This window comes from Rhinolophus sinicus, chromosome 3, assembly GCF_057876585.1.
Source record: "Rhinolophus sinicus isolate RSI-liver-muscle chromosome 3, RSI-T2T, whole genome shotgun sequence".
NCBI lineage: Eukaryota > Metazoa > Chordata > Mammalia > Chiroptera > Rhinolophidae > Rhinolophus > Rhinolophus sinicus.
This window is the reverse complement of record NC_142503.1, coordinates 86,243,767-86,315,855: the sequence shown is the minus strand read 5'-3', so window position 1 is coordinate 86,315,855 and position 72,089 is coordinate 86,243,767. Positions and strand designations below refer to the sequence as shown.

Below are 72,089 nucleotides of genomic sequence, written 5' to 3'. Positions count from 1 at the left end.
AATAAACCCTGCTCGAACTATCCTAGTTTGAGTGTGTCATCGTTTTAGGAGCCCAACTGACACAATATCCCTGCCCAAAATGAGCTTACAGGCTCTCTGGTGGAGAAAACGAACACTACATAAACGATAAGAGAACAGACCAAGACCTGGGTTATTTTGCGAGTAACACACCTCAACCCACACAGATCTTGATACATCACCGTGGAACGAGGTCATGAAGTCTGTGCCATTTTCTCCTAATTCCCTCTGTCTTCCTAGTATACTTTACAGGCAGCAGAAAAGGAAAAAAACCTAGGAGTCAGCATCACCATCAAGAGTTGGAGGTGGTCTTACACAAACTACTATAAATTCCAGGGGCTTTCCATCTCATTTCCATTTTTGCTCTCTGCACTCTCAGCCTTTCCCCAGCCAGCCTAACATGAATTCTTTGTCTGGCAAGTCCTCTGGACAAGAGATGCAATCTATGACCCCAAATGTTCTGGTCTGTACAGAAACTATACACTTATTTTACAGTTCAACTGAAATATTCATGCTTAGGCTCTCCTACTACTGCTTAAAACTGCAGTTGGCCATTTTGGTGCGCTCAAGCATTGCTTAGAAGAATTGGTTAAAGCAACTTATCATAAATGCAAAAACACCACACAAAACAAGGGCAACCAACGACTTTCATACTTAACTGTTTTCTACTCATGCAATTATATCTGGTGGCTGATTACTAGGGGATAGGATTCGGTTTTGATTGTTAACCAAAGTGAAATTTAAAGAGTGGTATAAAGAGGGAAGTTATTACTGGTTGTTGTTGCCTTCTCAATAAAACTTTCATTGCTCTAGGATGCAGGACTTGTATCTTTCCTGGAGTGACGCAGCAAAGCCAAATGGCTCAAAATACTGAGGAAGCTCCCACTGGGTTAAAAGAAGATTTCTATCTGCTCTGTGCTGCCCTTATTATTGGCTATGGACCACCTCCGTGGAACTACTCAAGGTCTCCACAGGTACAGCAATTTCTTTTTTGGCAACTTTATTGTCAGACAACCTGCCTTCTGGTTATGTTGTTATCACTGTAGTCAATTGATGTTTCTGACATTGTTCTTGGCAAGCGCCGTTTTCCAGGGCACTGCTTGAGAAGAAAACATGAAAAACCTGGCACTGTTTTGTGTACTTCTCCTTCTAGTGTGTTATATTTCACAAAAATAGAGGTGGGAAAATCATACTTTAAAAAAATATGGCGCCGCTGAATAAGGAAAAGGAGTGACATCAATCTATAAAAGTCTATCATTGCATGAGAAAGAGTCCTGAGGCGTGTGTTTTAGCAGGGGGTTTGAAATTGTTTAGTTCACTTTTAATCATGTGTAGCAGATTCACCAAATTTAACTCCTATCAAAACTGAGATGTGCAAAGAAATCTTGAATGCTTTATTTTGTTTAAACAAATCTGAGCTTTGAACCCTATCACTATCTACTCTCCCCACCCCCCATCTCCCACCTAATGTTCAATAGGAAAAAACTTGAGAAACGTCCAATCCTGTTTAAAATGTAATCAGTTCTGATAATTTAACCTTTTACAGTGTTTAGTCCATTAAGTAACCATGTTTTTTTCTAAAGAAGCTCCCGAATTCTATTTCCTTGTGATGTTGTCTGCACATGTTGGTTAAAAGAGGTGGCTTATGAGACTCTCCAGGAATGGAGAAGAGTTAGGGTCCTTCTGTCCAAATTGTCTGCCTCTTATCCAAAGTGTTCATAGCTATATTCTGTGGATGGGCATCTTAGCACTCTCTGGTGGTTTTAATCTCATTTGGATTTGTGCTGTTTCTATGGACTTCTGTGAGATGTGACTATGACTTCCCTTTGGCCCCATTTTGGTTATCCCCTCAGGTGCTCATGCCAGAGAGCCACCTTACTTCCCATCAGCAATCCCTCTAGCCTCTTCTCCAGTCGGATTCTGCTACTACACATTCTCTGTACATCACTTAGGAACCTAGGGGGTGCTTGGGAAAGCTAAATATCAGGGGTCCCCTCTGCCTAGACTTGGTACACCACTGGGTTGATGTGATGTAGCCTTTATTGGGGTAAGAAAGTCTCAAAGTCATAAATGCAGATAACGGCAACCAATGATACCCTCAACAGTCCTTTCAACATATTTAACATGGCTTCAGTTCTCCAAGATGACACCCAGAAAGGAAATCTCAAGAGACGTATATACGGCCATATAACTCTTCTTTCTACCCCTGTCTGTATGTCTCCTCACACAATTTGGGGGTGGGGGTGGGGGTGGGGATCAGAAGAAGGAGAGCCATTATTTAAAATGCTTACTTATATTTCTCAACTCCTGCTAAGCCCCAATAACATCAGAAATACCTTCTCTGTATCTATGTATTAGTCAAGAGAAGTAATGCTAACTGTTGTAACAACAAACAACCTCAAATCTTGGTCATATAATACAGTGCAGATTTATTCTGAGTCTCCCCACAGTCCATTATGGACCAGTGGGCGTGTAGAGGACCAAGATGTTCTGATGTATGGAGTTGTTTTGGGCCCTGGAACTTTCTATCTTCTGGCTCCATCATCTTCTAGGATATCTGAGTTCACTGGGTCCTCTGCATTTGACTGAAGCTGAGGCTAAAAAGGAAGAATCTGCAGGGTTGGAGTCCAGGCCCAGAACTGGTAAACATCACTCCATCCTTACTCTATTGGCACTTACATGCAGTAGAGACTAGAAAACAGCATCTACCTGGGTGTCCAGGGGCAATGTACGACAGGTATGATGAGCATATGACAGTGTGTCTCTCACAATCTAGTGTTACAGTCTGTTACCTGAGCCCACCAAGATTGGGAGCTGATATTATAATGGTGGGGTGTGGAGTAAGTCGTGAGGGGAGGAGATTAAAGGAATTTTAAATATCCACTGTCAAGCTCTGAGCTTCCATGTCAGAAGCTGAATATCTTTCATTTTAGGTTCCTTAAAAAAAGCCTAATATCCCCTGGGAATATAGATGTCTACTGTGAGCTAGAGTGATGATCTGATATGCAGACAAGGGAAAAATATTCATTTAATAATTTTAAAATTACTCCATTACAATATAATTTGAACAGCTTTAATGGCCTTTCCCCAACACAAATATGACTATTAGGATGAACTAGAGCATAGACAAGGGTCATTGAGAAAAGATAAACACTCTAGTCTAGAGACCATTTAGTAAAAGGATTCTGAAGATAAATCCTGCTCCACACACAGGGCTGGCTTCACAGATGTGCGACCTATGTAATTGCACAGAGCCCTCTGCTTACAAAGGCCTCGTCCTTGGCTTTACTGCCGCCATCTTGAAATTCTTAATTTTTAACATGGGACCCCGCATTTCCATTTAGCACTGGGCCCCACAAACTATGTAGCCAGTCCTTCCCATGTGTGATTATGCCCAAAGGCGATGAGATAGATCTAGATGCTGGGTACATTCAAACTACACTCTTGAGAAGCCCTTAGACTTTAATGGAAGTTCCTCAGAGGTCTTTGCAGGATGGAGATGGGACATATCTAGCGGGTGATATGCAGGAGCCTACTTTTAGTCATCATATGACTAGGTTTATACGTGATATTTCATATGTGTAAATACTTTAAAAATAATAAACCTCTACATAAATAACAGGTATTACAATAGTACATAAATAGATTTTAATTAGGTTTCTTTATTTTTAAATGTCTTTTAAAGATGTAAAATGAATATTAACTATTATATGGTTAGTATAGTAGATATATCTTGTTGATATAATTAATATCAACAAAGTTGATATTAATTATAAGGGTATGGAAAAAAGAAACAATAGTACATATTTGATTCCACAGTTTTTGACTCTTCACTGGTTATAGGCCTTCCATGACAGGTATTATTAATAACATTATGTTGTCAACGCTGTAGAAATACTAAAATAAATGAGCAAGAAATCAGTCAAATGTGGTTTTCCAAAGAGTGCTTAAATAAATAGCATTTAGTACTTAAAATGTTGAGAAACATTACTTCTGTTCCCCAAGAAACATCACTTCTGTTCTCCAGAGCATACTAACCGAATTAGAACCCTGGAACCCTGAATCAAATGTTTCTGAAGAATAGCTACTGCAGATAAGACCCTCTCAACCAGTGCACTCCTAATTAATTCTAGAACTTCTGGACCCTCAGCCTTCTAACTTGGTGACTAAAGGAAGACAGATGTTGTTGATCTCTCTTCCTTGGTTTTGGTCCTTGAGCTGTAATAACACAGTAAAGTGAAAGCCCTACACAGGAAAAAAAGAATTTTCCCTGAAGCAGAACTTCCTTTGCCTCTTTGCAGTGAATCTCATTCCAGATTTTCAACACCTTCCCATTTCGGAAGGCTCTTGTAAAACAGGAGACAGCTTTAAATCTCTCACCAGTAGCTTGGGAAAGAAGAGGGAGGGGCAAAGTAATATGAAGGAATCTGAAGGAGAGAAAAAAAAGAATATATTCCCGAGAGAAAATAAATCCTAAAGGAAACCAACCTAAAGAGTTCTCTGTTGGCTGGAAGAGTCCTTAACATCTTTTCCCACTGATCTGTAGTTTACTGGCCCTATTGTCCTTGCGCTTGATCCAGAGGGCAAGGACGATACGAGCGGTCCCCCTGGTTGGGGATAGAACGAGCTGCAGGTAGCAGAGACAAAGCCTTGAGTTCTCCATAGAAGTTAGAGGGTACAGTCAAGCATACATCAATTTCTGATTAATTTTGAATTCTCTTTTTTTTTCTCCTGTAGTTCTCTTGTGTGATGGCTTCAGGGCATGCAACTGGTAGACCTAGGGTCTCATACACAAAGGAAATGTCTATGTTGACTTAATAAAGGATTGCCAGGTGGATTATTGTTAGGAAAACTAAAATAATGACAATAATATACATCTAACATTTTTGAGCACGTATTATTATTTGTTATTACTTAGATTAAGAATGGTTATTTTAAGCTTCATGGCAATCTATTGATTTAGGTATTATTATAATAATTATTTTCCAAATTTCCCAATGAGAAAATAGAAGTTCAGAAAGGTTGCCAAAGCTGCACATTTTCTGCATGAAAAGGGTCATTTCTTTTTCCAGGATTCCTGGGAATCATAGTCCATGCTCGTAGTCCTCTCTTTGCCACTTTCTGTGCCCAAAAGTAGCATGGCTACAGGACCCATTAAAAGATAAAGAGACCATGAGCCTTGCTAATCCCAACTTCAAATTGGTATCTAGGACTAAAAAAAGTGCAAATATACTTGATCTGTGACTAGAGGCAGAGTAAATTGACCAGTCTTACCTGCTGGTTCGATGATTATTAATTTCTTACTTCCTTGAACAGTGTCTCAAAGCTGTTAGTCAGAGAAGGCATTATTCCCGGTGGGGAGGGGGTGATGATCCTAATTCTTCTCTGTTCTTCAAACTGGAAGATGGTCCAGCTACGATTTAAATTTGAATGCTGGAAGTGCGTCACCAGAAGCCTCTTGCTTGCAGCTACTATTTTCACAATAAAGCCCCTTCATGCCATCACGAGAGGGTGTGTACCTCAACCATTCAATATAAATTATACTTAATCACACTTTTTGACACATTTTTATTAGCATTTGAGAGCTTAATAAGAAAATCTGCTTTTACCTTTTGGTGTCCTTGATCCAAATATGAAAAGATAGTGCTAAACAATTATGACCCTCAGAGTATAATAAGCATTTTAAGATAAAAATGTGAGTTCTCCACCAAAATCTCTAGCATATAAAACCCACCAAATTTTCAAACAAAAATTCCCTACTAGACATAATGTCCACGAAGGCAGGGAGGATGGCAGCTGGTTCACTGCTGTGGGCTCCAGGCCTAGCGCAGGGCACAGCTTGTGGCACATGATCACCAAAGAGTTTTGGAAAAATCAATACAGACATCTAACTCCTACTTGTTCTCATCATAGCCCCTTTGTCATATTCTGGGACTGGCATTGTGGGCTCATGTGGAAAAACTTACCAATAGTAACTGGTTTCAGTTTACAAAATCTTCCTATAAGGCCATTTTTATGGATTGAAATTTCAGTTCCAACAAATCACTCCATCAGTCAATATCACTGATCAGTGATTATGGTCAAAGCATTGTGCCAGGTTACACATGGTTCTTGCCTGAAGGTAGGTTCCAGTCTCCTCTATGAAGTGATGTTATTTTTGGCCTCCCCTGGCTTTTGACCTACTTCTGACTAACAGCCACCTGCCTTAATGGGCTGTCTGTCTGTCTAGACGTACTGGCTTAATAGAAGAAAAGTTTTAGCTATTTGGGATTGGTAAGACATTGCGAAGGAAAATAGATTTTAACTTGTCAAACTACTTTGTGTCCATAATTTTTCCTCTTATGCCTTTTTTTGTGTGGGGGTGGGGGTTCTTATAAATTCCAAAATTCATTTAATTTCTACTTCATCACTGTGGTGGTGCAGATACTTAAACACTTCCAGTACTCACCTGCTGAGCAGATACTGAGAGGTAGGTAGTATACACATCAGGGAGAAGAAAGAGGTCACAGAGTATTTTTTTTTTAATTTAGCTACTCTTATAGGTCTGTCCTGATTTCTTTTAGGCCTTGGGCCTTTTTTAAAGGCTGTTTTCACATTTATATAATTCTAAAGGTTTTTTCTTTACTTGAACTTTACATTACACATTGTTAATGCCAAGTAAATGTTGCCGCCATTCTTGTCACCAGGGCTTTCTTTATGAGTCTCAGTACATTAGTAAGTCCAATGGCAGAATCTCATTTCTTTGAAGAGCTTCACAATTTCGTGCACCTACCATAAAAACAAGCAAATTGACACCCTGCCAGGAGTAGCCAGAGGAGCTCTTAGAAGAGAGTTCATAATGACACTCTTGCCATATTGCATGCCTGTAAATAATTCATTAAGTCAACCACCCTTTTGTTTTAAGCAAACACAAGCAGATGCCTTTTTAAATTGGATGCAGACAACAGTCTTCAGAAAAACATTATTGTAATATGACACTTAAAAAGAATAACACATTTGCTTTATTGATTTTTACAGTAGTAATACACAGTGATTACTTCTGTTATCCATTTTGTCTTGCTCATGGGCTTTGTCCTTTGCTCTTATTATTTTATATTTGTGTGAATATGTGTGAAATTTCATTGTTAACAGCAAGAGTGTAGAAAAGTAATGAGATCAATGCATAATCAATCAAGTAAACCCAGATGATTTTCCTGGTCAACACTAACTGCAAGTTTGTGATGTTAGCACCACAAGCAAAACTCTGCTGACTTTCTGATGCAGAAAAATATGTGTAACCATATTATTAAGGGAAATGGAATAGGTTTCAAAAGAGAAACATTTCTGTCATATTTAAAGGGTTGATGAGTTATTGTCTTTTATGTCAACTAATATGTATGTATATGTGTGTGTGTGTGTGTGTGTATATATATATGTCAAAGTTTGGGGCAAAAATCATTGTTTACGTTTTCTAAAAGGTAAGATTTGTCTGTGTTGACAGTACAACTTACTGCTTGAATTCACGTATTTATTTATTAATATCCCATGTTGTTCCAGGAAATATTTTGTCTGATTCACTCCTTGAAATGACCGTTTTTAAAATCTGTGTCCAATAAACTAACTCATATTGATTATTATAGTAGTTCACAATCTTAGCTGTACATTAGAATCACATGTGGGAGCGTTTATAAAATACATGTGCTCTATTCCCATTGCTTGGATTTAATTGGGTTGAATGGACCCCAGGCAATGGATTCTGTAAAAGCTCCCCAGATATTTCCTATGTGCAGCCATATTGAGAACTACTGCAATTGTCTATTGACTAGATATTCTCATTTATTTGGGAATGGTCATCATAACTGGGAAATTTGGAACATATTGGCACCTAGTTATTAACAGATTGTGGATGAAAATTATCATCACAAAGATATGTACAAAAGTCTAAGATGCTAGAACTGGAAGCAAATGTGCAGATATGGCTTCTCCATGGTGTAAATGCATAGACATCTCAGAAGATCTCAATACTAGTGGTAAGTCCAAATTAGAATCCATATATCTCAGGATTCTGGCCCAGTTATTCTATTATACATAGAATTTGGATTGGCCAAAGTGGAGATAAATATAAAGCCATTGGGTCCAATCTAGAGAAGTCAAGAGGTACAGAGAAGAAGAAGCAATCAAGGTGCTCTAGGGAAACAAGGATTCAAGTCTGGAAGGTCAGGGAACAGAAAGAAGAAACATTGAGGAGGTTGAGAGTCAAGGATCAGCTATCAAAATGTACACTGTAACCCAAGACAGAGTCTGGACTAAAAGAAGTCAGAGTTTAGGCAAAAAGTTTGAGAACAGGCACCACATTACAGCAACAATAGTAGAGCTTGAGGTTGCCTCTTAGAATCAGTGAATGACATGCTTCCTATGTAGCTCAGATTAGAGTCAGAATGTGGTTTGACTTGGACAAGGTGGTGTGCCTGGCTGGAGTTAGGCAGAGGTACGGTGGGGGAAGCTGTTGTTGATAGTCAACGCAACTCAGTGGGAGCTTTGATACCCTATACAGTCCTTGGGGGAGACCCTTGTAAAGGGAAACCCTAACCAGATGTTCTGATTATCACCATTAGTGAATAGATTGGAATATTAGTACAGGGTTTATTGGTTCCTCCAAGGTTCTCATGGTGATTAAAATGAGTGCCAGATGGCTCTCCTGACCTAGATAGCTAAGGAAACAGTGCCCAGTGCCTCTTTTCTTTTGTCATCCATAAGAAAAATAGTAAAAAGAAAATTTTGAAAGGATGTGCTATTTCATTTCAAATGCTGCTGTCTGTCATTTCAAAAGCTGGTATGATAATCACTTCAGAAAGATTATTATTAATTTTTGTTGTAAAGATACTATACATTATACTTGCACTTACTTTTCTTGATATTAGCCTAATAAAACAACTTTGTCTCCATTTCTTAGTGATAATACCTTACAATGTACACTTTCCTTCCTGAAAAACATAGAAGTCTTAGAAATGAAATATTGTAGATCAATTGATAGAGATGAAATCGAAGAATAACTAAATTTCTTTTTAAAAATTTATGAAATAAGTATATATTCTCTCTCTGTGTGTATATATATATATATATATATATATATATATATATATACACACATATATTATTCAATATTATATATATATTATATTTTTTAAAATCATTGTGTATTTAAGAATCATTCCACCACATATATGAATATTTTTCAATTGTGTGCCCATGTAGTAATGGGTTTCCAGAAAAGAAAATTTTAGATAGCATTATAATAAATTTTGACATATAACTATATATGTTCAAAGGAAACTTTATGCTCATTCCAACCCAACTTCATACTGCAACTTAGAATCAAACATAATTACTTGTTTCCCATTCCTATGAAGAATTGATTCAATAATATAATTGTCATCTTTGTGTAGTCTTATGGAATTCAAAGCTTCAAGTAATCAGGCAGTCATTTGAAATGGTCTTTCTACCAGAAAATTTTGTTTCCATGTATTTGGTTATTTAGAGAAACATCCAAGAATTCCACAGTTCATTTTAGCCCTGGGCATTAGTAATGGTGTAATCTTGATAGAGTTTGAAATTGTGTCACTTATGTGAGATCTATGATAGACTGAAAAAAAAATTTTTTTTTTTTTGAGAGCAAGAACAAACACTGAAATCTTTTTCAGAGAGATTTAGAGCATTAATAATCATAGGCTATTTTAAGTCACAGTCCATTTTTATGGAAGAAGTACAGATTATACAGCAACTCTTTTATTTTTTTTCTTCTTCCTAGAATTGCAAACTGATATTTCACATATAAGTTATTTGAAGAAAACTGTGCATTCACACTTCAAGAATATGCCTAAGGTCATTACTTCTCTTTTTTTATTCTTTCCAACTGTGCTTTAATGTTCAATGGGAACAAAAAAAGAGCATTCCACTGAATTTATGAAGTCCAAGCAGGGCCTAAAATTTAAACTTATTTGGTTTAAATTTTAGGCCCTGCTTGGACTTCATAAATTACACACTCCTCCACAAAAACACAAAAGACTATCAGTTTTGTGGGGAGAGACTGAGAATGCCTGTAGATGAGACACAAGATCTCAAGACCTGTATAGGAATGTTCATAGGAACATTATTCATAATAGTCAGAAATTGGAAACAGCCCTAGACTCCACAAATAAGAGAATTAATAAATGATATAACAGAATATCCCTTTGCAATAAAAAAGAGCAAACTACTGATATGCCCAACAATATACTAATTGAAAGAAACCTTACACTAGAGTATATATACTGTGTGATTCCATTGTCATGACATTCTAGAGCAAACTAATCTATAGTGGGAACAAAATTAAGAACAGTGGTTGTTTCTGGAGCGCTGAGGGAAATATTGACTGGGAGGGGGCATTAGGGAACTTCCTGAAGTGATGGTAATATTTGATATCCTGATAGGAGTCGTGGAAAGACACAAGCCTTTTTGAACATTCAGAATGCAGAGTTGAGCTGTGCTTTTTGGTTTGTTTGTTTGGTTGGTTATTTGGTTGGTTTTTCACTTTTGAATACATTTTTATATTATTAGTTTCAAGTGTAAAAAAAACAACATAATGATTATACATTTACACATCTCACAAAGTGATAACTCCAACAAGTCTACTACCCATGTGACAAAGTACATAGCTATTACAATATCATTGACCATATCCCTATGCTGTACTTTACATCCTATGACTATATATATATATATATATATATATAATAGAAAAACTAATAGAAAATAATATTGAATGTCTATTATGACTTAATTTTATATATATATATGTTTCAGGTATATAGCGCAGTGGTTAGGTATTTATATAATTTATGAAGTGATCCCCCCGATAAGTCTAGTACGCATCTGACACCACACAAAATTTTTACATTATTGACTATATTCCCCATACTGTATTTCAGATCTCTGTGAATATTTTGTGACTACCAATTTGTACTTCCTAATCCCTTCAACTTTCTCACCTATCCCCCCAACCCCCTTCCCATCTAGCAGCCATCAGTTTGTTCTCCGTATCTATGTGTCTATTTCTCTTTTGTTTGTTTATTCTGTTCTTTAGATTCCATATATAAGTGAGATCACATGGTATTTGTCTTTCTCAATCTGACTTATTTCACTTAGCGTAATATCCTCTAGGTCCACCCGTGTTGTTGCTGATGATAAGATTTCATTCTTGTTTATGGCAGAGTAATACTCCATTGTAAAAATGTACCCCAATTTCTTTATCCAGTCGTCTATTGATGGGCATTTCAGTTGTTTCCATATATTGGCTATTGGCATAGCACTGCAGTAAATATAGGGGTGCATATATTTTGTCAAATTAGTGTTTTAGATTTCTTTGGATAAATACCCAGGAGTGGAATTGCTAGATCATAAGGTAGTTCTATTTTTCATTCTTGGAGAAACTCCCATAATGTTTTCCATAGTGGCTGCACCAATTTGCAATCCCACCAACAATGTATGAGTATTTCCTTTTCCTCACATCCTCAACAAAGCTTGTTGTTTGTTGATTTATTGATGACAGCCATTCTGAGAAGAGTGAGGGGGTATCTCATCGTGGTTTTAATTTTCATTTCTCTGATGATTAGTGACGTTGAGTATCTTTTCATATGTCTATTAGCCATCTGTATATCCTCTTTGGAGAAATGTCTATTTAGGCCCTCTGCCCATTTTTAAATTGGGTTGTTTTGGGTTTTTTGGTGTTGAGTTGTATAAGTTGTATTTTTTGTAAATTTTGGATATTAACCCCTTATCAAATATATTATTAGAAAATATTTTCTCCTATTCAGTAGGATGTCTTTTTGTTTTGCTGATCGTTTCCCTTTCTGTGAAAAAACTTTTCAGTTTGATGTAGTTCCATTTGTTTGCTTTTGTTTCCCTTGCCCAAGGAGATATATCAGTAAAAGCATTACTAAGGATGATGTTTGAGAGTTTACTACCTATATTTTCTTCTAAGAGTTTTATGGTTTCAGGTCTTACATTTGAGTCTTTAATCCATTTTGAGTTTATTGTATATGGCATAAGGTGATCCAGTCTCATTTTTTTTGGGGGGGGTGGGGGTGGGGTAGGACATATATCTGTCCAGTTTTCCCAGCACCATTTATTGAATAGACTATCTTTACCCTGATGTCAATTCTTGCTTCCTTTGTCGCAGATTAAATGGCCATAAAGCCATAGATTTATTTCTGGACTCTCTATCCTGTTCCATTGACCTATGTGTGTGTTTTTATGCCAATACCATGCTGTTTTGATTACTATGGCCTTAAAGTATAATTTGATATCACATAGCATGATACCTTCAGCTTTGTGCTTCTTTCTCAGGATTGCTGTGGGTATTTGGTGTCTTTTATGGTTCCATATAAATTTTAGGATTATTTGTTCTAGTTCTGTGAAAAATGCCATTGGTACTTTATAGGGATTGCACTGAATCTACAGATTTCTTTGGGTAGTATGGACATTTTAACTATATTAATTCTTCCTATCCATGAGCACAGTCTGCTTCCATTTATTTGTATCTTCTTCAATTATTTATTCAATATCTAATGATTTTCTGAGTACAGGTTTTTTACCTCCTTGGTTAAATTTATTCCTAGGTGTTTTATTTTTGATGTAATTGTAAATGGGATTGCTTTCCTAATTCCTCTTTCTCATAGTTTGTTATTGGTACAAAAATGCGAACAATCTCTGAATATCAATTTTGTATTCTGCTACTTTTACTAAATTCATTTATCAGTTCTAATAGTTTTTTTGTGGACTCTTTGGGGTTCTCTCTATATAGTATCATGTCTATCTGCAAATAATGACACTTTTACTTCTTCCTTTCCCATTTGGATGCCTTTTATTTCTTGTCTTATTGTTGAGGCTAGGACTTCCAGTACTATGTTTAATAAAAGTGGTGAAAGTGGGCATCCTTGTCGTGTTCCTGACCTACAGGAAAATGCTTTGAGCTCTTCCCCATTGAGTATGATATTAGCCAGGGGTTTATCATATATGAAATTTATTATGTTGAGATATGTTCCTTCTACTCCCATTTTGCTGAGAGTTTGTATCATAAATGGATGCTGGATTTGGTCAAATGCTTTTTTTCTGTCTATTGATATGACCAAATGATTTTTATTTTTCATTTTGTTTATGTGGTATATCACGTTAATTGATTTCCAGATATTGAACAAACCTAGCATATCAGGAATGAATCCCTCTTGATCGTGGTGTATGATATTTTTAATGTATTGATGAATTTGGTTTGCTAATTTGTTGAGGATTTTTGCATCTATGGTCATGAGGGATACTGGCCTATAGTTTGCTTTTTTTGTAACATCTTTGTCTGGTTTTGGAATCAGTGTAATGGTGGCCTCATAAAATGAGCTTGGGAGCCTTCCCTGCTCTTGGATTTTTAGGAAGTTTGACGAGAATAGGTGTTAATTTTTTTTGAATGTTTGGTAAAATTTGCCTGTGAAGCCATCTGGCCCAGGAGTTTTCTTTGTTGGGAGGTTGTTGATTACTGCTTCAATTTTGTTGGTAGTAATTGGTCTGTTCAGATTTTCTGTTTCTTCTTGATTCAGCCTTCGGTGATTATATAATTCTAGGAAGTTATCCATTTCTTCCAGATTGTTCAATTTGTTGGTGTATAGTTGCTCATAGTATTTTCTTAAAATTATTTGTATTTCTGTGATGTCGGTTGTCACTTCTGTTTCATTTCTGATTTAATCTATTTGGGTCTTCTTTTTATTGATAAGCCTGGTTAAAGGTTTGTCAGTTTTGTTTATCTTTTCAATAAATTAGCTCTCGGCTTCATAGATCTTTTGTATTTTCTTTTTTTGCTTCTATTTTGTTTATTTCCACTTTGATCTTTATTTTCTTCCTTGTATTCACTTTGGGCTTTTTTTACTGTTATTTTTCCAGTTCCCTTGGGTGTAAAGTTAGACTGTTGATTTGAGATTTTTCTTGTTTCTTGAGGTTGGCCTGCATTGCTCTGAATTTCCCTCTCATGACTACATTCGTTGTGTCCCACAGATTTTGGGTCATTGTGTTTTCATTTCTGTTTATCTCAAGGTATCTTTTAATTTCTTCTTTGACCTCATTGTTGACCCATTCCCTTTTTGGGAGTATGTTGTTTAGCTTTTTTATGTTTGTGTGTTTTTCAGTTTTCTTCTTGTAATTGATTTCTAGTTATGGTCACAAAAGAGGCTTGATATGATTTCAATCTTTTTAAATTTATTGAGAGTTGTTTTGTGGCCTAACATGTGGTCTGTCTTGGAAAATGTTCCGTGTGTACTTGAAAAGAATGTATATTCTGCTGCATTGGGGTGAAATGCTCTAAAAATATCAATTAAGTCCATCTGGCCTAGTGTGTCATTTAAGGCCTCTGTTTCCGTGTTGATTTTCTGTCTGGAAGATCTGTCCATTGGTGTCAGTGGGGTGTTAAAATCCTCTACTGTAATTGTGTTACTGTTGATCTCTACCTTTATGTTGGTCAGCATTTGTTTTATGTTGGTCAGTTATTTAGGTGCTCCTATGTTGGATGCATAATGTTTACTAGTGTGATGTCCTCTTATTGGATTGATCCCTTTATTATTATGTAATATCTATCCTTCTTTGTCTCTTATTTTAGTTTTGTTTTGAAATCTGAGTATTGCTTATTTTATCCAATGTGAGTATTGTTATCTCAGCTTTTTTCTCATTTCTGTTTGTCTGAAGTATCTTTTTCCATCCCGTTTACTTTGTCTGTGTGTGCTTTTCACTCTGAAATGGGTCTCTTGTAGACAGCATATGCATGAGTCTTGTTTTCTTATCCATTCAACTACTCTGTGTCTTTTGATTGGAGCATTTAATCCATTTACATTTAAAGTGATTATTGATAGGTATATAGTTATTGTCATTTTATTATTCATATTTTTATTTTCTTTGTTTGTTTGATTTTCCCACTTTTTCTTAAAGAAGTCCTTTTAACATTTCTTGTAATAGTGACTTGGTGGTAATGAACTCCTTTTGCTTTTTCGTGTCTAAGAAGCTCGTTATCGCTCCTTCAATTTTCAATGATAGCCTTGCTGGGTAGAGTAGTCTTGTTTGTAAGTCCTTGTTTTTCATCACTTTGAATATTTTCTGCCACTTCCTTCTGGCCTGCAAAGTTTCTGTTGAGAAATCTGCTGACAATCTTATGGGAGCTCCCTTGTAAGTAACTAGTTGTCTTTCTTATGCTGCTTTTAGGATTCTCTTTTTGTCTTAACCTTTGCCATTTTAATTATGATGTAACTTGTGTGGGCATTTTGGGGTTCATCTTTTTTGGGACTCTGCATTTCCTGAGTTGTATGTCTATTACCTTTGCCAGGTTCAGGGTGTTTTCAGTCATTATTTCTTCAAATAGGTTCTTGATCCCTTGAGCCCTCTCTTCTCCTTGTGGTACTCCTATGATTCTAATGTTGTTACACTTGACACTTGATGTTATCCCAAAGGTCCCTTAAGCTATCTTCATATAGATAGATAGATAGATAGATAGATAGATAGATAGATAGATAGATAGATAGATACAGATATAGATATAGATATATACACATAGATATAGAGATAGTTATAGATATATATTTATATATATATTTACATATATATAATATTATTCTTATTCTTTTTTTCCTTTCTGCTATTCTGATTGGATGTTTTCTGCTACCTTGTCTTTTAAATCATTGATAAGATCCCCTGCTTCATCTAATCTGCTAGTGATTCCTTCTAGTGTATTCTTCATTTCAGTTATTGTGTTCTTTATTTCTGACTTGTTCTTTTTGTGGTTTCTATGTCTTTCTTTATGCTTGCTATCTCTTTTTTGAAATTCTTCCTTAAGTATTCTTATAATCAGTGTTTTAAACTCTCTCTGGTAGGTTGGTTGCCTCCATTTCATTTAGTTCTATTTCTGAAGGTTTCTCCTGTTTTTTTTCTATTTGGGGCATGTTTCTTTGTTTCCTCATTCTGACTGCCTCTCTGTGTTTGCTTCTATGTATTAAGTAGGTCTTCTATGTCTCTCAGTCTTTGCTGGGTGGCCTTATGTAGTAGGTATCTGGTGTGGTCCAGTGGCACATTCTCCCTGATCCCTTGTGTGTTTGTACCAGAAGTGTCCCTTCTGTGTATTGTGTGTATTCTCCTATTGTAGCTGAGCCTTGATTGCTTTTGGCCCATCAGTGTGTGGGATTGATTCCCAAGCTGACTGACTGTGAGAATTGGCTGTGCTAACAATTTATGAGCTGCTCTGTGTGGGGTGACCCCTTAGAGGGAGATCCAACCCCATGGGCTCTTGTGCCTGTTGAGACAACCCTTTGGGATTGCTGTTAGTGGGGTGAACCAGGTAGTGCTCTGAGGCCAGCCTCTGGGTGTGTTGTTTCTGGTATATTTTGGGAAGGGCTCCTGTGCAGGGCAATTTCATCCTTGTCTGTGACCAGCCTGCAGCTACCAGTAGGAACTAGAAAGCTATATGTGGTTGGTGTGCTACCTGTGTTGGACCTAGAGGCATGTAGATGTGGTCTTGCTGTGAACCAAGGCTGTCTGCCACCAGTATTCAGTCTGGGGCAGCTTAGCAAAAGGTGCAGGGCCCCCTAGGCACGTTGCTAGTTGCCAGCTCTCTGTAATGCTCAGCCATTGAAAAAGCCTCCTTAGGTGTGCTTGCTGGGCTGATTGACCCTGTGTTGAGAGAACCTTCAGCATTGCAATACTAGCTGGGTGGGGTACGGTCACAGAGTGTCACAATGTGTAGCCAGTGATTTTTACAAGGTTATTGCAGATTCATTTCTTGTGCCAGTGCCTGCCCTGTGACCACTTTACAAAATACCCTGAGAATACCACAGCCAGCCACCACTAGTCTGAAGCCTACAGATCACCGAGAGTTGCCCAAGAGAGTCTGTGGCACAAGTTGTGGTTCACTACCTACCACCACAAGTCCCCTGGGCAGCTGCCAGCCATCCACTGCTGTAAAAGGTTTCCATAGTTGGTGGGGTATGGCTAGCTTCGCAGGTGCCAAGAGTGCCCCTGGCAATGCAGCTATAGGTGGGCAGGGCAGGTTCCAGGGAGCTATGGGGTGTGGGTGGTGGTTTTTACAAGTTAATGTGCAGCTTCTGTTTTTGCACCAGTGCCGGGCCTGTGACCATTTTTTAAAAATACCCAGAGAACACTGCAGCTAGCTATCATGCAACTCAGACCCACAGGTCCCCAAGAACTACCCAAAAAAGGTTGTGGCATAGATTGTGGCTCTCTGCCTAACCCCAAAAGTTCCCCAGATCTGCTGCTGTAAAAGGCTTCCACAGCTTGTGGGATGGGGCCAGCCAACTAGGAACCAGAGTGCCCCAGGCAATGCAGTATTAGCTATGGGAGCAGGGACCCAGGGCATCACCAAGGTTGTGTGCACACGCAGATTTTACTAGATCAATATAGTCTCAGATTTGGCCCTTTTGGAGACAGTTCAACATAGAAAAGTTGGTGCCCTCCAGTAGGCTACATGAGTGGCAGATAAAATGGCTGCTGTCCCTCTAGCCCTCACTCTAAAGCTGCACAACTCAGTCTTTCTCTGTATGTTTCCTGCACCTCTCAAGTTGCTGCCCCTCTACCAGAGACCAGGTGAGTGTTTTTAAGCAAGTGAGTTTGTGTGTGAGCCCTTTAAGAGGGCATCTGGGTTTCCAACCACCTTCTGTTTCACCGGGACCGACAAACAGAGTCCTTTCTGATTTTCATTGCTAGATATTGTGGGAACTCCTCTTCCTACCACAGGACGCCTGGGTTGGGGAGCCTGGTGTGAGGCTGGGATCCCTCCCTCTTTGGGAGGATCATTGCCACCAAGGTTTCCCTCCTGGTGTTCAACCACTATCTGTGAGTTTAAGGTCAGCCCATTTCATGTCTCTGCCCCTCCTACCAGTCTCAATGTGGCCTCGTCTTTATGTCCATAGTTATAGGGGTTCTTTTCAGCTAGTCTTAAGATGATTCTTGAGGTTGATTAGTCTACAATTTATTTGTAATTTTGGTGTGATCCTGGGAGGCAGTAGGCATAGTGTTTACCTTATCCCCTATCTTGGCTCTTTTCCCACCTGTGTTTTTTTTTTGTTGCATGTCAACTTTGCATCAAAAGACTAAAATGTAAACAAACATTGAACTCTAGCTAATGATATGCATAATGAAGTATTTAGGGAAAAGTGTACTGATGTCTTCAATCCACTTTGAAATGCATCAGAAATAAGATGGATTGATTGATGTCTAAAGGGATGGATAAACAGATGGATAGATGATAAAGCAAGTATAGTAATATGTTCATGCTAAAATCGAGGTGATGGATATACAGATGTTCACTGTAACATTCTTTCAACTTTGCTGTATGTTTGAACTATGTTGAAAACATGGAAGAGAAGAGTTAGTCTTGGGGAAAAAATGTCTTTAAAATAAGAAATCTATAGGCAATTTTTCTCAAGACATCTTAGCCTGCTGACATGCTGTTTCATATATTGAAACATATGAAGACATCACAAAATATTGTTCAATTATCAACATTAACCTGAGGGTGATTGAAAATAGTTTCTTACCATGCATGTCTAAATTGTGAACCTTAGTAATCTAAGACACCAGAATATCTTTTTTCTGTGTAATACATATTCTTAGGCTTTTTATTAAAGTGCACACCATTAGCTGATGCTAATTTTTTTTTAATAAACCAAAAAGAAATGAAAACATTCTTAGTTCCAGAAATTTTCTGATAGTTTCTAATAGATTTGTTGTTTGTTTTTTTAGTCAAGGTTGGTTTTTGGCTTTTTTGTAGGGGGAAAAAAGACTTTTTATTCACTCTCACTTAGGGAACAACCACCCAGAAATCTTACAGGTTCTCTCTACTAAAAAAAAAAAAAAAAAGAAATCTGGTCATGTAGCTTTTCAGCAATAAGTAAAAATACTTATGCTGACTTATCTGGAGCCTGGTTTGCCTCAACATGATTCCTTGAAATACCTCATTACTAAGTTGCTATTTAGTTTCTTGAAGGCTGTTGCCATATGCAATTTTCATAGCTTCTAAAAAACGAAGGACAGTCCATATGTGAGTTGTGGGATGATTGATAGCATAGTCACATTTTTGCAGCTTGTGACAAGAATGACAACTCTCTCAGACACTGTTCATTGTGCGCCAAATTCAACATATCCTTTTAAATGTTTCCTTTGACCTAGATTTATCTGTTGCTGAATAAATGAACTTCCCATATTGCCTTATATAACATCAGAGCTTTATGCAATGTTGTCTTTGACCTTTAAACCTCCTTGGCTGCTCCATTCCTGTAATTCTGACCTGCAGAGTCAAGGTTGGAGCTATTTTAGCAGCAACTGGAATCTGTGCCCTCGGTTTGTGCTGGTTTGTTATTGATGGAGTGTAAACAATGTGCAATTGCTTAGCCATAATTTCTCAAGATAGATCCTAGTAACATTCGGCTGCACACTAATTAACAGCTAAGAAATTTAGTGCAAATTTACTCCTCCTGCTCCTCCTTGTACTACTAATAAAAAATATCATGTCATCTTTTACTGTCCATTATGGTCCAGGCATTTTGATGGTGAACTAATCTGTCACCATTTTCTTTCCTTCGCTATATGTGTGTCTTAAAAGGATATTGACTTTGTGTTTGTTATCCTTTCATCCTCTTTCCCCCAAGTTTTCTATGCCAGAAAGATGGGGGTTCTTTGGACCAAGAAAAAAGTTTCATCAAGCAGGAACAATAGCCACTAATATATTATTTATGTAATATGATTTTTTAAAAATAATAAGACAGTTGAGAGGCCAAGGATAGATAATACCAACATACGCTCTATCTCTATGATTGTTAAAAGTCACACTGTAAAAAAAAAAAAAAGCCTTTTTCAGTAGGAAGAGTAAGAGCTTCTATACAAATTAGCTGAAATAGTATTGTCTCTACAAATAGCTTGTAATACATCCATCCAAGAAGAAAAAGAGTTCCTTTTATGACGTTTTCACTAAAACCATGAACCTTGAGTGTGTGAGTCACATGTGCTCCTTTATCTTTCTTCTGTCCTACTCCTCTTTTTTTGTTATTTATAAATAGGAGTTTTTACATTAGAAAAACCTGCATGAATGTTCTGATTTATTTCATACCAAGTTTATATCTATGCATGCCACTTTTATGTGTATTTGCACAAATCTATTCAGTTAACCATCTGGAATAAAGAGCCTTTCTTTTTTGCAATATTTGGTATACCAGGGACTTTAGTTTGTCCAATTGTTTCATTGTAATCTGATTTTTTTTGGTCTATAATATTTTAACATTTTTTGTTTATTCCATACCCTCATAAAAGTTTGTTTTCATAACATAGCGTTTAAAAACTAGTAGGGACCTTTGAAATACCTGGTGTAAGACTCTTCTAGTGATAAGAATGAGATGCAGAGCCATGAAGTTACACGTGGGACACATGTATCCCAACTTCCGGCCTAGCTCTCTTCTTTTTCCAGAGATGTATATGATTTTAAACTATTCTTATTTCTCAACTGCTGGCTTTAATCCATAGGTAAGGCAACTATTAATTTTCTGCAGTTAAAAGAGTTGCATTATGTACACTAGGATTTTTAAGAGTTTCTTTGAATTTACTTTTCTTATGGAATCTAAGAATCTAACTTGGAAGCTAAACTTTTAAAGTAATTTGAAAAGCACTATATAATTTTCTCAATACACCTCTCTCTTTCTCTCTCTCTCTCTCTCCCTTTTTCTTTCCCTCCCCACTCCCTGCTCTGGTACTATACTAGACACTAAATATACAAATATAGATGAGGTATGGACCCTGCTTTGAGAAACTCATGCACCTTAAGGAAGACAGAGACGTAAACCCATGTGATGTGTGAGCTCGGCAAAGGGGAAAGGAGACTTAGAAGAATGATCAAGGAACGCTTCTTGGAGAAGCTTAAACTTCAATCACACTTAAATCTCCAAGGATGAAGAGGGATTAGCCTGTAAAGGACAGAAGAGATCTTGGGAGATAAATATCATTTACAACAGCCAGATGTCAAGTCAATAAATCTCCTTTTTATACTCAATTGGATAATTCCAAAAGGTATTAATTGCTACATTTGCTATCACAAATATATTCATTATACTCACCTTTTCCTACTCATCAAATATATGGAAGTAGCAGTTGATATTGGAAGACTTGGAAGGGAAGGGGCACAACGTGGAAAAAATGGAGTGATTACTAAACATGGAGTCAGAAGTTTTAGAAGCTGCTATCAGCTCCACCTGTCTCTAGGTATCTGATCCTGAAAACAGCATTTAACTCCTCTTAACTTTCGTCTTCTCAACCTTCAATTGAGAACCTTTGATTGTACTTCTTTATAACACAATGATGGACTTCAAATGAGAAATAAAGAAGTACTATAGAAAGTATATCGCATTATACAGATACCTACTGTTATCTACATATAGTAGATATATAGCCCTACATATAGCCCTCTCTCTATACCATAGTGCTAAAGTTCATCTGTATATCTGGGGAAGGGAGGAAGCCTGTGGTGTGTCCAAAACTGGTAAACACATGTCTGTTCAGTACATAGGATTTGTACTTTTCCTTTACAGTTCTTTTCACACTTGCATATTTAATGCTTACTTTTTCAGTTAGGTCTGATATTGTCTTATTCACCTCCATCTTCCCTGTACCTAGTAAATCACCCGGGAATATGCTGAAAGGGTGGAAACCAATGTAACCCTCAGTAAATATTTCCTATCTGAGTAAAGAATGGAATTTTTAAAACTGAATTATATAGCTAAACTGATCAACTTTTCACTAGCTCTATAGACATAAATTTTTGTTTATTGTACACAAAACTGATTGGGGAGGTTATATTCCAGTGGGTTTTCTTAGTTGGTATTTTTGAACCATCATATATAAAGTTATCTGACCATACAAACAATAGGTGTCTAAGAGTGCAGTGAGGCATTCAGGAAAACAGTATAGTTATTTGAAGGAAAGAGAGATGTGAGATGGTCAGAGAATGATTTCCTAGAGTACTATAATAATGGCTAACATTTATGGAATGCTTGCCAAGTGCCAGGCATTGTTCTAGGAATTTTACATATATTCCCTCATTTAATGCTCACAACAACACTTGAGTTACCGTGTTTCCGTGAAAATAAGAGCTAGCTGGACCATCAGCTCTAATGCGACTTTTGGAGCAAACATTAATATAAGACCTGGTCTTACATTATATTATAAGACCGGGTCTTGTATTATACTAAAATAAGACCGGGTCTTATATTAATGTTTGCTCCAAAAGACGCATTAAAGCTGATGGTCTGGTTAGCTCTTATTTTCACGGGAACATGGCAGGTACCATTATATTTTCGTTTTAAATACAAGGAAACTGTGGCTGAGCAAGGTTAAATGACTTGCTATTTAAGCTGAATCTGAATCTATGCAGTCTTACTCAAGTGCCTACACTCATAATTACTATACCGAGTCTTCTGTTATTGCATGTTCAGGGCTAAGTCAGATGCAACTGCTCAGATAAAAGGACACTAATGAAGGATGGGGGGAGAGTAAGAGCAATGGCATGGGGTTAGAATAAGAACAGCCCAGCTGGAATGTAGGATAGAAGTCTCATCTGGAAAGTTCAGATGAACTCATACTATGAAGCTTTGAGTGGTAAGCTGAATAATTAAACTATGTTGTGAAGATTGCTTATGCAGTCTAACCAGTGAAGACTGGTTATACGGTTTTCAGCCAAGCTGGAAAACATTAATACAGTGGTATATAGAGGTTTACAATAGGATCTGTACTTTCTGGCCATTGAGGCAAACTTTCTTTTTCCAGAAAAAAAAAAATGTGCCCGTCTCTGAAAACTCATCTGTTGGCTGCCTCACCAGCATCCATTGCACTCTTCCCAACAGCCCCTGATTTCCATTTGGGCATCCATGTTTTCCTGGCTAAACCAATCAGTGGCTTTGAACCCTCTGACAACGGGGCAGTGAAATTTACATTAACCTTAGGACTTTACCTGGAGGTCTTTAGACAAGGATGGAGTGGGAGTGTGGACAGGAGCCAGCCTGAGAATGAATTGAACACAATGAAGAGCATAGCAAAGGAAGCTCAAACCCTCATGATGTTACTGACTTTCGAATTTCACATGCATGAAGCCCACCCAACTTCTGAACTTTTCAGATGTGTAAACCATTATATTCTCTTTGTTATTTAAGCCTCTTTGAGTAGGTTTTCTATTACTTGCAATAAAAATCACCCTAAGTAATACATTATTCAATGTTAAGGATTGCCCCTTGATTTGAGCTATTTGAACTAAGAGTCACAGGTCAGAATATTGTCTTCTTTTTTTATGACCCCCTCTTCATGACCTGTTCACCAGGAAAAACCAGGGATTTTGCATAGTTCAGCTCTGAAGCCCCAAATCCCGAGTCAGTATCTTCTTTCCCAGGACTGCTGAAGGCTCCGCAGTCTGAGTTTATAAAGCTCTGGGTGACCAGAGAAAGGCTGTATATCAAGCCCAGGCTTCCACATCAAAGTACCCAGTGGAGGCCTCATCCTGTTCAAATTAAAACGAATCCCAGAGCTTTATTCTCTAAGAACATAAGACATGTTTTCTTTTTGAACATTTCATTGTACTGTCTTCAGAATCAAGCTCTCTAAAGAATGTTATTATACGTTGAGCTTCTTGACACATTTCCTAATAATTTGAAGCTTCTGACATTTATATAATAAAAGATCGTGCTTCTGGAAAAAAAAAAAAATCAATGAATCTTTTTGGCAATCGTCCTAAATCTGTAGAGATTAAATTCACTTCCCAGACATTGCTATTCCATATCAAACATACAGTCACGCAGTATAATTAAGATAGTTGTAGAACCATATATTTCATGCCCTAGCTGTCTGCTTTAAACTATCTTGGGAAGTTGAGAAATAATAGGGAGCTACATCTTACCAGAATAATTACATTTGCTAAGCAGAATGGAATGAGCAAGAGCTATGTAAAGGAATAAAATAAATCCAGCAGAGAACCAAGAATTTCTACATTCGTTCTGATAGATAAACCTTGCTGATAAAAAAAAAAGAAAAAAGGAAAAAGGCTCATCTTCAATTGCAACTCCCAGGAGAATGACAGCTATTATCCCCTATTGAGTTGGTACTTACCATATAGAGCCTGAACAATTCATACAGAAAAATAAACCATAACATTCCTGTTTATTATTACGTTAGCTGAGAGGTGGTGACATTAAACAGTTCTGCACTGCTGCTATCAATCAGCCGGCTGGCGATGTTCTCAGCATGGGACTAGGGATCCTTGGAAACTATGCTCATCAAAGCGACCAGCTGTCAGAATTCTTCAAATTAAACTGTTATTCCAGTAGTATTCATTAGTCAGTTACTGACTATTAAGATATTTTTATATCAGCACCATTGACATTGGCTGATGCTTTTTAATATGCAAGTTATAGATAAACATGATTCAGTGGCTCGTGTGCGGATGACAGACTCTGTTAGGGCTTGGTGTCCACTGTTGAAAGGCTGCAGCAAAGGGCTCCCATCCTTTCCATGCACACATGACTTTTTCTGGGGAATTGGATGTTTGTGCTGGTGATTGGAGTGGGGAGAGGGGTAGTAATAACATATTTCAACACTGGTATTTGCCCGGCAAAGTGATAGCTCAACATCAGAAATTATAACTCTTAAAGCTGTTACTGAGCCCCTGGTGACAGTGGTTTATGCTTCTCCAGCTTCATGGTTTGGATTTCCTTTTTTTCTGAGTTGCTGGACACGTGTTGAACTTTAGCTTGAAATCCAGAATCCAACGTAGGATGTCAAATGGGGCGTGGGGAGAAGTAAAGAGGAAAATCAGTATACAGGCTCTGATAGAAAAAATATGACAAGAATTGGGTTTTTATTAACTTAATAGTGTCCTTGGAATTTGCAAAAGTTCTTAAGCCTCCATTTTAGTTTCAAGATACATTTAACCTAAATCATTTTATTTCAACTAGAAAAAAAGTGTGTGTTACTCACTAGCCTAGAAAGGTTGATATATTACTTACATGCATAGCACTAACTCATTCACACATAGAAACCACGGACCTTCTAGTTCTCCCCTCCCCTCACATGAATCCCCACACAACATACAGAATACTAGACTCTTTGGTTGACATGGAGAATATTTAGTGCAAATTGCTTATTTTGTAAATGAAGGAAAAAAAGATTCAGTGAATTACGTGACTAGTGTCAGCCTTAATTTTGTTTTCTTCCTCTCTATTTTCAAAAACATCTCGGAGCTCCCCAATCTACCTACAAGACAGGCCATTTCCTGGTCCTCGCATGTACTAAGATGCCAACAGGCAGTTCCAAACTACCTGTGCCTCTGCTGCAAGGACCTACGGGATTAGTCATTTTCTCTGACCCCAAATCTGAGATCTGCAGGGTTCAACACTCGAGTATGAGGTGATTGGTTATGTGGGAGATAGTATGAGCCATTGACACCACATTAATAGCTTGTGAAAATATTACATTTTCAGGAATTTTGTGAGCCGTTGACATCATGTTAAGAGCTTCAAATGGGTCATGGTGGGACTGTTTGCACCACGGAAATTGGCAAACACTACTCATCTGTGGAGGGGGCAGTTTCCTTCTGGAGACTAGTTTGTTATCCATTGACCAGCAAACACTGGCTTGTGGCTACGCCTCCTTTGCCACATCCAGCCCAAGAGAATGTGCTCTGCTTATGAACACTGCCACAGCCTCTCCCATAAACACATTCAGTAAACAAATAGTTACTAAGTACCTACCATATTTCGGGCACTGTGGCCACCTCCTACCATTGTGCAGAAGTAGTAAAGACTAACATGCAACCTACCATCTGCCTGCATACCTCAATAGGGTCCTGTATCAGCCTAGAAGAAGGAACACATTTTTCTACATCACTCAGAGAGACTCATAGAGCTATGGGTCTATGGAGTGGACTCTATAGGGCTGTGTCTGTCAAGTGGGACACTTTTGCTTACTTTCCTGCAGAGACATGTGGGCCAATAGTGGTGCTCTGTGTATGCTAAAGGCATAGCTTTGGGCAAGGGAAACTCATAATTGCAGAGCTCACCTTTTAGGATGGGAACAAGATGAACAAGATGATTAAAGACAGTGACAGCACCATGAAGCAAAGCCACCAAGGAGATGGCAGGTGGCAGGAGGGGAGTTGCTTTGGGTCCGGGGTTCATGACAGGCCTCTCTGTGGTCTGTGTAATGAGCACTCCAAACAGGAAGAACAAGAGCAAATGCTCTGAGCTGAGAGCGAGCTTGTGTTACGAAAGCACAGAAGATGCCCAGGGTGACTGGAGTGAAGTAAAAATCACAGAGAAGGGTACAAGTTGGGGACGGAGAGATAAGCAGGGACTTTTGTGGTCTATGGAGCAGAATTTGGATTTTATTCTGTGTATAGTGAGAAGCTATCAGAATGTTTTAAGCAGAAAAGTGATTTGCATTTTTAAAAGGTCCCTCAGGTTTTTGTATGGAAATTAGTTTGTAAGGAAACTAAAGTATACACAAGAGACCAGTTCAAGACTCGAGGCCACTCTCCCACACCTGAGTGCACACTTCCCAAGATGGAGCCACTTCTTGGTGTTTTGATTTTTATTTATTTTAGAATTTGGCTTCTGAAGCCCAGCCCAAACCTCCTGACTCAACCTCCACTCACTAGCCCAAGGACCAACTTCCACCTCTGTAAGCATTTGGTATTCCTTGAGTTGTTTCTAGATCACTATTTGTTAACAACATATCACGTTGGGTTTACTAGAGTAATTCAAAAGATAATTTAAGGTGCACAGGATAATGGAAACAGAGCACTAAGACAAAGGAAAAATATGTCTTACATGCTAAAATTGACTTTAGTTTAAGACCTCACCCTGCAGTTATTATGAAATAATAACCCTTACAGGGCTGAGGGTCTCTGTTTTCGATCAGTGGTTCTCAATCCTGGAGGCTTGCTGGTGGTACCTGAAGGAATGTTAAAAATACCTATGCCCAGGTCCAAGCCCAAGAGTTTCTGAGTTCACCATTCTATGGAGGAACCAAGATTTGAAGTGTTTTAATAGCTACCCAGATAATTCTAAAGGATAACCATAGTTGAATATTACACTTCTGAATGTCTGGGCATTTAGCCAGGAAGAAAAGAAAAAAATGATCATGATCTCTACATGGAGCAATAGCAGCAACACTGACTCACCCTGGAGCCTGGAATGATGAACAGTGGCACTAATTTTTTCCAATGAAGGATGGACAGTTCATTTGGCAATATAGCGTCCAAAGAGCAAAAGAGAGTATTTCTAGAACGGAGGGCATGAACTAAGTCTAGGTGCAATCCATCTCAAAAAAGGGATGCAAGCCATCTCAAATACTACATTTCTGGAAGTGACTATTTGCTAAAGAGAGACTGACTCTACTTAACTCTCAACCAGTTGAAAATATAAATCTAAAGTGGAATAATGTGAGTGCCCTCTTCCATAATGCCAACTGCCACTCAGATATTTATCTTGGAAGTAAACACAAACCCAAATAAATCTCCAAAGAGCTCTCTTTCCCCTTCCAACCACCTGGCCCCGATAGATCCACCTTCCAGAAAATAAACATTAATCAGGGAATGATACAGAAAACACAAATTGGAGAATTCCAGGAAAGGGACAGACAATGACATGCATGGTTCTCCTACTATCAAGCATTGTGAGGGAATCTTTCCAAATAATCTCAGTGATCATCCAAATAACCTATTCTTATCCTCAGTTATTGAAGCTGAGGCTTCCAGTTACATACTTTTTTCAAGCTCCCACATCTAGAAAACAGCAGAGAAGGGATCAAACTCCAAAACCCATATTCTTTTCATTGTACTGTACTTCCTCCTCAGATGAAATAAGGTGGGAGAAAGGAGCGATCGAAACTGGGAAAATTGGAAAAAATTGGAAAATTAAGAGGTTGAAGCTAGACAAATGCCAGAAAAATGTTTGATTTTCTTTCCCCTTCTTTCTGGAGCAGAGGTATGGTAGCAGGTCTTCCAGGTAGGACTTTTACATGGAATGTGGATGGGCTCCAGGATAAGGATGGCTTTATGGAACAAACAACATAAACAAGAGTCAGCGAAATGCAGGCTGGAAGAAGAGAAAGCCATCTTACATAGATAATAAGTCCATAGCACCAGTGTCAACAAATTGCCTTGTGAGGTGGAAGACAACTCTTTCCTTTTTCCTCACCTCTCCCATACTTCAGAGAGACCTACTTTTAAATGGCTGTTTTTTCACTTCTACTTTGTCAAACTATCACATTCAGGAAAAACTTCTGCCTCCTTATATATTTATGTTATATAAGAGCTCATTTGTCATGGTGATATAGGAGAAAAGGGCTTTGGGTTGTTTTGAGGGTTTTTGTTTTGTGTTTAACTTGCAAAGGGGTTTTGAGAGTGCGGAAGAGCAGAGCTGTTCTCTTCCCAGGCAGTAAATATTTGCTCAAATGGACCAAGAAAATGAAAACCAGTATTTTCTACCTGCTGCAACACTTTCAGCCTGTTTATTCTGAGCCACTTAGATACCTTGCTTGTAGTTAAACAACAATTTCATACAGAACTCCACTTTTCATTAAGAAATTATTGTCATTGCTTGAGAGACAAAATGGCTTTTTCCCAGCAATTGAAAAACTTGACTTGAGCCACTTACTCCAATTAATAGTTAATCTCATGCCAAACTAATAAAAATACAATGGCACACAAAAGAATGTTTTCATGAAGGTTTATGAGTGTTTTCCAACCTGTTTCTTTTTAATTTTTAAAAGTGTCACAATGATTCTTTCAGATTCTATCAAATTACTTTTCTAAGTGTCTGTGAAATGCAAGTCATTATGAAAACAGGCTATTCGTAAATGTCTAGTAGACACCTATATTCTGCCCATCCATTCAATGTATATGGGCCTCTTTATTTGTTTTATTTTTGCGTCTCAAAGAACAAAACAAAGGTAAAGAACACAAAACAGTCACTCTTTGCTGAAGGGTAGGGTGATATCAGAGGCAGCCAAATGGGTTATCTCTTAGGGAGGCTATTTGAATCTTGCCGCCTCACTGGTTTCCCATTGTAAAGGTTGCTTTGGCCTTCTCTCACACTTGGAGAGAATCTTATGCATTGTCACATCTATGAAATACAGCTCTTTGATGACAACACTGCTGTGAGATAGAAGGTAACCTTTGCTTCTCTATCAGGCAGCTGGGGAAGTGCAGTCATATCTCAGGTCTGTAGTGATGTCATTGAAAGATGAGGGTATTAAAAGAGAAACCAAACACAAAACAGTGGACTCCCACTGCATTCTTGCCAATAGGAAGACATTCCATCTGGGAACAAATGTCCTGACTGGGTTGGATTACTCCTGGGGTTACAATGCCATGCTGGAACAAAAGGTGTTGATAGCTGCCAGGAAACCAAACTGTGATATAAAAACAAGTATGTCATGAAGCAGTTGTGTTTCCTTTTCTTTTGTTTCGTAGTCCTAAGCAAGGGAACTTTATCCCTGTAAATAAAACACTAAGGCAGAGGACAAGATAGAGCAAAGGTGATGTTGGGGACTTTAGTTTTCCAAGTTAGTAACTCTCCTAAACTGTAACTCCTAGCTCAGATTTTTACTTAGTTGTTGGCTTACCCTTACCTTAACCTGTAATGGAAGCAGTTCTTCATTTGCATAATGCCTAGCTCTCCATAAAAAATAGCAGAAATCCTCTATATAGTCTGCCCTATGCTGAAATGACAACTTTTCTTTCATGTATGCTAGTCTTCAACTCAGTATAAAAGAAATTTTGAACTATTGCACTTACCAACAGTGTGGGCAAGTACCATTCACCACCTTTTCAGCGGCCATTTTAATTTTCTGTGAGTCAATTTTTCTTCTCGTTCTAGGCATCTCCGCATCTTTAAGGATTGATTATTGACTTTGTGAATTTTCTGGACCCTATGTTCCCTTTCTCTGTCTCCCTTGCTGCATTATCTTGACCTCACTCTTCATGTTACCTGTGTCAGACAGAGGCCAAGGATGTAGGGCTCCAACCAGCCAGCAAGGCTCCTTGGAAACAGCTCTGACAAAGGATTTGATGGGTCAAGAAGTACTGGGAAATTTTGGCTGAAATGAGCTTTTAGAATTTGCCATGGATTTTTTCTTTGCTCTGCTCTCCCTGTTACCCATCCAAACTTATAATTGAAATCTAACTGCTTTACGTATCCACATCTGGACACAATGCAGTCTATTTCTGCAATATGACTGGAAAGATGTTTGGAGTGGCGGAGCATCTGGTAGAAAGAGGGGTTTTGATACTTGTCTAAACTATGGATGTTGTAATTTTTATTTTTCTATTCAGTGTTTGTAAAAGAGTAGAATTTTCCACGTTGTTGCTATAAATTGTATATTGAAATCATATGGAGGTCCTTTTCCAAAGTATACACATACCGGGTCCAAGCCGGATATTCTGATTCAGTAGTCTGTGGTGGGGATCATGCATGTGTGCTTTTGAAAACTTTTCAGGTGATTCTGAACTAAACCTCTGGTTGAGAACCAGTAATGTCAAAGCTAATTTATTCTTACTTTTTTTTTTTTTTAATGGCATTACTTTGAGTTAAAAAAAATGTAATTACTTCTCTATGTACTATCCATTTTTAAAAGAATGCTCTGGAGATTGTTTAAATGATTTTCATTTACATTCATGTTTCCCTGGATAAAACTTTTAAAAGATCCACTCCATTAAGTTGCATGCGAAGATTCCGATTGCTGTATTCACTTTAGTTGGCAAAATTAGATTTCTCAATACCATCAATTAGAGAACAGGCATAAACTTTTGTGGTCAGATGCTTCACTTTAAAATGACATACTATATAGTAAACCAAAGATTGGATTATGCGTCAGAAATGTGGGTTCTGATCACAGCTGTGCGGCGAACTCTAGGGTTCACTATCAGCACTGGTTGGTGGCGTTGACTTAGGTGAGGCCCGGGGTCCCTTTTGGCTTCAGCATATGTGATCCCGTTCACACTCTAATCCTGTGTGAAATGGACCAGCAGTTGCTAAGAGAAATAGCAAGTCCATGAAAGGTTGTCTTTGCTGCTGTCCAGTGGACTGCTGGAGCTATGGAGTCAGGAACACCCAGGAGCTAAGCTTCCTCTGTGCCACCTGCCCCAGCAAGTAATGGCTTGGTTCACACAACCTGTTATCTAGGTAGCAGACCTGGGACTGTCAGCTCACCTGTCAACTTCAGTCCTGTCAGATTCATGACCCCAGAGGTATTTGTTGCCTAATTGACTGACTGATGATGACTGACGTGTATACGCAATTAACTCTTTAGTCTCACTAGCTCTAAAATGAGACCCATATGTTCCTAATCTATAAAAGTGTGTAAGTCTCTCCTCCCATGGTAAAATCACAATCAGCCACTTCCAATGAGATGCAGACCAGTGATTTTTAAGTACTTTTGCAGTCATGCAGACTTTCCACTTCACTGACTGTTCCATACCACAGTTAGGAATACCTGTCCTTTACATGGGATTTTACAGCCATCCGTAAGAGATTGTAAGAAATTGGGCATAAAGAAGCACACTTCCATTACTATTACTATTATTATTATTATTATTTTGTTGAAACCATCTTTAAACTACCATTGGCAAAGAGTTTTTCTCTATTGTTTGTCTCTAGGCATTTTAGTCACAAATGATTTTTCTACTAAAATGATTCTTTTAGAAATATGTGATACAAATAGGAACAGTACATACATAAATATTATTATGTTATACATGCTAATATGTCAATAAGTGATTCACAAGAGTAGTTGCTTATTTGTGTACCTCTAGCATGAGGTAGATATCTATTGAATTCCCATCTTTAATGCCCCAATTTCTTAAATATAATGAATGTCTTGGATGGGTATATTTTTAGACCTAACAGCTCCCTCCCCATTTAAATATACACCATCTACTTTTGCTTTTAGAATCCTTAAAACTGGCTTCCTTTTAAAGGGCGAAGAACCAATCCATTTTCTATATCATGCTCACCAGCTGAGGATTATAAGCCATTAAGGGAAGGAACAATATCTATTCTTTGTACACCCAAATAACAGTTCTGAGCACTTCACATGTATCAGTACCTGAGACTATCATACACTGTTTTAACCTGTCCAAACATTTACCCACTATTCATTCATGTATTCAATGAGTATCTATGGTAAATAAGTCCTCCAAAGGCAATAAAGGAGACAGCAAGGGAAAAGAAGACACAATGCTAATGGAATAGGGAAAAACCAACAACTAAGTAAATAAATGAGTAAAGAGGATAATTTCAGAGAGTATTAAATGCTTTTAAGAAAAACAGTGGTGATCTGATTGAGAGAGGCTAGAGGGTTACTTTAGATTGTGAAGTGAGGGAAGAATGTGCTGAGGAGGGGGCGGTTTAAGTTAGACCTTAATGGGAAGAGAGAAAGCAGAGGTGACAAGGAGGAAGAGAACCCAAGCAGAGGGAAGAGCAAGAGCTGAGACCTCAAGGCAGCCACAAACGTAGTGCATATTAAGGAAGAAAGGCCAGTAGCATGAGCAAGATGGAGAATTGAGAGACAGGTCTGAGAGAAATGTGAGTTACAGCATAAAGCTTGGATTTTATTCTAAGTGCAATGGTGAGCCATGAGATGATTTATCTACGTGCAGTGAGAGGTATCACCTGACTTAGAAATTCAAAATTGGCTACTGCATGGAAGTTGGATTGTAGGGAACAACAGTGGAAGAAGGATATTAGCTAGGAGGCCATTTATTATATTATCTTCCTTACAGGATAGTTATGAAGCATTACATAGAAGGGCCTTACATATTTTACACATTCAATAAACGTTAGACATTATTTTGATTTGTCTACCTCCTTCTTCTTTTGATGACGATGAATATCATCCTAATTATCATTATTTCCATAGCTTACTTGGGAGCTGATGGTGGCTCAGACTAAGGGTTAGTGCTGGAGATGAAAGGAAATGAATAGGAAACAGTTTGGGGTTCCTATTCATCTTTTGAGGCCCAGATTAAGTCTCTACTCTTTATGACATTTTCCCTGCAACAGTCACTTCCTCCTCAAAATAGCTGCAGTACCAGTCAGTTGGCTTTTATTGACACTACCATCTTGAGTCACTTCTAGTCGGTTCTCTGTCTAAAGCTCATTCAGGGGGAAAAAAAAAAAAGGTTTGTGAATTTCATTGACAATACTGATTCCCACGCTCAGCCCTAAATATCTTTATTCCAGAAAGAGAAGGAAGAAATCTTCATTTCAAAACAAATGCTCTAGGTGATGCTGATTATGGTAGCTTGTCAAACCCACCTGGAGAAATCCAGTCCAAAATTTGGAAAAGAGAAGAAAGCTGAAGATAAAAATTGGGGAATATATGTATATGTAAGAAGTAAAACCATGGGTATGGATGCAACTGCCTAGGGTGAATGTGTAAAGGAAAGAAAGTAGACTTAGAACTGAATCTTGGGGAACCTTGACTTCTAAGGGATGGGTGAAGGAAGAAGAACCAGAAAGAATGAGGAGAAAGAAAACAGAGCTGTGTCAATGAAGCCTAAGATCAGTGTTTCATAAAGCGACGGTCATGTATCCCCACAGCAAATACTACTAGAAGGCTTCTTCTGTGCTAGGCACTGGAATACAGCAGAGAACAAGACAGACAAACACCCTGGCTCCTGTGACATGGAAGGTCTACTATCAAATGGAACAGAATGGTCTGAAAAACCAAAAATAGAAAAAAGAATAGTTTTAAGGAGTGTTCAATTGATGCCCAAATTGCAGTGGGGTAAGGAATGAGCAGAAGATGAGAAAGTGGAAGCAGGAAATGTGATTTATAGTTTCGAGATGGTGTCGTGCAGGGCGGCCTGCAGGGTCTCTGCTCCTGCTCCCCATACAAGAACGCAGGATATGGTGAGGCCAAAAAGGAACACCCACGGAGCCATAGGTAGGGGAGTCATACCACTATATTCTCTCTGGCGGCACTATACTCTCACTGGAGGCTGGATCCACACTGTCCGCAAACCGCCATCCATGCTTGCCAGCCCAGTTGCCATCTTCTTGCTAGCCCCTATTCTTTCTCTTTTCCTCTAGCGTAGCCACAGCAGTTATATTGTGGCCAATGGCTCACTGGTTACAGCTGACGGCCAACTAGCCACAGCTGATGGCCATGCAATCACAGTTGGCCATTTACTACCTGAGCCAGCACCTGTCTATGTGAGGCCGAGAGCCTGGAAACTGCTTTCTGGGGCTCTGCCCCCACAGATGGCCATACAGAAGAGATGGGAACCCAGCTCTGTATGGACTCTCCCTGGCCCTCACCTCTGAGTTGTGTGACCTCAATGACAATACACTGCTACCAAGGAGTGAAAACTTAATTTTGAACCCTCACAAACAAAACAGCTGTTGAACGAACTAAAACACCTTTAGAGTCAGGAAGAACAAAAATAGAACCCTTTGCAGAATGATCCAAAAAATAAATGACAAGGACAATGTGTTGGCTTCAGGAAGAAAAAAAAAATGTTCTGCAGGATATTTCAAAAATGAATAAATAATAGCCAAGCATGAAAATTATGAGACTGATATTCTGCAGAGTTGTTGTGAGACTTTCTTAACCGTATAAAAATAGACAGAATGGAATTCAAGACTGACTCAAATATAAAAACGTCTGAGTCACACCCATTTCCTTTTTTCCTGATTCACTTCTTCCTGCTCTTTCCCCCACAAACTAAAAAGAGCACCTTAGGTCACAGAAATCAGTTGAAAGTCCAAAAGTACATTCCTTGTTAAACCTTTTAAAAGTAGCTAGGGCTGTAGAAATGCCATTTATCCCCAACTCAGAAAACCTCAATGCTGTTTCCCACTGGCACAACTAGGTGTTCATCTATTGGGGTACAATTTTTAGTAATCAAAACAATTAATGCACTCACAGTACACATTAAAATTACTCACCCCTTTGAATTTTCCCATAAACATGAGACCAAACAAAATTCCAAATATTTTTGGAGTATGTGGTAGTAGTATATTCAGCAGAATCATACTATGCTGGAAAGCAACCTGGAAAAAATAATAAATGAAAACTATCAGGAAATTTCTTGTTTTATTATTATTAGTTTCAGGTGACAAACAACATAATGATTAGATATTTACACACCTCACAAAATGATAAACCCAACTAGCGTACTATCCATCTGACACCGCACATAGCTATTACAATACCATTAAATATATTCCCTATGCTGTACTTTACATCCCATGACTATATATGTGTGTATATATATATATATATATATATATATATATATATGTAATTTAATTATAGTAGATATTCAATGTTATATTAGTTTCAGGTGTACAGCACAGTAGGTAGGCATTTATATAATTTATGAAATTGTCCCCTAGATATGTCTAGTAGCCAACTGATATCATACATAGTTTTTACAACATTATTTATTATATTCCCTGTACTGTAAGGAAATGTCTAAAAGAAAATAAAAGTACAGTCTCTCCTTACAGTAAATAAATTTCAGATGGATCAGTGATTCAAACAATGGAACTACAAAAAATCAAGAGGAAAATGGGAAAGTTTATTTTTATAGTCATGGGATAGGACATACTTTGTTTCTTATAGGATACAAATCCCAGAAGTCATATGGGATGTCTGACTAGATAAAAATTTTAAATATTGTATAATAAAAAAAATTACTGTGTTAAGTGACAAATACAGAAGAAACACCTGCAGTCATTATGACAAAGATCTGTTTTCTAAATGTCCAAAGTGTTTCTACAATACACTAAGAAAAAGAGAAATGATCCTATGGGAAAACTGGCAAGAAAATATGAACAGAGGCTTCGTAGCATAAAAAATATTAATTGTTAACAAAGTAAACACAAAGACCTTTCCCTTCATTCACAATTAAATAATTTGCAAATAAAAATTATCACAACTGCATAAGCTGGGGGTATTACTATTACTCCCACTTTCAGATAGACTGCCAATTATTCTATAATAGTGCCATTTTCCTTACAGGCCTCTATGCTGCACTGATTTATAATGCTATTGCTGTTAGTCAGTAAATTCCCTCATATATATTAGACTGTTTCTGAGTTCTCAGTTCCATTGGTCAATTTGTCTATTCCTGAACAAATGCCTTGATGTCTTAATTACTATTGCTTCATGATATCTTGATATCTGATAAACAAAGTTCCTCCATGTTAGTTGTCTTCAGAAGTTTCTCAACTATTTAGGGGATTTTGCACCAGAAATTCAGAGTTTTGTTTTGTTTTTCCTCTTCCATAGAGGAAAACACATAACAGGAATAGAAGAATATACACATATTTGTAGAGAATCAACATCTTTTAAAACTTAAATCTTCCTCTCCATGGATATGGAATAGCAATTCATTTATTTAGGTTCTGTAATTTTCCTCAGTAATGTTTTATAATTTTCTCTGTAACTTCCTAAAATATCCTTTGTTAGAATTATTTCAGTTACATTAGATTTTCATTTCTAACTACCTCTTTCTCATGCATAAAAAAATTAACTCTTTGGGTAGAGTTGCAGGAAAAAAGATCACACACTTAAAAATTGTAAGAACTGGATTAAGTGAATGCAAGGAGGAATATGCTCAACAGTTAACATGCGAAAATGACAGCCTTTATTTATATATATCTGAGTATATCTAAGACCTGTCACCCATCCATCAACCTCATTTCCAAAAATTGCTTAGTGATCCACTGGAAAAGAGTTTACTTGTTTATCCTCAAGTAAATTTCGAAAGAGTAGGCTGGCAGTATTCACTTGAAAAGAAGTCAGATGTACGGTTGAAAGGAAACGGAACCAAGTAATTCAAAGGAGATTTGGCATTGAGGGTCTATAAAAGAGTAATTATAACTGTTCAGAGAAGTAAAATATTAAGACTTTTTTTTGGTAGTTGAGTTTTTAACTTTTAGAATCATATGATTGAAGGATTCAATCTGTTGATTGAAGGAAATTATTTCCTCCTCAGTAGCACTTAAATATCATGAATAATTGTCCCAATTCATTTCTTTGTAAAAATATTCACATTCCAAATTTGCACATGATATTACTGTGAACAGTAAAAGGAGAGAGTCTAAGAAAGAATGTGTTTTTTTAAAAAACGATTCAACACAACTTCTGTTTGCTCCCTTAAATTCTACTGGCAATTCCTGCTGTCTTACATGCTATCTCTCTCCTTTCTAGCCATTCTCACTTTCTCTTACTGCTCATGTTAATTGAGAAATTCTATTAAATGCCTACTCAATAGCACTATGCTAAGGACATATAAGAATAACATGTTATAATAAAACCACACAAAGGACCTTAAAATATGTTTTGTGGAAGTAAGAGATATCAATATGAGATAATTAGTATATGCATAAGTATGCTAAATATAAATAAGCATAATCAATAAGTTCCAAAACACAAGCACTGGAAAACAAAGCAAGAGAAAAACTTAGAGCTTCCCAGAGAGTCCTATGAAATGTAAACTGAACAGAAATAAAAAGGAGAATATATTCCTATTTTCATAAAGTCCAGTGCTTATAATACTGGATTCTCTGGTCTATCCCAGTTTATTTCAGGCTTGAGTACCTGCTTCAGAGAGCTAAGGAATAAGTGTGAAGGACTCAGAAGAACATCATCACCTCTTTTCATCCCTCCTTCAGTGAAAGGGAATGGCCTATTCAGTTATTTGGTCCAACATTTAGTTTGCATTTGCAAGAAAGAAAATGATCATTCCCCATTGCTTACAAGTGTGTGGTTTCTATGTCATGCCTAAGCTTCTGGGCTGCATATTATTCATTATTTACATATGCCCAAGTTAGGCAAAGCTATTCCTCTGAGTTAAATCAAACTTGCCAGAGGATACTCCAGCCGTAAGAAAGTCTAGCGTGGTAAAGGTCTTTGTTTTGTTCATTGGATGATGTTTCACACATGGTTGGCACTCAATAAGGATTTGTTGAATAAACATTAGTTTATTTAGACCTATCATGGGAAATATTTAACATATCATATTAGGAAAACCATATGAGAGGGATAATAGTAACGGTGAACACATGGTTATGATACATGTATCATAATCATTTAGGGCAAGGTCAGTAAGTGATGCTTTTGTGTTTTATGATTCTTTGGATTTTTGACAAACTTTTCCCTGGTTTGTCAGCTTTCTAAACCAGGGTAAAACATTGTAAAATAATATATTTCAAATAGATAAACATAGTAATTTCTCCACATGATTATTCAATATTGAGGGAAATTATTCTAAAGTGAACAAACTTGGACAATTATACAAGTACCATTTTATAGGTTGAAAATGAGCAAGGAATGTGATAATGTTATTTATTTACTTATTTTCTTTAAACAAGACAAAAGATAAGTAAACTGATGTTAACATTATCAGATCTCCTTCCATGCCGTCCACATGCAACATGAAAGTGGTTTGTAAGGTTGAGAGGCAAGTAAAATTTCAACTTTATGGACAATCTTCATTCTAGTACTAACATACAGTGTCAATCTTGACCTTCAAAGATCTGTGCTATAGAAGTTAATTTCAACTTCAGCTTCTGTTCACACTTAATAGTGATTATAATATTTAAATGCCAAAAGTTGTTTTAACAGCGCAATTGTTAGAATTTAGGGATGTCCATGAATCAGAGGAAAGAAGGGGGCTTCTGTGACGAGGGATTTACCCTAAACACAGCCCTGGCCCCTCCAGTTTATTAATCACTCTGCCCTACAAAAAGACGAGTGATCTACCTGATTGGCACAAACTGAGCATGAATGACCCTTTTAGCTCTTCTCCCTCTTGAGAGATTTCATCCTCAGCACCACCAGAGATGGTTGGGAACATATTAGTTTCCTGAGACTGTTATAACAAATTGTTTCAAATTTCATGATTTAAAAACAACAGAAATGTGTACTCTCTCCATTTAGGAAGCCAGAATTCCAAATTCAGATTCACTGGGCCGAGATCAAGGTGTCAGCAGGGCCACACTCCCTCAGGAGGCTCTAAGGGAGAATCTGTTCCTTGCTTCACTCCAATCTCTGCCTTTGTGGTCACACTGCCTTCTCCTCTTCTGTCTGTCTTATCTCTCTCTGCCTCTTGTAAGGATACTTCTAATAGCATGTAGGCCCATTTTGATAACCAGGAAAATCTCCTCATCTCAAGATCCTTAACTTAATCACATCTGTAACAACTTTACCAGTTAACTTTCACAGGTGCCAGGAATTAGGACCTGATATCGTTGATGGCCATCATTCAGTCCACTACAGGGAGAAAGCCTGCCCTGTTCAGTCTGAGCATGACAGACCAGAATTCTCCCAATTTCTAACCCATTTGGCCCACAGACTAAGTGACATCCTCCAACTGAATCTCTGTTCATAATAAAGCTGCTAGTTTGACCTCCCACTCTGTCCTACTTCTCAACATATTTAGGACATGGGCTGGGAATAAGAGTGCTATGTATTGGGGGCCTCCTGGAAACTTAGTGGGAGAAATGAGATTAAAATAATGGCATAGCTAATCAAAGGCTGACTACTTGAGAAACCCCCTTGTACTACGTGCCACTATGAAGAAGCAGAGAAGCAACAACAACAGAAGAAAAAGAGGGAAGGCGAGGCAGAGCATAGAGATCTAGATGTAATTGAGCCACTGTATGCACCTTCATTATGCACAGTGGAGTATCTACATATGGCACCTGAAAAATATCACTGAATTAATAATTTAGATCATGATTATGCCTCTAATTTCCTACCGCATCCTACTAAATAGACATTGTAATGAAAAGCATATTTTATTTACAATTATAGTTTACAAACCCAAATATAAACTGACAGTAATGAGAAGCTGGTGTCACTAAATCCATTTCAATGTAAATTGCCACATTTAAAATATTCTGAAAGCAGGAAGGGCAGTTAATGAACCTGGTACTGATCTCCTTGTCAGAAATGTCTGGCTTAAACCGTGATCTTCTGTTTCCGACTGGATGATGATCACCTCCTCATCATTTAAGTGTTTATTGTTTCTCCTCATGATACTTAAATTATAACAGCTCTTCTTCCCTCCCCCACTTCCAGCTATCAGTAAACCTGGATTGAATTAAAAAGGAACAACTCTTTGGCTATAAACACAAATCTGCCTCCCAAGCAAGAGCTCACTTGCTGTGCATATGGCAGAGAAGCCGATGATGTAACAAGGGTAATTATAACCTGAGTTGGCTAGTGTCATTGCAGAGAAGGGCCTGTCAGCATTTCACTGTGAATAATAATACCACTGCCTCTGGTGATACGAATCGCCAAGTGTTGGGTTCTCACACGGCTTTCAGTCTATGAATGCAACTTTTAATTGAAGACTCTGCTGCAAAATGCTATCCTTGCTACAACCCTGGTATTATAATATGCAGTCTTTTTTCTCCCTTGTGGTTGCCACTCTAGAATTGGGAGCTCCTCGTGGACTTAAGAAAGGAGCCATGAAAAGCAAGATTCAAAGTGAAGGTGGGAAAGTGAAAAAAGCAAGTTTATTCAACAGCTCTTTTTTTTTTCTCTCTTTGTTATTGCTACCCTGAAAAATGTGTTCTCTTGGTGGCATTTTAGTTTGTGTTACTAAGACCTACAACGATGTGATGAAAAATTCATAGAAACTAAAGAAAATAATAAAGAGGTCCATGCTCACCTTTGAAGTCATATGGAAAATGAATGATTTGGGAAAAATTGTTGCAATTCCTATCACATGTAAAGTCCTCATCTTCTGAATATGTAAAGAACCCTTAGAACTTGATTAAATAAATACCAACAACCCTATAAAAAATTGGGCAACAAACATGAACAGACATTTAGTTAATGCAAATAAATATAAATGTAAAGAAGCTCAACCTCATCATAATAAGAGAAATGCGAATTAAAATTGCACTGAGGTGCCTTTTCTCACCTTTCAGATTGGCAAAAATCCCAAAGTCGGGCAATACATTCTGTTTGTGAGGATGTGAGAAAATCTCATAAATTGCTGATGAGAGTGCAAAATGGTCCAAACCCTATACTGAGTGTATTAGTTTTCTAGAGCTGTTGTAACAAATGACCACAACTTTAGAGGCTTAAAACAAGGCAAATGTATTCTTTATAGTTCTGTAGATAAGGTGTCCCACACAGATCTCCCAGGGCTAAAATCAACTGTCAGCAGGGCTGTGTTCCTTGTTGGAGACTCCAGGGGAGAATCCATTTCTTTGAAGTTCTAGAGCTAAAGTCACCATTTTCTTGCTCGTTTAAGTTGTTGGCAAAATACGGTTCCTTGTGACTGTCAGCTAAAGGCCAGCTTGTATGGCTATCTACATTCTTTGGCTAATGAGCTACTTCTTCCATCTTCAAAGACGTAATAGCAGGTCAAATCCATCGCATATCACATCTCTCTCACAAACTCATCTGCCTCCTTCTTCCACTTTTAAGAATGCATGATTATATTGTGCCTAGATAATCCAAGATAACTTCTCCATCTCAAGATTCTGAGCTTAATCACATCTTCAAAGTACCTTTTGATGTGTAGAAGACAACATACTAAAATATAACCAAGAATTAGGATATGGACTTTTTTTCTTCATCTTTTCTCAGCTTTATTGTGATATAATTGATAAATTGTAAAATATTTAATGTGATGATTTGATATATTTATACATTGTGATGGGATACTCCCGGGATGTGAACATCTTTGAGGGGCAATTATTCTGATTACCACAGAGGGCCATTTATCAGTGTCTACTTTGTTACAAATGTATTTATCCTTGACTCAGTAATCCCACTTCTGGAAATGTGTTTTACATAGAACACTGAACCAAAAAAAAAAAAAAAAAAAAGCCTCTGTACCAACTTATTCTTTGTAGTGTAGTTAGTTATACCAAAAAAAAAATTATACATATATGTACACACATATATATATATATATATATATATATATATATATATACACACACACATGTATACAGTATGCACATACATACATATGAAGGCCTAAGCTAGGCATTTCTTACAAGGATATCATACTGAAGGTAGCATACTATATATATACACACACACAGATATACACATATTATATAAATTGACTTTTTATATTATACATATATACACATACATACATATTATATAAACTTGCTTTTTCCACTTACTAATATATTCTGGAGATCTTTCTGTAACAATACAAAGTTTATTCATACTATTTTTATAGCTGGGTTAAGAGGATATATCATAATTTAATCAGTTCTCTATTTGTAAACACTTGGGAGATATATATATATATGTGTGTGTGTGTTTGGGAGATACATATATATGTATATATATACACATATATATATATATATATATATATATATATATATATATATATATGTGTATATATATATGTGTGTGTATGTGTATATATCTGTGTGTATGTGTATGTATGTGTATATATCTCCAAAAAAATGGATACACATTTTAAGAAAGGAAAAAACTGTATTAAAATTATACTGATGGTAACCACTTTGAGCACCTCTTGTAATTGCAAAAGTCAAACATGACTTGTATTCATCTTTTATTATTGGTATATATTCAGTACTGGTATTACAATTTTAACACAGTTTTTTCCTTTCTTAAAATGTGTATACATTATTGTCACCGTCTGTATATATACATGCACTGTACTTATAGTTTATAAAAAACATATAAGTGTAGTGTATTACATATAGATTGCATTTATAGTTATTAATAAATAACAGAACATGAAATAAGAAACTAATAGAAGTGAGATCACCCATAGGGCATAGATGAGCAAAAAATGCTAAGACCAAGACAAGAGTGGAAATATGATTTCTAATTGACCATTTTTAATATAATTTGATATTCAAACCCTGTGGTTGAATTACACAAAAGTATAACATTAAAGTAAAAAATTTTATATAAAAAACTAACTTTCAAAAAAGCCACTGGAAATGGGAGAATAAAATATTGTTTTGCTCCAGAATGGCTTTTTATTTTTTAATTTAGGCGTTAGAATGCATCTTATATAAGTTAGTGGGCAACAAGAATACCAATTGACATGGAGGTTTGTACAATATTAACGTTAGGGAAAAATGGTCAAATATAGAATAATTTCTTTTATTTTAGAATTTTTTTTGTAGCATTGAGGATACTGTGAATTTAAAATCAAACATATTTGCACAATAAATGTAAGTGTTTGGCCATTGATGGTTTTTTTCCCTTTCTGACATGCTTTATTCTAAATTACATTTTTTGTAAGAAGGTAAATGTCATTAATTACAAATTAAACATTTCAGCCTGGCATGAGCTTTCCAGTCTCTGCAAAGCATAAAAAAAGCATGTGGACCAAAGAACAGTCGTTCTGGACCCAGGGCGAGTACTGGGGTGAGAACCCTAAATAAACACCTCCAGTTTTGTCAGAATCTACGCTCCAAAATACACCAGGATAAAATACAAACTACTAAAACTTCCAACTTCAATGGTGCCATCTGAAACTACTTCAAAGGGGTGCAGCATTTTTTTATTACCTTGTTTTCCTACAAACATTCAAAGGACAGAGCTTACATGAATGCATATGTGTTCTTAGTCATTTTTTTGTCCCTCAGTGATGTGGTAAAACTCCAGAATACATCACAGTCTTAACACAACTGAGAGTATTGTCTAAGGGTGGTAGAATTGCGTGATTTTGATTTTCTTCTTTGCAGATATGCGTTCCAAAGAAACATGTGTTCATTTATGATCAGAAAGAAGAATATATGTTATTTAAATGTCCCTTATAAATGTCTCACTCTATGTTTGTATAAAATTTTCTTACCCTATAATAATAATTTAGAAACCTACCAAATGTTTATCCAACAATCATGCCTATCACGTTTATGATATCCAGTTTCCCGACCTGATTCTGTCCCTTCTCATTATCCTCATCACGATGCTGCCTGCACTGCCTTGCTCTCAACATTCAAGAATATCCTTCAAAAATGAAGTTGAAAAAGAGGGTGGTGAGGAGAGAGAGTAAAAAAAATAAGGGAGAGGAGAACAACTACTTTTCTGTGAGCAGCACATGCTACAAAACGAAAATGTCCCCCAGAGGTAAAAGAAGAGGGCAAAATCACGTGATCGATTATAGTTTGTTATCAGAATATGTCTTATGGTTTGCAACATATCATCTATGTGTACTTATTTATTTCTTTATTGATTGAGTATAAAACCAGCCCTCTGGGCATAAGGAACAAAAGTTCCTATCAAGGATTCTGCTTAGCATCAGCCTGGATGCTCAGGTGTCTCCTTTGTTTATAAGTCAGAAAAGCACCCTTGTCGCATGGCATTTTCTTTCCTTGTATCAAAAAATATAATTTAATGCAGGTTGTTTAAACCATCTGTCTTCATAGGATAGCATTAGAACATGTTGCTATAATAAAAAAAAATACCCCCGCAAAAAAAAGAAAAGCACCTCCTGTCATCACCCTATAAATTATGACTAAACATCACCCTCAAATAGTCTCTTTGTCATATGCTACCACTTCTTACTGAGATTTGATGATGCTCCCCCCCCACCCCAATCCCAGCAAGAGACCTGTAGACAGAGCACAGCACAGTGTGAAAAATGGAGTTGGGGAATCAGACTCGGATTCAGATTCCACTCCTTCAGTTAGCTCTGGAGTCAGATAGCGACTTAATACCTTGATCTGCAGCATCGGGAGAAGTCTGATTGCCTCACAGCACTGTTTTCGGGCCTTGAAGAGACAACAAATGTAAAGTACCTAACAGTGTTTGACATTCGAAAAAGATCCCTTGCCCTCACTTGCAGCCTTGGGACTCTTAGAAAATTCACATGAACCCAGCAGGAAACATGGAATGCATTTTTAAGAAGTACCTGCCACTACAGAAAGAAATTTGCCACTGTTCACGTCAAAGCAAGAAATGAAACTAATGTATTTTCGGTGGAGAAGTACACTATTTATCCCCATAACCTCAACTGCTCTGGATTTCAAATTTGTATTGGTAGCTAGGCAAAGCCTGCGTGTTGATAGCCTAGGCAGCCCTTGAGTGGGTTGTTACAGCTCCTGAGGAAGATTTAGGCATACATAAGGTAGCCATACTTGTACAAAGCCCAGTAGCGATTCCTCTAAGAGCTTAAATAATGCTTGTCTGTAACCTACCCATGATTTAGAAGGGGAAAAAAAGGACCTATACACATATTTATACACATCTATATGCCTTTTTTATAAGCCTGTGATGACCTGGTTCATAAAAACAAATTACTGGTTTGCAAGTCTATCATTTTACTTAGCCTCAAATTTATGGACCTTGTTGGGATTCCAGATTAGACATCGGAGTGTGAAGACACTGTTCACAAAGTATCCTGTCATCCTAATGAAAAGAAAAAATGGCCAAGATGAGCTCCGTATGTAGTTCTTCTTGGACCTCGTTATAGCAAAGGGAACTAGAAATTAGAATTGGGATGGATGGGGGGAAAGAGACAAGCTATGTTTGTTGTCAACAATCCTTTTCAACTCAATTGTGTCTTTTGGGAAAACAAACAGAAAAACCTCATTAAGTCAATATGAATTTAGTCAAAATGCTTACCATTCTAAGTAGCTCTGATTCCCTAGCCAAATAAGTATCCTCCCGTTGTTTAAACAAAATATCAAATACCCCGAAGTGGTCCAGATAGTGATCCATGCTTTTCAATAGGTTATCCCTGTTGTCTCGAGTGGGATTTAGATAGTGAAAACAGAATACCAAACAGTGTAATCTCTATCTGCTCAGAATGTCCATCAGTTTACACACATGTGAATGCTTACACACACACACACACACACACACACACCCCTACAGAAACATTACACACACTGAGATTACTTGAGATTGCTTCACAAGTCAATCATATAATCAATAGCTGAAGATCAAAGTGTCAGAGATAAATGGAGAAAGCCAAGCTGAGGGAAGTCAGTTGCCATTGTGGTGGTCAGGAAGCCACAGAGAAATAACCGACTTTCATTCAGTTTGTGAAAATGGGAAAGAAAACTTATTTTTTACTAGAAACCCAAAAGTTATAAAACATGCAACCCCAACTTCATTCTGAATCAATCATCTGACAACCCCACTTTTACAGTTTTCTTTGAGGTAGATTTCACATTGTAAATCACACTAAAATCTGCTCTACCAAACTGCACCACACTCTCTGACTTATCCAGGGGGAAATTAGAATAAAGCCTGTCTTGTTACATTACTAAATCTACTTGAAACAAAACCTTTGTGAACTCAGGAAGGTCAGAAAGAAACAGGAAGTACAACAAAGGAAAGCTTGAGTGAATTTTCCTGAACTTCAGAGGCACTTCAATTTGGTTTATAATTACCCTGGGGAAAGAAGAGCAAATAAATTTTGATTTAGCCACTCCGTCAAGACTATAAATAGATCTTCACAGCACAAAGTCAACTACAAGTGCACATGATTTGGACACAATTTGCTCGTGCCTGTGACCAGCTCCACGTCTGGACTGCAGCAGACACAGAAAAGAGCTGAATGGAGTGTAACTTTTACCCAAGCTACCCACAGTTCTGTTCATTTTTTGCCTTTAATTAGCTGCATAGAACTGGTTTCAATCACAAGCAAGCCTGAAAATCCAGAATTTTGTTTTGCTGTTGTTGCTTTCTTCTGCTCTGTTTTATAAAACAGCAAAACTTTGAGGACTAGTTCCAGGCATTCAACTATACATTAGAGATACAGGCTATGTAAGAGGAGTCCCTGCCCTTAGGAAATGTACCAACTACTAGGGGATCTGAGAAGGCTGTTTTTCAAGTGTTAAATTAGAAGTAAAGCCAATCCTTGGAAGGCTTTTGTGGGACACCTCACACAGATGTCACTTTTACCCAAGACACCCACTGATGGACCCCTAAAAAGTCTGATTCACTGTTTTGCTCTTGTTTATAGCTTTAATGCACTAATTTTATGAGAAAATAGTTGAAAAGTCCCCGAAACTTTATTTGGTGAATATAGAATGAATATATTATAGTATTACTACTACAAGAAAGTCAAGGCACAGTGTAGGAGTATGCACTGGATTTATTTTTAACTTTTGTTGTTGTTGTTGTTTTGCTTTTTTTTTTTTTAATCCTGACTTTCAAATCAATAGAAGCATCTGTAGAGTTACTTTTCTATCAGGAAGAAAAAAGACTAGTTGCAACTATAACTAAATGTTTCTGATTTCCCTTAGGCAAATTTGAGATAACTCAGTTTACCCATGGCCAAATTACAATGTGTTTAAAACACAGAGAAAACATCTATATTTGGCAACAGAAGTGGCAAATTTTTACAAAGATTAATGAATTAAATTTTCTATAAATGTTTACAATGTTGAGAGAAAATGAATAAATAGTATTTTTCATTTTTATTTTATGTGATGCCCCAATTAAGAAATAACTTCTTCACTATGGGATATTGTTAAATTATTGAGATTTCTCATTTTTCACTACCAAGGCCTTTATTATACTGGTGGTTTTGGGTTGTTATTTGGCTATTGAGTTACTTTAATCCACTCTATGAGCTGTTTCCTGAGGCAGGTAATACGATATATATGATGTTACAAGAGAAACATATTCTCTATATATGCAAGCTAAGTTTACAAAGTTGATTTTTTTTTGTTCATTAATACTTTCTTAAAGTAAATGCTAGGGACTAGCCTAGAGTTTCACAGTTCCATAGTGTTCTGTTGTTAACAGTTCTTTGTTTAAGCTGTCATGTTTTCCTGAATCATGGAAAATAAGTGTAGATAGGTTTGTTATTAGATTTATCAAACGCCTTGCTCATCCTATATAAAACATCCGTAACCTCAAAGGAAGCGTTACAAGCTGAGGAAGGAAACCTTGCAATGGGGGTGTTTGGCTCTCTTGTAATACTTTCTAGAATTCAAATGTAAGTGTAGATTTTGAGGTCTTAATCTTGAGAAACAAAGTGATTTTTTTTCTCTGCTATTTAAGAATAATATTTTACCACCTGTAACTACTGTATGCTTGCTAACATAATTATAATAATTAAAGTCTATTGAATACTTATTAGCTGCCAGGTCTGTGACCAAATATATTATAGGCATTGGTTTTCATTACAGGCATTCTTTTCATTGAATCTTCACAACTTAGCAAGATAAGAACTGTTACTAACCTCATTTTACAGTTGAAGAAAGTGAAGTTTAAAGAGGTTAAGTAACTTGCCACAAAATCACACAACCAATAAATGGCAAAGCATTTATTGGAACCTTTGGTTGGTTGATTTGGGGCCTGTGTTCTTAACTTCCCATGATATTCTGCTTAAGAAAATAATGCCTAACTGAACAAACTAATGGAAAAAAGACTATACCTGCCAAACAAGAAATCGTTAAAGTTAAATTCACACTTTAAGTAAACTTTCAGAAGAAAAAGTAGCTACTATGTTTTCTTGTATACTTTACCAATATTCTATCTTTTGCCAATAGTTTGATATGTCTCAAAAAATGGGAAGGGAAGCATTTGAGGTGTTGGGGATAATCCCGAATTTGAAAATCTACCCATTTCTATGCAAATTAATCTTGAATTTTAATATATTTTGAATTGTTGGACCAAGTTTTGCCTATGTATTTTCCAATGCAAAGTACATATTTGCATGTATGTTAGCAAGTAATGCTCTAATTCTAAGATTTATATAGTCAAAGCTATTTGCAAATATGCATTGCTAGCCAGGCATCTTTAACAATTTTGTATTGTGTAACATTTGATACCTATAAAGGAATATAGGTAGTAAGTATATAGACTGCAAAGGATAAAATTAAAATCAACACCAGTGATGCCACTAGCAAACTCAAGACGTACAGCATTGCTAACATCTGCGATATCACTTTCATTATGCCTTTTCCAAATCCCGACCCCCAAACAGGTAACTACCATCCTGAATTTGGTTTATGATTTGTCTTGCCTTTTTTTATTGAAGTATAAATGACATATAGTGGTATATCCGTTTCAGGTGCATAACATAATGATTCAATATTTGTGTATGTTGCAAAATGGTCATCACAATAAGATGGAGTTAACATCTGTCACCACACGTAGTTACAATTTTTTTATGTATGATAAGAACTTTTATAACTTGCTCTCTTAGCAATTTTTAAATATGTAGTATAGTATTATTAATTATAGTCACCATGCTGTCCATTATATCTCAGTGGTTTATTTATTTTATAACCGGAAATGGGTATCTTTTGATCTCCTTCACCCATTTTACCCATTTCCTGCCTCTGGCAACCATCAATCTGTTCTATATAGCTATGAGCTTGTTTTTTTATTGTTATTTTTTATATTTGTTTGTTTTTAGATCCTACCTATAAGTGAGATTATACAGTATTTTCCTTCTTTGTCTGACTTATTTCACTTAGCATAATGCCCTCAATGTCCATCCATGTTGTTGTAAATGGCAAGATTTCCTTCCTTTTTATGGTGGAATAATATTATATGTACCACATTTTCTTTATCCATTTATCCATCAATGGACACTTAGGTTGTTTTCATATCTTGGCTATTATAAATAATGGTGCAATGAACATGGGTGTGCATATATCTTTCGAGTTAGTGTTTTTGTTTTCTTTAGATAAATATAGCAGGTCCTCGAATAATGTTTATTCAATGTTATCTCCTTATAACATTGATGAGATGCTGTGAGAACTTGTCTGTATCTTTAGCCTATGGTAAAATTGGTTTCATCATATGTTGTTTCTTTGCATTTCTAAGAACCTAATGACGGCATTAAGTGAGAACTTACTATACCCAGAAATGGAATTGCTGGGTCATATGGTAGTTTCATTTTTTGAGGAACCTCCATACTGTTTTCCATAGTTGCTGCACCAATTTACATTCCCACCGTTAGTGCATGAGGGTTCCCTCTTTTCCACATCCTTACCAACTCTTGTTATTTCTTGTCTTTTTGATAATAGTCATTCTAACAGAGGTGAGGTGAGATCTCATTGTGGTTTTAATTGCATTTCCCTGGTGATTAGTGATGTTGAGCATCTTTTCATGTACCTGTTGGCCATCTGTATGTCATCTTTGGAAAAACATCTATTCAGATCTTCTGTGTACTTTTTAATCAGATTTTTTGGGGTTGTTCTTTTGCTATTGAGTTGTATGAGTTCATTATATATTTTGGATATTAACCCCTTATCAGATATAATGATTTGCAAATATTTTCTCCCAGTTAGTAGTTTGTCTTTTCATTCTGTTGAAAGATGGTTTCCTTTGCTGTGCAGAAGCTCTTTAGTTCCATGTAGTCCTACTTGTTTATTTTTGCTTCTGTTGCCTTTGCCTTTACCCTTTTTAAGAAGAAAATTAGCAATGTGTGTATATTCCTAAACAATACATTACTTAGTTTTGCTAACCTTTGAGCTTTCTAGAAATGGTACCCCAATATGTACATAGGTCATCTGTGTGGACTTGTTTATTCATTCACCGTTGTTTCCTAGATGTATTCTTATCATTGAATGTAACCGTGTTTCATTTGTTTTCATGGCAATATAATATTCCCTTTTATGATTATATCCCTATTTATCAATTCTTTTAGTGATAGGTATTTGTTTCCTTTTTTTTTTTTTTTTTGCTTTAACAAACGGTATCCCTGTGGACATAATTGTACGTGTGTCCTGTGTTAGTTCATGTGGGCTGCTATTACAGAATACGATGACTTATAAACAACAGAGATTTATTTCTCACAGTTCTGGAGGCTGAAAGTCCAAGATCAGGGTGCCAGCGTGGTCAAGTTCTGGTGAGGACGTTGGTGTGGGTTGCAGACTGCTAACTTCTTGCTGTGTCCTCACCTGGTGGAGAAAGCAAGGGTGCTCTTGGGGTCTCTTTCATAAGGACACTGATCCCATGGATGAGGGTTCTGCCTTCAGGATCTACTTGCTGCCCAAAGGCCCCACCTTTAAATACCATCACCCTGGGAATTAGGTTTCCACATATGAATTGGGGGGAGGAGCACAGACATTCATTCTATGCACAACTATCTCTTTCTAGAGCAACATTTAGAAGATACCAGTAGAAATCCAGTTTCCAAGCTAGGCTTATGAATGTCCTTTACTGTAGTAAATGCTTCCAAAGTTGCATTGTCCAATAAAAAATCATGTTCTCTCATTAAGAGTACATTTTTTTAGTGTACTTTATAGCCATGAATATTTGCAAGGAATGATTCAAACATAATACATGTCTATAATAGAGCTGAAGAATGCCAATAATATCATCTGAACTTTTGTAGCCTTTTTGACCAAATAAGAGAGCTAAAGTATTTCATTTGTTTAAAAGGCTGTTATAGTGTTAAACCCATGTGTGCTCAATAAGGAGTCTGTTGTCACATTCACTCTAACAAAAGGAGTGTAATCGACATTTTACATATACATATTTGTAGGTAATGGAAATATCATCCAAAACTGAGAAAGATAATACAAAAACAGTGGTGATGCCAGCTGGATTGTTTGCAGCTATAGTCTAACCTCTTCCTTTCTTGATATTAGGATTGGGTCTAGATTCAGCTATCCTTAGGAGAGGAAAGAACCTTAGTGAGTACGCAGTTCAGTGCTTTTAAGACCATGAAACTTCAATTATGTACATTTTTGAAATGAAACATTGATCTAATTGATTATATCATACATCGAAACACTTTTCATTGCAAATGAGAGAAAAGCCAAGCTACACCCAACTGCATGAAAGGCAAGGTATTGGGTCATGTTGCTTAAAAAGTCCTGGGTAAATCTAGCTTCATCAGTGCCTTGAGTCAGGGCATCAGACAATGCCACAGGACCTGATCTTTCTCCCTATTTTAGCCCAACTCATCCCTGTTGGCTATCAGCACTATCCTATCCCGGGTTCAGGTCTACAGGAAAATGGGCACCCATTTCTCTCAGTGATCCCTGCCCAATGTCCTGTATTTCATTGACTCAGATTAGGTCATACACCCATCCCTGAGCCAGTCTCTGGCCAAGAGAATGCAAGATTCTGACTGGTCTTACCTCCCACTTCTGGTCAGGGAAGAAGTCAGTCTAATCCAAAACATTGAGCTGAGACTGGGGGAGAAGAGGATTCTCCAGGGCAATAAGTAGGTCTGCATCCCAGAAGAGTAATAAAGAGATACTGAGGGGCTGATGTTCACTTCAGTTTAAAAAATTTTTCTGATTCTGCAGAATTTCATTTCAGATTCTACATCTCATTCCTGATTATGTCTCTTTCTCTTTGCTTTCGGTGCAGCGATTCCATGTTTGTAAAGTTAAGGGGGATTGATTTGGGTACCAAGCACCAGCCTCCACAGTGTCGTTATAGATAAGTATATTCTGCACACTTTCATTCAGTGTAACCCACTACAGCGATCTGTGGTGTAGAAAGGAATCTGACATTCCTGAAATCTCCCTCCAGCAAGTCTGAAGGGAATAGTTATGTCATTCAGTTGGTTCAAAATGTCCCAAAGCAAGTTTGAAGCATTTTGCACTCAAGATTTCTCTTAGGTTAGCTTATAATTATCTCAGCTTTGATTTCAGTTTTCTTTCATCCTCATGAAATTCTGTTATCATTTCATGCCAGAGGAGCTCTCCCCCGCTGAGCATCCAAGCATTTTAGAATTTGACATTATACTGTGGCTAAAATGACTACCTACAAAAACAGTCTTCTCACACTGATACTTCCACTGGCTCATTCCCGTGAAACATATGAAACATATGCTCATTAGTTACAGGAACCAATTTAAATGATAATGTTTTCAAATGGCCAGCATCAAATAAACTTAGGGAGTAAACATCATTGCAACATGGTAAACAAGCTCTGAAGTGCAGCTGAGTGTGAAGGTGATTATCAAGGGACAGCATAGTGGGTACGGATAAAACCAATCTACTACCAGATAATAATGTAAATTTCTCATGCAGTTCACTCCATTACTTCTCCCTTAGTTCTGCTGCCACACTCTCCCCTGCAGGTTAAAAGCAAAACAAAACAAAACAGAAAACAAAATCCTGAGCTCTTGCTGGCAAGATCAATGATCATTAAAAGCAGGAAGAGGTATTTCACATGGAGGAGAATGGACACGAGGACGTGGTACGCAGACAGGTAGCTCTGTAAGGTATAAAGAGCGACACGAGTATTGTTACGCTATTGCTATTAAGTGTCTTCAAATTCAGAATATCACAGATTCATTACACAAACAAAAGCTACTATTCTAAATGTCACCAATGCAAGTTCATAAAAAAAAAAAAAATCTCATTCTTTATCTCCCAGTATTAAGCAAATTTTAAATAGTGCTATAATACTTCAACCATTACAGGAGAAACATTAATGCCAGGTAACATTTTGTAGGCACTAGGTTAAACACTCAGTATACCAGGAACACAGCAGACTTAGAATATTTGAGTTGGTGTGAAATGATAAGAAGGGAGTTTACCAGATTGACAAAGGGGAGGGAAGTGTTTCCAGCAGAAAACATTACGTGCAGAGACATGAAGATATATGACCCATTTTAAAAGTAGCAAGTTAAGGAGTAGGGGGATGGAGTATATTCATATCTTTGTTATTTCATTTCTATTTCTTTTAAAAAGAATATGATTGAGCATCTTTTTATAAGATGTCTGGCAATTTTTAAACACAGATTTTGAAGACTTTTTTATACTATGCTAATAGATTTGGATTATCCCGAGACTGAAACTTTTTGTGTCTGTAAAAGTTAAGTCTTGGTAAAATCTGGATGATAAAATGGAAAGGAAAATGACTAAATTAAATTTTACTATTCTTGTCATTTTTTTATTATGTTTTCTATCTATAGTCTTAATTACTATAGTAAGTTTACTCCTGAGGCATATTGAATAAAAATAATTTGGATGGGGAGTGAATCCTTCAAGCTTTAATATTAACCTACCCAAGAAAGAATGGAAGCTCTCACACATAGAGAACCAGTGATGGGAAAGGCATTGCCATATGTAGTTAACTACATAAACTCACTGAAATCAATATGTTTATCAATGAGTTCTCAAAAAAAAAAATGTATTTCTTCCTGTGAAATCAACCCCATCACTTGAACTTCTAAAAAAGCGGGTTGGGTTAAGAAAAGTGGTTAACTGTCATGTCATTCCTATATTCACATATTTATCACACCCTGATTCTGCAGCAACAATATGGGCTCTTACTTTGTCATGTCTGTATTAAGTGGTAACAGAAACCCAGGAAGACTAAACAGAGGGATCCTAGGGTCCTAGTACAGATATCTGTGCAGGTCTGCCTTGCTGCATCACGTATAACAGAACCCACAACAGGCTCTGGCCTTTGTGTGTCACTCTGTGTCATGCATGTGACTTCATTGTAACACCAGGTCTCAAGGGCAGTCTGAACCTCAGCATTCCTTAGGAAGCACGGGGTATATTCTGTTAATACTCTGCCTCACTGACCTCCATACAACTACGAAAACCTGTACTTTTCAAAAAAACAGGTACCCAGTTTGCCTACATGATATATGACTCTACTAGAAACAAAACTGTGTTCTCAGTAGCAACATTATTTCGTAAATTGTCCATATAGGATGTGGACAGTATGTCGTTTTAAGAGAAAAGAGCAATCAGAAGCAGAAAGGGATTGGTTCTGCCAGAGACACCATTTCCGTTTATAAATCTCTGCCTTTGCAGACAGGACAGAAGGTCTCAGGGAATGCATGCTTGCTTTCCCTTCACCCTCTGACTAATTCAAAGATTGGTCCTCATTTGGGAGTAAATAATCACAAACTAAACTGGACTTTAAGGGAATGTTTTTATACCATATTGTTTAGCCAATCTCATGAAATTTGGTTTGGGTTCTGTTTTATTTTATTTCCATAATGAGCCACATTCAACATGTCTTGTATTCACACACAAAAATACAGTGAATTGTGCAACTTCTGTTCTGAGATGTCTCTTTATAACATTGTTAGGATAGAAGATCCAGCTGTGTGAAATGATAATAACGTTGATATCCCTCTCCTGGCCTCTCATTTTGATATTCTATTAAAGGGTTATTTTGTAGATGTAAACCTTCTCATGAATTCACTATGGAGACTAAAAGAGCCTGCTTTTTTGATTCCTAAGCAAGAATCCTCCTTTTCCTCTTTGCCTTTTCTTTTCCTAGACTTGTAATCCAAAAGTCAGAGAAGCCAAAACATCATCACTGTGAAGATATTCATGTGCCTTGTTCTTTTTCTCAGGCTCTGGAAAAATAAATCCATGCATTGCACACAATAGTGTAATTGAGTCTCTGGTGCAGCTGCCATTGGGTCTTTCCTATAAGAAATCATATTAGCCTTCCTTTTAAATGTGCTCAGAGTAATAAGTCATCCTTGACATTCACTATTCATACAACAAAATGTCTGTATTACAAAATCAGCCCCAAGCTTATCAAATAATTAATACCAGATTTGTAAGTGACACAGATGATGTCAGGTTTTTGTATTAAGTAGGACCTTGATCCCCAGCATTTACTGGTTGCAGTCCTTTTGCTAACAGATAACATCTGCCAATGAGTAATACTTGGTTTCAGGGAAGAACAGCTTTTAGTGATTTTATTCCTATAAAGTTTACTGAGTTGACAACACTTAAAGCCAAATGCTTTTGTTTAACCACTGTAGAGCAAGAAATGGCCATGCAATCTCTTTCACAATTTTTTAAGCCTTAAGGGAATCACATTTAAAAATAAGAAGACTCCTGTTCAGTCCTTGGCATGGACTCACTTCAGAAATCACCAATGAGTTCATTGCCTTGATACTTTTGGGTTAATATCAATCTGTTGGGTAGGAAGTAGAAAAACATCCTATGACCAGGGTCAGATAGGAAAGACTTTGAGTTATGAACTCTGTCATCTAGACCACAAAATAAGTGGTGAAAATACTCTCAAATTAGCCAAGTTTCTTACTGCTAGAGTGACAGTTTCCAGATAAGCGAGGGAGGAATCGACGGTCATCCATAAGTATTAGATTTGCAGACCTCGGTATGAACTCATGTTAGCTTAATGTACACACAGATGGTTACATATAGGAACATTTATAGATGTATGAATATACATGGGTTACTGTACGCACATATATTTTCTCACTCTGTCAGCTGAGAGGACATAGAAACCACGATACCCCAGTAGCAACTAGCACGCAGATCTTGTTTTCTAATTCTGTTCTCCACTAAAAAGAACCAGGTTCCTTGGAGAAACTGCTGACTCTCAGACTTGAATAAGAAATATACAAGATGAGACTGGAGCATCTTGTAATGCCAAAAAAGTAATTAAAAAAAAATAACAAATAACATGATGGGGTCATGTCAAAGGGATATGAGACATAGAGGCCAACTGAAAAAGTTCCAGATAGCCAATCTTGTAACAATTTGAGCAACAGAATAAAATAGTATAAGATTATAACACAAAATATAAAATAAACATTCATGAATCCATGGATATAAAAATTGATCAGCATGAATAAATAAATGGGGGGAATAGGAAATCTGTGAAGAATTCCAAATGACTCAGATAGCTGCACTATAACTCCCCACTCCTTAAGTGTAGGCTGTACATGGAAACCTCTTTCCAAAGGATACAGCATAGAAAGCAGAGCGGGGTGAGTAACCTGACAAACTCTCCCTTAGCCAAGTGGTCAAGGCTAACATCAACAGTGATAAGTCACATTGATAGCATACTGTATATCCTTGAAATAATGTGATAAGAATGGAACTTATTCTCTATGGTGTTTCAAAAACCTATAACCCTTGTCTAATCCTGAGGAAAACAGTAGACAAGTCATAATTCAGGGACATTCTACAAAACACCTGACCAGTACTTCTCAAAACTGTCAAGGTCATCCAAAATATGGAAAAGTCTAAGAAACTGTCACTGGCAAGAGAAGCCTAAGGCAACAGGACAATGAAATATTATATAACAGTATTCCTAAATGGAAATTGCGGAACGTGAAAAAAGCACATTGGATAAAAACCAAGGAAATCTAAATAAAGTGTGGGCTTTAATTAATAGAAATGTATTAATATTGGTTTATCCATTATGATAAATGGATAAGTGATGTAAAATATTAATAAGTGGAGAAACTGGGCCTGGGGTCTCCGGGAACTCTGTAGTAACTTCACAATTTTTCTATTAAAAAATCGAATTTTATTATAAAATTTAAAAGTTTATTAAAACTTTTTTAAATGCTCCCTAATTTACTCTTTTTATTATTCATAGAGACTTTAATTAGATGTCAGTATTTTTACATCCAAGCTAAATTATTATTCTCCATTGCCCCAAGATTTATGAGTTGGTTCTTCTAAGTGCTTTAATCAAAGCTTTAATTTTACCCTGAAAATGGTCTTTCAGTTGTCAGGGAAATATTTTCTAAGTTGTTCATATGCCGTCATTTTGGTTATTATATCATCTCTGATAAAAGACCACTATAGCTTGACTCTCAGTTTTATTAAAATGCTGCGATGATTATCCTTCTAAAAACACTCTAAACTCTGGTCAGCCTCACTCAGAGTGGTAATGAGGGTGGAATGTATCATTGCAAGCCTAATTCTGCCCATTATATTCCTGCCTCTCCATTTATGCTAGTCTGAAAGTGTTATTTGAGCTGGAAGATCATTCTGTAACCTTCAGATAACTGCTGGGTGGCTCCAGCAGAAAAGGAATTACCAATGCATTAAATTTGAATTAGCTCTGAGAAATCATGCAGATGTATGCACAGAACATTACAGCAATACTGTCTCCCAGGCACAGCAGAATTGCTTTTATGCAGTTTTAAAGAATCACTTGAGCAACCCTTAAATTGCACACATGATGAAGCTGAGCCAGCATCTTCTGTTTAAAAAAAAAAAAAAAAAAAATCCAACAGCCCAAATCTAGCCTTTCAGGAAGTTGTCTTTCAGAGAAACCTGATCACATAGGGACTGACTGCTGCTGAGTGGACTGTTTGGGTTTCAGCTCCGCCGTATCAGAGTGCCCTGGCAGAGTGACTGCAGAAGTGTCACTTAGACTAATGATTATGAATTATGCAGAGGGTCATATCCTCTTAGTAACAAGTCATTTACACGGTCTCCCTCTAGACTGCCTAGCCTGGTTCAATTTTTTTTCCTCCTACTAGGAAATAACTCATTGAATAGATGTTCAAAGTTGAATGTATTGACATTCTATTTTTCTTCCTTAATGCCAAGCTTGCAAAACAATGAAATGAAAGGAAAAAAGAAAAAAGAAAGACACCTGCCCTCAGCGAAATTATAGCGGTAACAAGTCTTGGTTTGTTTTTTCCTCTAAGTCTGTCAGGGTGCTTCCCATTCTAAAGGTCTGACAGTTAGTTCTAACATCTCCCTCTCTGCCTCTCCCTTCTATCTTCAGTTAAATTGAAAAGATGGAATGAAATGTGCAGGAGGAAAGAGGAGAATACAGTTGATGCTGAATCCACACATCTCAATTTGTAACATATATACTGTTTCAGTTCACTGCTTAGAATTGGGGGCCCCAGGAAAACCGGAGAATCTCATTCTTGAAATTAAAAAGTCTGTCAGATTTAACAATACTTTTATGAATCTGAGGCTCTGAGCCTACACTTAAGGTAAAAGATGCGGTTCCCATAGACAGGTCTGTACATTTTAACAAGAATGCATTACGCATGACAGTGTGGATCAGTGAGGAAGAGAGCTGAAATACCGCGATCTGCTTTTGTGCTCCTTGCTGATCTTAGATTTCAATGGAAAAGATGAGGAGCCCTGACCGCTTCCAAAAAGTGGACCAATCATGACCAACATCAACATCACAAACTGTTTTTCACAATAAAGCCAACTTGGAGCAGGGAGAAGTATCTTTTCCAAATTGAATGGGCAGGTTTTATCTCAGTGGTTGTGGAGCAGGGCAGAACCTCTCAAGGCTTCAGAACCAACCTCAGAACCAACGAACCTTGTTACTTGTATGTCGGGTGTTCATTCTGACACACAAAGTGCGATTCCACACACACTTGTCCAGGGCGGCTACCCTGACAGCTAGACTTTGAAAGGAAGCCTTTGCTCCCAGAAATGACCAGGGCCAAGTAAAGGTAACAGAGGGATAGTGCTCTGCAATGTTGTTCACACTTCCAACAAGTTGGTTGACATAGGTGATCCAGTGACGGCTTTAAGCAGCCACATTGTTCCTGAGGGACGTATGGTATCCACACAGGTTTCTTGAGAGCACACATCTGCCCCTATAAGACATGAAGAAGTTAACCGTCAAATTGCACCAGCTAGACCCCATTTCCTTTATCCCTGTGTGCCCCCAAAATAAGCTCAGAAAAGCCCCAGCACAGTGGAGTTCAAAGTCACCAAAGGCCTCCATGGCAGAATGATTCATTGAGATAACAGCCACAGGGATCCTGTTAACACAGAACTCCAATGATGCCACTCTGCTCAAACATGAAAAACCCTGTCACCATCTCAAGATAATCGAGGTGCTGGGATGACCTATGGGTGACAGCTCTGCTCTTCCCCAACTCTATGACCTCTCCCCTCGCCGCCCCTTCACTCAGTCCCATGGCCACACTACCTTGGTGCCTTCCTCAGACAAGCTGCGCTTGCTCTAGCCCGTGGCCTCTGCTTGCAAATCTCTTCCATCAGAAAGCCATCCACAAGGCTTCTTTCCTCACTGCCTTCAGGTCTCAGCTCAGCTGTCATCGCTGACGCATTCTGGGACCCTCCCTATAACAAATAACAACCCCCACCCAGACGTAACCTATCCTCTTGCACTGCTTTATTTTTCTAAATAACACACATCCCCCACAAACACATGGTATACTGTGCTAATTTACTTGTTTATTCTCTCCTCTAACAAAAAATGTCAAATACACGAGGGGCAAGGACTTTGTTTTATTAACTGCTTTGTTCTAGAATTTTGAAAGTTCTTCTCATATAGTGCATGATCAGTAACATTTGTTGAATTAAAAGAATACGTTTTAATGTGTGTTTTCTCTCTGCATTGGTCCCTTCTCAGCCTAATGCCCCCTCCCCCCCCACACACACACACCTTCACACACATACATATACCCTGCTCAACTAGTTTTAAATGCCTTGCTGTTAATACAGGTCAGAAAAATGCCATTGTCAGTCAGACAGACCAAAGCAGTGTTCTCAGATGCAAAGGATAGAAGTGCTTCTTCCCAGCAAAGATAAACAAAAAGCTCTAGAGCCTGGAAGTAGGAAGCAGATGTCCAATATACTTGGCCTGTGGTACTAAGAGTTGTGGAGCATATGTATATATATATAGACACCGTCCCACATGCATTCCCTTGGGCTCCATAACTGCAGCACCATCCTGGGAGAGAACGAAATACTGACAGCAGGATCCATTGTATGTTCTTTATATTTTATAATATAGATAGATTTGGTAAATGATGAAGAGTTTACATTATAGAATATATATTCAGTTATGTTCCAAATATAATTTTATCTTTTTTTTTTAAAGATTTTATTGGGGAAGGGGAACAGGACTTTATTGGGGAACAGTGTGTACTTCCAGGCCTTTTTTGAAAGTCAAGTTGTTGTCCTTTCAATCTTAGTTGTGGAGGGTGCTGTTCAGCTTCAAGTTGTTCTCCTTTTAGTCTTAGTTGGGGAGGGCGCAGCTCAGCTCCAGGTCCAGTTGCTGTTTTTTTTCTAGTTGCAGGGCTGCTGCCCACCATCCCTTGCGGGAGTCGAGGAATCGAACTGGCAACCTTGTGGTTGAGAGCCCACTGGCCCATGTGGGAATCGAACCGGCAGCCTTCGGAATTAGGAGCACGGAGCTCCAACCACCCGAGCCATCAGGCCGGCCCCAATTTTATCATTTTTTAAAAGACATTTCCAAAGTAGACTATTCATATTCTTATTATATGCAGATAGACTATTCGTGTTCTTATTATATGCAGATGCTTGCACCAGATAGACTTCCAAGTGCCCAGAGTGGGTGCAGTTAGATGAGCAGCTACTTCATTCAGAGTTCTCTCTGGATTTGCTATGTGCTGTATTGACATGCATATTATTTTGATTGATAGATCCTTACACGTAAAGTCAGGTACTTGGAAATTAATGTCCTAAACCAAGGATGAAAAGTGGACCTCATCTTGCATGCTAGCTCCAATTTATCAATGTCGATATGTAGAGGGTTGTGTTGAGAAAAGCTCAGATACTGTGTTTGGGTTCAGTGAAAAAGAAGGTGTCATGGTCCATGTCTGCCATGGATTTGAAAAAGAGGGCGGGGAAGGTGAAGCATATGTGCCCTTGTTTGCATCTCTGCTTTAGATTCTAGCAGTGGTTCCAAGCTTGGGGATATGCTAACAAGGGGAGTGTTTCAGAATCAGTGAGAGATGGGCACATATCCTGTCTGACAAGACATATTCAAAACTGAGCATTCTATGGATATTTTATTCATGCTATATCATTTATTTTAGAATTCCAAATAACATCAAAAAAAGTGAGAACTTGTGCTTGATGGTAAAAGGCAGTGCATTTTTAATTGCTGAGAAGCATTGTTTTCATCTATAGATTCGTAAATAGCTTTCTTCTTCCATCTTGGCAATACATATAGTTCAGTCTAATAAGTATTAATGGAACACCTGTGTGTAAGGCAGTGTTCTTGCAATCAGGGCAGTTCTTGCAATCAGAGAGCTCATAATTGCTGAATAAAATGAACATTCATGTATTTTTTAATCTTGCAAAACTGAAACTCTATACCCATTGAAAAGCTCCTCTTTTCTCCCTCCCTCCATCTCCTGACAACCACCATTTTAATTTCTGTTTCTAAGAGTGTGAATACTTTAGATACCTCATTTAAGTGGAATCATTTAGTATTTGTCTTTTTGTAACTAACTTATTTCACTTAGCATAATGTCCTCAAGGTTTATCTATGTTGTAGCATATGACAAAATTTCCTATCTTAAGGCTGAATAATATTCCATTGTATGGATATACCATCTTTTCTTTATCCATTTATCTGTCGATGCACATTTAGGTTGCTTTCACCTCTTGGTTATTGTAAATAATGCTACTATGGACAAGTGTGCAAATAAGTATCTCTTCAAGAGCCTGTTTTCAGTTCTTTTGAATTTATAGCTAGAGGTAGGGTTTCTAGATCATATGGTAATTCCATTCTTAATGTTTTGAGGCAGCTCAGTACTGTTTTTCATAGTGGCTATCCAATATACATCTCTACCAACAAGTATTACAATTTCTCCAAATCCTCACCAACGCATGTTACTTTCTGGGATTTTTTTTTTTTTTAAGTCTCTGATCTTTATTTTTTATAAATTTTATTGGGGAATATTGGGGGAAAGTGTGTTTCTCCAGGGTCCATCAGCTCCAAGTCGCTGTCCTTCAGTCTAGTTGTGGAGGGTGCAGCTCAGCTCCAAGTCCAATTGCCGTTTTCAATCTTTAGTTGCAGGGGGCGCAGCCCACCATCCTATGTGGGAGTTGAACCAGCAACCTTGTTATTGAGAGCTTACGCTCTAAATTCTAACTGACTGAGCCATCCGCCCACCCCTCAGCGGCAGCTTGTTGTCTTTAATCTAGTTGTGGAGGGCGCAGCTCACTGGCCCATGTGGGAATTGAACCAGCAACCCTGTTGTTCAGAGCTTGTGCTGTAACCAACTGAGCAATCTGGCCACACATGGGGTCTTTATTTTTTTTTATAGTGACCATCTTAACAGGTGTGAAGTGATACCCCATTGTGGTTTTGATTGAATTTCCTTGTTGATTAAGGATATTAAGCTTTTTTTTTTTTTACCTGTTGCCTGTTTGTATGTTTTCTTCAGAGAAATGTCTGTTCAAGTCCTTGACCCATGTTTTAAATCAAGTTATTAGGGGTTTTTTGTTTGTTTGGTTCATTGGTTGCTTTCATTTTTTGCTTTTGAGTTATAGGAGTTCCTTAAATGTTTTGGAGATTCCTTATCAGATATATGATTTGCAAAAATTTTTCTCCCTTTCTGATGGTTACCTTTTCTCTCTTTCGTTTCCTTCTCTGTGCAAAATCCTTTTAGTTTGATGTAACCTCATTTGCTCATTTTTGTTTTTGTTGCCTGTGCTTTTTGGTGTCATATCCATGAGATTATTGCCAAGACCAAGGTCATGAAGCCTTTCCCCAATGACCCAACAATTTTTAGCTGGAAAGTACCAATAGTTTACACCTAAGATACTTTGAAACGCTTGCTCAAAATCCTCACCTTGCTTTTTCCTCCAACTCTCAACTATCATGATCATTACTTGATCCTGATCAAGTCTCCATGGTAAAAGAGTAGCCTTAAGCCAAACTTTCAATTCTCAGTAACTTCTGACTTTACTTTCTCTCACTTCAAGTTGCTGCCAAAGCTTTGTGAGGTGGTGTTCTCCCATACCACAGTAAGCAATAAACTCAGCTTGTCTTTCCTCTTGGTGATATTTGGAGAGCTTGGTTTTAACAATAGCCACATTTGAGTTACATCAGAGCTAGCATGGTGTATCAGTGAGGAAATAGATTACTGATTTTCAATACACAGTGCTGAAACAATTGATTTTATATTCTTAGAAAAGTACAAAATTGGACCTCTTTATATTATATACAACAATTTCAAGGGATATAAAGACTTACATGCAAAATGCGAAACTATAAAAATGTTAGAAGATGATATAGGAGAATATGATCTCAGGATAAGGAAGATTTTTTGAACAGGATACAATAAACACAAAATACAAAGGATAAGAATGATTAATTTAATTTCATTAAAATTAAGAATTCTAGTTTGTCAACATTCACCATAAAGAAAGTGAAAAGGAAAACCACAAATTCAGAGAAGGAAGCTAGCAACACATGTAACACAAAGAATTAGGATCAAGAGTACAGAAAGAATTCCTACTCAGCAATAAGAAAAAAAATTTTTTTTAAAGCAGGCGCATGATAGGAGAGGAAAATAAACACATGAAAAGATGCTTAAACTCATCTATAATCACAAAAACACAAATTAAAACTATATCAGGAAACCATTTTACACACAACAGATTAGCAAATTTTAAGTCAGATATCGAATGTCGTCAAGAATGTAGAACAGAAATCTTATACTACACAATTGGACTTGCAAATGTGTAGAACCACTTCGGAAAATAATGTGGCATTACCTGACATATAATATCCTGTTTTAAAACAATTTTTAAAGTATTTTTCTTATTCTTTTTTCAAACATATCAGTTATTTGCTTTATAAGATTGTTTCTGAAAAGCAGAAGAGCCAAACATTGATATACTGGGGGAACCGAAAAAATGTATACATGACTTGTTCTCATCTTTTGTTATCGGTATATATTGAGTATTACAATTTTAGTAGTTTTTTCCTTTCTTAAAGTGTGTATACATTTTTTTGGGTACTCTCTGTATTTTTTAGAAAGTCTTCTAAAATTTCAAATGGTCAATTCTTCATTTTACCATCCATTCTCCTACAAGCCTTAAATTCCTCGACAAGAGGCTGGCATGTCAAGAAAGGAAAGGAGCAAGAAAGGGAAATTGCTATTGTCTATGCAAGCCTCTGTATCCTAATCTGAAAGTGCCTGGACCAGATTCTACTTCTCCTTCAGATCTTGCAATCCTGAACTGTGCACCAACTGGAGAAGTTAAACATTGAAAGTACGGGAGCAGTTATTCATGCCTTGATCCATAGTAATTCCAGTAACTATATAATCCATCTCTATTTGACACTATTTGGGGAGGTGGATATAGGCATGCCATCCTGTCAACAGTTAAGGTCTGCTTTCCACCAGTGGAAGCAAAATTCGAGAGACAATTTCCCCTCCAGACTTGCAGAGGAAGATTTTGTGTTGTCTGCGTGATGGCCCACTAACAAGTTGCTATTTCTCCAGTATTTCTGTCTCTGCTCTGAATTCCCACAGCTCTTTGTACCACAAACAACACTTCCTGGTGTTAGGAGTATACTGCTAATTTCTATCTTACTAAATGGTAGACCTTTTCAGGGCATCTTCACATCCCCTAACACAATGCCTTGCAGGTGGTTTGCACCAAATTGATGCTCTTTTGACGTGAATGCATTCAGCAAATATCATAGTTCCAAGTGGCATACCTAAATTACAGTGCCCAATTTCTGTTTTCTTGCTAGCAAAAACACAGGTTAGTAGCAAGGGTTTTTGAGTCATGTTGTGTATCTCCTAGTGCAAAGAACCTAAGGTGGAGAATAGCACCTAAGAGTCTGAATCAATCCTTATGACAATTTAACTTTTGTAAAGCCTCACAATTTTCCCAGCTTGCAATATATCTCCCATCTGATAGATGATGTGTGAAAGGAAATTAAATGCCTGTTGTAAATAACAGCATGATGATTTAAAGAGAAAAAACACCTGGGGGAAAAAGTTATCAGCATATCTTAGGGAGACTTTATAATTATTGATAACTCTTTCTTCTAAATAGCATTCCTGCATTTCAAGCTGAAGCCATGAGCTGCAAGGAAAATAGGGTACATAGCTGTCACTTTGGAATCAAATTAAGTAAATGGTGCCCTAATGGCCTAAAAGAATTAATGTACCTTCAACCTGTGAGCCATTTCCTTCAGGGAAATAAGGTCCTTATTAATCTGGACAAAAGATTCATGAAAAAAAGGCAGGTATCAGGAATGTGATCCCCATTTTGGGAATGGAGCAAGCAAGACAGAGGAAATTGAAATGACTGACCTTTGTCATAAAGGGAGACGTGTGTCAGAGCTAATTACACAGACCATTTTGGCTTCCTCTTTTAAATTGTCACACTCCAGCAATTAGAAAGCACTTATGCTCTCGGTGCTATATTAATTCGTACTCAGATTCAGAGACTCGGAGACTGTCATGGATAGAAGCAGCCTTGGAAGCCCACCTCTTCATTTTTCAGATGAGGAAACTGATACCCAGGGATGTGACAAAAACCTGTCCAAAGTGACACACACACACACACACACACACACACACACACACAAATCAGTCTGATACTAAGTCCAAACTCTTCCCTTTGGCGATGCTATATTTTGGATTAAAGATACTCATTCTAATTTCTTTCTAAATTATTTTCTATAATAAGCATATCCAATATACCTGTGAATTTTTTAAATAAGTTGTAAAATTTGAAAACGTGCTAATCTCATGTATCATCATCACTTGCAAGCCTCCTTTTCTGAAATTAATATGTATACCCAAATACAGGCAGGATTGCATACTCCACCTGGAGGATACCCTCTCCTTAGGGTACTTGTAATACCCAGTGCATGCTTGATATGTAAAGATTTATTTTAATACCTGTCACCCCTACTGCACCGTTAGTTCATTGAGGATAGAGACTGGGTCTTACTCAGCTTTGCACCCGCAAATCTGAACACAAAGTAAACACTGTTGAAATATTAAATGATTTATTATTTACACATTACACGACAATATTCTGTAAATGATCCATGATTATATCTGAAACTAATTAGTGTTTAGGTGATTTAATAAACAACATACCTTGGCTTTTCTGGAAAAAGATCTCCTGAAAGGGTTCAACAGATAGCAGCATCTCCTCTCTCTCATCCTATAGGATGTCAAATCCAAGTCCTCCATCTGGGTATAGAATCTTATCACATCATCTGGGCGTGATTTCGTTAGTCACTGCTGGATCCTGTCTTTCCACTCATGTATCGCCCTCACACTATCTACAAACTAACTTAAAACCTTTGCCTTTACCTTATGTAACCCTCAAACTACAACTCTACTTTTCTCTCTTTTACCCCTAATCCTGTAGTGATCCTCTCTCTCTCTCTCTCTCTCCCCTTTTTGAGTATTTTTCCTTTCCCCATTATATACTTGACACATAAAATGAATGAATTAATAAATGAGTATGAGAATCTCCAATCCTAAACCTGTTCTGTTGACCAAACAGGCCCAATTGCCTCGCCTCTCTCAGTTGCTTTTGTGGACACTTCCCGGTCGCCATGGTTCCCCCTGACTCATATCAGTCTGCAGCGTGTTTTGTTTCCCAGGAATGGAGACTGGTGCTCACTCTTTGGCTTTGATTCTGCCTTTGAGTCCTATTTAATTGGGGGGAGGAGAGGAATGGGGGCAGTTTTAACCACTCTGCTGAAAACTTAACCTTATATAATCCACACTCCAAATACCTTAACCAAAATACAGGTCTTTCTTATAGACTTCTTTTAAAAGTTGGTCGCAGCATCACCACAAAGGAGATCAGAAATAAAACCTTGTCAAGTAAATGAAGAGAGGGAAACATTAAAGGAGTAAATTCAAGAAATTTGTTCTTTTTTTTAGAATACCAGCCTGTCATCTGACCTGGAAAGCTCTCTCATTATCCTTTCTACCCCAGGTTGAGCTCAGTTTCTAAAGCTGTTCTGTTACACAGGCACTTCAGGAGAATAGATGTCTTGGTGATGGCAGCTGGTCCCATGACCCTCCTCTGACCTTCTCTTGAGTCTTAATCCCCTCCGTTTCAACCTACAACCCAAAGCACCCTCTGCTCTGGCCACACCAGCCCTTCTGAGATATCAGGTCATGGGGCCATATTTTTTATCTTGGGAACTGCACTCCAGGGTCTTATGGATTCCAGTACAGCCACTAGGATGACCACATCAGATACCCTGGTGTGGAAATGCCAACAGTGACTGTTGCCTGTATACCAGGAAGAATATAGTATCTTTAAATCCCAACTGAGGCCTCTAACCATCAGTGTGAACTTGGTCAAGTTTCTTGACCTTACTGAGCATTAGTGTCCGCAACAGAAAAACTAGATATAATAATACCTACCTTGGGTATTGTAATAAGTAGGGAAATTTTGATTACAGTGCCAGCAAATGATATATGCTAAAGAAATAGTTGTAGTTTTAGTTTATATGATGTCCAATGTTATAAATATTATAGCAGTAGTTTATCACAAGTGGAAACGTGCGTATCTTCTCTGACTTCTGTCATGGTCTCTGACTAGTAGTTAAAGATTCCATTCACTTACATAAATCGTGTCAAGTCATGCGTCAAATTTCCTCCCTGTTATCAATATCAATCGTTGTATAAATTTAGTTCTTTATAAGGTTCATTCATTAATTTAAGGAATAATTATTAGGTCCCTGCAATGTGCAAGGTGTTATGCCAGCCACTGGACATAGAGTTGGAAACACGATAAACACTATTACTGTCTTCATGGAGATTAGAAGCCCCTGTAAGGGTTAACCAGGATGTGGTGAGAATTACAGCCAAAGCGAACCACTTTGAGAAGACCTGTGTGTCATAAGGTTCTCCTCTGCTAAGTGACCCTGGTTCCTATAATAGTACAGGAGGTACAGCTGTAGTCTTGACCACTGATAAAGCAAAAGTGCTGAGCCACCTTTGAAATCCAAGAAAGTGAAACAGGACTCTTGCAGGTACAGTTCTAGCATTTCTGATGCTGGCTTTATTTTTATATGATGGTGGCCACTTATGGTGGGACCAAGACTGTCCAGTTCTAAAAAGACTCAATTAGAAAAGCCATGCTACCTGTCCTCATGCTTGTTTTGAATTCCCTGGCTCCCTCCCTCTAATAGGCAAAGAATCTGGCCCAAGTACCAAAACAGTATTATGAAATTCATGATTTTTGCTTCTTCTTCTTCCTATGTCTAATTAACCCCTAGTGGTTTTCATGAAGCTAATTTGCATCAGCCCCTTTTCATATTGGAGAGATGGAGGACTATTGGTACTGTGTGTGGGCAACTCACAGATTTGAACTTTAAGCACGAAGGTAGCATGAGTGCCCAGCCTCACCTTCAAACTCTCTGACCTGCTCTGGAGGATGGAGGGCATGGTGCATTTGAGGAAGAAAGAAGCCAGTATGGACGGCAAAAAAAAAAAAAAAAAAAAAAAGAAAGAAAGAGCATGAGGGTGTCACTGGGAGGAGATAAAACTGATGCGATGGAAGAGGGTCAAATTATGTCACACATATGGCCATATTATAAAAATCTATTGAGTTTTATGGAAAAGGCAATGGGAAATGTACTGCCTTTGTTAAAGATTCAGAAGAGCAAATAAATTCAAAATGTTTAAGAAATCTCAGAATAGCATAAACATTCTGCTGGAAAAAACACCTCAAAAAATGGTAATTTGATTGCGATGACTCCTCTTTGATCAGTGACTGAAAGAGAGACAAAAAAAAAAAAATCATTGAATTCCTCTGTTTATGCCATTCACTCAGGGAGCAAGAGCCTCACCGGGCCCCACTGTGACAGATACGGAACAGGCCTGGGAAGATCATAGGGCTCTGCTCCCAGCCAACAGGCAGCGAATCAAACAGCCAAGACAGAGAAGGGATGGCTTTAATAGTGTCACAGAAAAATGTGTCTCTATGGAAAAATACACACACACACATGCATGTATATGCATACAAACATACATGTATGTGTTTATATCTGTGTATACAGAGGGTGTCAAAAAAATGTATGCATATTTTTAAAAAGGAAAAAACTGTATTAAAATAATAATAATATATACCGATAACAAAAGATGAATACAAGTCATGTATACATTTTGGGGCACTCTCAGTATATATACACACGTAGATATTTACCATTTTCTTACTGCCTTCTAAAACAATTCTATCTTAGTAACCATGGGAGTTTAGGAGGCATGTAGGGGAAGAGTCAATGGAAGGAGACCCTATGACTGGCGGCTGAAGAGAAACTTTAGTGAAAACTGAAATGTGTTCACTCAACAGAAATTTATTGTGTGAATTCTGTTTTCCAGTCTTATTTTAAATAATGAGGGACACAGCAGGAAATAGAACAGATAAAATGTTCACCTTCGTGTAGTTGTCTGAAGGAGAAAGGCAGATGATAAACCTATAATCAAGCAAATATGTAGGATTAGTACAATGGAGGGAAATTAAGTCGGGAAGAGAGATAGTGGACGGTGACCAAAACACCTCATAGGTAAGATAGGGTTTGAACAAAGCCCCAAGGGAAGGATGGAGCCCACCATGTGAATATCTGGGGAAGAGGCAGCAGTAGGAGCCACGAGGGCAGGTGTCCTGAAGCAGAACATGCCAGTGCGTGGGCACAAGAGGTCCGAAACGGTGCAGAGGGCTGGATCGTCTTCAGTAAGGACTTTTATTATTGTTTGCTATATGGTGGGCAATATATGATCTCTATTTTCTACACAGTCATTTAGTAAATCCTCACAACTGGTCTTGCCAGTGGACAGAATGCAGCAAATGGCTGAGTCCTGACTTACAATGGCTTCTAGGCTATAAATTCAGGATAAGCAGAGAAGGCCTAAAGCACCTGGGCTAAAGTAAGAATATGATTAAAGGAAGACCTATATTGGAGGAGAGGTCATATCTTAAAAAATAGTTGCAAGCTCCAAGTGTTGAAATTTGGCTCGAGAAGGTTAACCTGTGGACCACACACAGACCTCCAATGATGACAAGAAAATTCTCTATACCAGCTATCATATCTGTATGACCTTTTAACAGAACACCATCCTGGAACTTCCATTCTTTTGTGTTTTTATATGTTGTAGCTATAGAGAATGCATTCATTCCCATAGATTTACTTTAACAGAACCTCCACCCCCACCCCCACGTCTCAGCCTTATAGTTAGGTTGAGGATGAGCCCCTGCCCTTCCTCAGAGTCAGGGACAAACCCTGAGTGACTCAAGCCCATCCATTATTCAGTGCTGTTGGTCGCAATGCTCAGTGATGACACACAACCTAAGCAAGTCGAATGAAAGTGACCCTCAGAACGTTTGCTAGGAATCCTGGGTATATTTGTATGTAGAGTTGCCATAGTAAAGTATCACAGACTGGGTCGCTTAAAGACCTGAAATCTATTTCCTCTCAATTCTGGAGACTGGAAGTCCGAGATGAAGGTGTTGGCAAGGTTGGTTTCTCTTGAAGGTGCTCTCCTTGGTTAGTCTTCTCTCTGTCTCCACATGATCGTCCCTCTGCATGGTTCTGTCTCCTAATCTCCTCTTCTTATTAGGGACACCAGTCATATTGGATTAGAACTCTCCCTAATGACCTCATTTTAACTTAATTACCTCTTTGAAGACCCTATTTCCAAATACAGCCACATACTGAGTTACTGGAGGTTAGGACTTCAACATATAAATTTGGGGAGGACACATTTAGCCTGTAACACTGAGACAAAGATGAATTTTCCTGGGAACCACCCTGAGAGGTTTTCCTTTTCCCCCCAGAAATACTGGTGTGGGGATATGAGGTCTTCAAAGGAAACAGCAATTCTGTGACCTAGAGGGACAATAAAAGGTCCTTTGTGAAAACTTTTGAATTGTTATATCAAACCTTGCCTACTGAGACAAATGAATCTTTTGAGTTACATGGACCAGTACATTCTTTTTGCACTTACACCCACTTTTAGTTTGGTTTTCTATTAACTGCAATTAAATTATTCCTTACACATAAAGCCTAGAGTGAGTTCATTGATTTAAAAATTAATAATATATGGGATTTATATTCAAAGTTCAAATCACTTTTTTCCTACACCACCACATAAAGCCTCTCTCTGTCTCTCTGAATCTCAAACAAGATCCCCAGATAGCAATAGACACAGAAATAAAATATAAATGTAGCACAAATGAAAGCATATTCTTTACTACTAAAGAAAGCAACAAAACAGTATTCCAGACGAGAGTACTAAGAAGGCAATTGAGAACAGGAGTTGCTAAATTCCACCAGTTACAGTGATAGTTTTTATTTGTCTTTGAATAAAGATAGGCTTGTGCAGCATGCAGCCTAGTCTCAGTCTCCTTTCCTTTAATAAACAAGCAGCTCCTCTGCTGAACACACAATTTTTCTGCCCCAGAAACTTGATCCCTAGAGAGAAATACATATCGGATGTGTGGGTCCATCATCATTATATATAACAGATCTTTTTAGCAAAACAATCCGAATTAGGAGGTAACAGCTTTTCCTCTTTTATGATAAAGGCCAACTCCAGAGATTCATGTCATGCT

At 37.5% G+C, this 72,089-nt stretch overlaps 1 long non-coding RNA gene across 1 annotated transcript; it reads right to left on the bottom strand.

Moving 5' to 3' along the window:
- Window positions 1-24,239: 24,239 nt before the first annotated feature.
- Window positions 24,240-67,040, bottom strand: LOC141570392 (uncharacterized). The gene is made up of 3 exons (XR_012494393.2): window positions 66,605-67,040; window positions 35,052-35,156; window positions 24,240-24,923 (listed from the first exon to the last, which is right to left on the bottom strand). It is a non-coding gene; the product is annotated as an uncharacterized LOC141570392 (long non-coding RNA).
- Between the last annotated feature and the right edge of the window lie 5,049 nt (window positions 67,041-72,089).